Consider the following 72,089-nt stretch of genomic DNA (forward strand, 5'->3'; position numbering starts at 1 on the left):
CCCGTTTAATGCCATCCCCGACCTCTGCATTACTGTTTGGAGGTCTATATACCACTCCCACTAACGTTTTCTGCCCCTTGGTATTTCTCAGTTCTACCCATACAGATTCCACATCATCAGAGCTAATATCCTTCCTTTCAATTGTGTTAATCCCCTCTTTAAGCAGCAATGCTACCCCACCTCCTTTTCCTTTCTGCCTATCTTTCCTGAATATTGAATACCCCGGGATATTGAGTTCCCAGCCTTGGCCACCCTGGAGCCATGTTTCCATAATCCCAATCATATCATATTCGTTTACCTCTATTTGCGCAGCTAATTCATCCACCTTATTACGAATGCTCCTTGCATTAAGACACAAAGCCTTCAGGCTTGTTTTTTTAACACTCTTAGATCTTTTAGAATTATTATTTACTGTGGCCATGTTTGATTTAAACCCTTGATTTCTCTGCCTGTCACTTTTGTTTTTCTCCTTCCTGTCTTTTGCTTTTATCCTTGTTTCCCTTTCCTCTGTTTCCCCGCTCAGGTTCCCAACCCCCTGCCATTTTAGTTTAAACCCTCCCCCAGAGCATTAGCAAACACTCCCCCTAGGACCTCGGTCCCAACCCTGCCCAGGTGCAAACCATCCGGTTTGAACTGGTCCCACCTCCCCCAGAACCGGTTCCAATGTCCCAGGAATTTGAATCCCTCCCCCTGGCACCATTCCTCTAGCCACGTATTCATCTGAAATATCCTTCTATTTCTACTCTGACTAGCACGTGGCACTGGTAGTAATCCTGAGTTTACTACCTTTGAGGTCCTGTTTTTTAATTTACCTCCTAACTCCCTATATTCAGCTTTTAGGACCTCATCCCGTTTTTTACCTATATCGTTGGTACCTATATGCACCACGACAACTGGCTGTTCACCCTCCCCCTCCAGAATGCCCTGCAGCCGCTCCGAGACATCCTTGACCCTTGCACCAGGAAGGCAACACACCATCCTGGAGTCTCGTTTGCAGCCGCAGAAACGCCTATCTATTCCCCTTACAATAGAATCCCCTATTACTATAGCTCGCCACCTCTTTTTCCTCCCGTCCTGTGCAGCAGAGCCACCCCTGGTGCCAGGAAGTTGGCTGCTGCTGCCTTCCCCTGGTAAGCCATCCCCCCCATCAGTATCCAAAGCGGTATATCTGTTTGAGAGGGGGATGGCCACAGAGGACCCCTGCACTACCTGCCTGTGCCTTGTACTCTGCCTGTTGGTCACCCGTTCCCTTTCTGCCGGTGCCACCTTTATCTGCGGCGTGACCAACTGATTAAACGCGCTATTCACGACGTCCTCAGCATCGCGAATGGTCCAGTATGTATCCAATCGCTGCTCCAGCACCGCAATGCGGTCTGGCAGTAGCTGCAGCTGGACACACTTCCTGCACACGTAGTTGCCAGGGACGCAGGAAGTGTCCCTGAGTTCCCACATAATGACTACACTTCAAAGGTACTTCATTGGCTGTAAAGCGCTTTGGGATGTCGTGGAAGGCGCTATAGAAATGCAAGTCTTTCTCTATATCGATATTTACATTTTTGCCAACCTAGTCCAGTAGATAACATCAGTTATTTTTGAATAGTTCTGCTCCAAACAGATAGAGATCACTGGCCGACTGCAGATCCCAACAGGCTAAGAGTTCTAAACAATATTACAAGGAGGTTTCCAACAAATACCACGGGAAGCTGTTTGCAAAAGTAAAGTGCATGAGATTAAAGGGACAGTGGCAGTGTGGATACAACATTGACGAAGGGACAGAAAACAGAGAGTAGGAATAAACGGGTCATTTTGGGATTGGGAGGCTGTAACTAGTGGAGTACCGCAAGGATCAGTGCTTGGGCCTCAGCTATTCACAATCTACATCAATGATTTGGATGAGGGGACTGAATGTAATATATCCAAGTTTGCTGAAGATACAAAGCTGGGTGGGAATGTAAGTTGTGAGGAGGATGCAAAGAGGCTTCAAAGGGATATAGACAGGCTAAGTGAGTGGGCAAGAACATGGCAAATGGAATATAATGTGGAGAAATGTGAAGTTATCCACTTTGGTCAGAAAAATAGCAAAATAGAAAAGCAGATTGTTTTTTAAATGGTGAGAGATTGGGAAATGTTGGTGTTCAGAGGGACCTCGGTGCCCTTATACACGAATCACTGAAAATTAACATGCAGGTACAGCAAGCAATTAAGAAAGCAATTGGTATGTTGGCCTTTATTGCAAGAGGATTTGAGTATAAGAGTAAAGATGTCTTACTGCAATTATATAGGGCCCTGGTGAGACCACACCTGGAGTATTGTGTACAGTTTTGGTCTCCTTACCTAAGGAAGGATATACTTGCCATAGAGGGAGTGCAACGAAGGTTCACCAGACACATTTCTGGGATGGGGGGATTATCCTCTGAGGAGAGATTGAGGAGACTAGGCCTATATTCTCCGGAGTTTAAAAGAATGAGAGGTGATCTCATTCTTACAGGTCTTAACAGAGTAGATGCAGGGAGGATGTTTCCTCTGTCTGGGGAGTCTAGAACCAGGGGTCACAATCTCAGGAAAAGGGGGTCGGTCATTTAGGACTGAGATGAGGAGAAATGTCTTCACTCAGAGGGTGGTGAATCTTTGGAATTCTCTACCCCAGAGGGCTGTGGAGGCTCAGTCGTTGAGTATATTCAAGACAGAGATCGATAGATTTTTGGATATTAAGGGAATCAAGGGATATGGGGATAGTGCAGGAAAGTGGAGTTGAGGTAGAAGATCAGCCATGAACTTATTGAATGGCGGAGCAGGCTCGAGGGGCCGAATGGCCGACTCCTGCTCCTATTCCTTATGTTATGTAAGTCGGCGGGATGACGGTGGGTTCCTGACACGCTGTCAATTTCAGCGCTTTTAACCGCCGACCCACTCCCAAACCTGCCGCTCTGCAATGTGAAAATTCCGGCCTATATGTCCGGTTTGGCAGTTGACATTTTGCCTCATACCAGCCAGAATGACTAAATTGGGGATAATATTGGTGCCTTTTAGGGCCCACAAGTAAGCATTACCCTCCAGACAGAAGCTTTACGGGTGGTTGTAAATTTTGGCCGCAAAAGAATGATGTAATGGAATGCTTAATTCATTAAGTAAAGAATAAAGCAGATAACTTAGGACTTGCTAAATTAATTGTAAACAATATAATGAGGGATCAGAATTAAACTTCTTCACCCTCAAAGAGGGGAACTGTAAGATACCCTATTCTTGTATACATATATACAATAGGATTAGGCTTTGGTTTAATCTCACAATATTCAGGTTTTTGCTTTCTTTACACTTATAAATAGCTTGTAGACTTGTACTGTAGCTAGAAATAATAAAATGGTTAATTTGCTCATTCCCAGAATTCTTCAGGGTATGGATGACATTTAGCAAGAAAAAGCTTTGTCAGCGAGGAGAGGTCTTTTGTTAGTAAGGATGGTGAATAAGGGGTCAATGGTCTTCCAGATAAGAGGGTAGCCTATATCAAACAAACAAGACAATGGTCAACAGATCATTCAAGAAACTGCAAAACAACTTTTAGGGGTTGGCTGTGCATGACTAGAGCCCTATAAGGATCTTAAGCTTTCCTTTAAAATTTGTAGAGAGAGACAAGAACAAAAGAATCGATGAAGGATATGTCTTTTTCCAGAGCGAAAGCGGGTAATATCATTTATTTGTCTGTATGACTATTGCTTAAGACATTGAGTGTGGCAAGACTCGGTCAAACTCAATAAAGATTATTTGCAACCAAAAATTGGTGTCAAGTCTAAGAACCTTTACAACAGTTAAGAGGAGATTTAATAGAGGTGTTGAAGATCATGAACGGTTTTAATAGAGTAAATAAGGAGAAACTGTATCCAGTGGAAGAAGGGTCAGTAACCAGAGGACTCAGATTTAAGGCCAAAGAACCAGAGGCGACAGGAGGAAACATTTTTTTACGCAGCGAGTTGTTGTGATCAGGAATGCACTGCCTGAAAGGGCGGTGGAAGCAGATTGTATAATAACTTTCAAAAGAGAATTGGGTAAATACACGAAGGGAAGCAATTTACAGGGCTATGGAGAAAGTGCAGGGGAGAGAGTCTAATGGGATAGTTCTACCAAACAGCCGGCACAGACCTCCTGTACTGGCATGATGGACCGAATGGCCTCCTTCTGTGCTGTATCATTCTATGAAGTGTTATCTATGAAACACAGATCGGAACTTACCAATATGTTTAAATGTGTTATGATGCTAAATTCTGGGCAATGATATACAAAGATAGTGAGAGAGTGGCCTGGCCATAAGCAATACATTTAGAATATTACACAATCCTCCACAAGCTGCTTCGCCCCCACCACCTGACTCCTCATCAACTACATCAAAAGTGAAGCATTTGGGTTTTATACATTTTATTTTAATCAAAAAATAAATTGTAGGAAAATAATTGACATTTGGGCTTATCCCATTTTCAATGGGCCAACCGATCACTTCTCCAAAAAGCTACCTCAACTAAAGAAAGACGTGCATTTCTATAGCACCTTTCACAACCTCAGGATATCCCAAAGCACTTTACAGCCAATGAAGTACTTTTGAAGTGTAGTCACTGTAGTAATGTAGGAAGCTTTTCACACAGCAAGCTCCCACAAACAGCAATTAAATAAATGATTAGTTAATCTGTTTTAGGTATTGGCCAGGCCACCAGGAAAACTCCCCTGCTCTTCTTTGAAATAGTGAAATGGGATCTTTTACGTCCACCCGAGAGGGTAGACGGGGCCTCAGTTTAACATCTTATCTGAAAGACGGCACCTCTGACAGTGCAGCATTCCCGCAGTACTGCACTGGGAATGTCGGCCTACATTATGTGCTCTATTCTCTGGAATGGAACTTGCATGGAATATACAACACAGAAATAGGCCGTTCAGTTCAACTCACCTGTGCTGGAGCTTATACTCTACACGACTTGAACCCACAAACCTGAATCCAAAAGAAAGAGAGAGACAGAAACAGAGATAATGTAGGTGTGGGAGAGAGAGAGAGTTAGACACAGAGGGCTGGATTTGACAAATCTCAGGCGACGTCGGTGGCGGGTCTCGGCCCCGCTGCTTTATCCATCCCGGCCTCTGAAAGTACTTTCTGATGATTGGGCTTGTTAAGCCCACCCAGCACGTTTCCCGGCCAATTAGAGGAAGCGGGTCTGGTGATGTCATTTGATGACGCGTCATCAGCCGGTTTCCTTAAAGGGACCATGGCCAACTTTAATTTGACATTTGTGCTGTCAGTGTTCTACAGCATTGAGGTGCTGCAAACAGAGGTGCAAGGCTGTACCCAGGTTCTCCCATGACTCCCTCTATATGCTTATGGAGGGAGTCTCAGCATGCAGGGAGGTTCTCTACCCTTCCCATGGGCGGAAGAGAGCTCCCCAGGAGATCAACGCAGCCCGGTTGCACATTGCACAGGAGGGTACAAGCAGGGATGCGATCAGGAGGACCTGGGTACAGTGCTGCAAATGTTTCAATAATCTCAGTAGGTCACGAAACATTAATACAAAGTCACACTCAACCTCATCCTGCTGTGCCACTCATCACATCCCCATCACTCTGCCTTCCCTACCCTACTCCTGCACATCCTTACTCACACCAACTTACATTGCACCTCCACCCATCCCTCTCTATCTACATTATCATAACCCCATCTCACTAGCCACCCCTCACACTCACCCTCATCCTAGTCCAATCATACCAACTAACAACACACAAGGGTAGGCACTTGGGTGTTTTATCCAATGTTCATGTAAAGTTTCTGTTAATGTGGTGTCAAGCATTGAAACCTTTATTTTCAGCACTTTGCATTCTTGGACAGATTTGTGTCCACCTTTGGAAGCGGCTTAGTGAGTTGCGGTGAATGGTGAGACATAACAGTACCCCCTGCAATGGTGATGAGTGTGAAAGGAATGGCTTGGGCAAAGTAGGGATGCTTTATGGTGATGGTGTGGGGTGGTGTTGACCTGGCGCATCATGTGGCAGCCAGGGTGTACAGCGTCAAGTGAAGTAAATCTGGCCATGGTGAGGCCATCCCTGGCCTCCCGGGCAGCATTGTGGTCGAGTGCTGATGCCCTTTGTCCTGAGCAGCATCAGTTGATTGCAGAGAAGGTTGGTGATGTTGTTGGTGCTGCTGGTGTGCCTGGTGCAGCTGGTGTGCCTGGTGCAGCTGGTGTGCCTGGTGATGCTGGTGTGCCTGGTGATGCTGGTGTTCGGGCTGATCGTGGTGGGATTCTGAGGACCAAGTGAGAGTAAAAAGGGCACCCATGAATAGATGTCGAGAAACTCCAGGATGATTTGGACATGTTGGGTGATTGGGCAGAAACATGGCAGATGCAATATAATGTGGCTAAAGGGATCAAGGGATATGGAGAGAAGGCAGGGACAGGGTACTGAATTTGGATGATCAGGCATGATCTCATTGAATGGCGGAGCAGGCTCAAGGGGCCGAATGGCCTACTCCTGCTCCTATCTTCTATGTTTCTGTTTCTATGAAATATAGCTGCCAATTTGCACACAGCAAGATCCCACAAACAACAAAATCGACATCCGACATGTGGCCGGTAAGGACAACATCGTCGCCGATTGCCTATCCCACGCCGCCGTCCAGGTCGTCCAATTGGGCATTGACTACGCACAGATGGCGGTTGACCAAGCGGACGACCCAGAGACCCAGGGTTTTCGTTCGGTTCCAAACAGCCTCCAGCCGAGGGATGTGCCTTTCCATTCCGCAGGTACCACTCTGCTCTGCGACGTTTCGCTGAGTGCACCCCGTCCGATCGTCCCGTCTAAATGGCGTCGTACGATTTTCGATGCCTTACACGGCCTATCGCACCCTGGGGTGTGGGCATCGCAAAAACTGCTGGTCTCCAAATTCGCATGGAGGGGAATACGCAAGGACGTCAGGGACTGGGCGAACACTTGTGTTGTTTGCCAATGGTCCAAGGTGCAGCGCCATGTCAGAGCCCCGCTCGCCACCTTCGAGGTCCCGGAACGGCGATTTGATCATATTCACATCGACTTAGTGGGACCACTCCCACCTTCCCGGGGCTTTATGTACCTTTTGACGATGGTGGATCGCACCACGAGGTGGCCGGAGGCAGTTCCCCTGACGTCCACCACATCTGCGGACGTTGCTCGAGCTTTCGTTTCGTCCTGGGTAGCCCGTTTTGGTGTCCCTGCGGACATTTCGTCGGATCGGGGGCCGCAATTTTTGTCCGAACTGTGGAACGAGGTGATTTCCATGTTGAGCGTTAAACTCCACCGCACTACGGCCTATCACCCACAGGCGAACGGCTTGTGCGAGCGGTTCCACCGCTCCTTGAAGGCGTCGCTCAGGGCCAGCCTGCTGGATGCATCCTGGGTCGACAAACTACCGTGGGTGATGTTAGGACTCCGCACGGCACCGAAAGAAGATCTCCAGTCGTCGGCGGCGGAGTTGGTTTACGGGCAACCGCTTTGAGTCCCAGGTGAATTCCTGCCGTTACCTACGCGACCATGGTCCGCGGCCACACAAAAAGAGACCCTACGGGATGTGGCCCGCTGTTTCCGCCCAGTTCCGACCTCACGGCACGGTTTGCTTTCGTCCAACGTCCCGGGGGAGTTGTCGAAAGCCAAGTTCGTGTTTGTGCGCCAGGACGGCCATCGTACCCCGCTCGCACCGCCGTATGCCGGACCCTTCAAGGTTTTGCAGGCAGGGGACAAGAGTTTCGTGATTGACGTCGGGAGCAAACCGGATCACATCTCTGTCGATCGCCTCAAGCCTGCGCACCTGGACCTCGAATGACCGATCGAGCTGGCGCAGCCTCCACGCCGCGGCCGGCCGCCGGCCGCTACCACACCTGACACCGCCGTACCGCCTACCAGCTCGCCGCCTGCTCAGCGTTTTCCCCTCCGGGAATTTCGGAGTCGGTCCAACAGACTTGTCCAACCTCCTCAGCGATTGACTCTTTTCGTTAAAGACAATTCTGGGGGGGCGTATGTGGCAAAACCACTAAGTGACTTACATAATTGTCTGTAACCAAGGTTATTACCTCTAGCATTAATTGTCTGTAACCAATGTTATTACCTTTCAAGTTGGCTCTGGTTAAACAGAGCTAGATCGACAACATCGCGATCTGACGCGATGATGTCATCACGTGGGTCACGTGACGTCCCCTTCGGCGGGAAACGTGATGATGTCATGACATCAGAGGTAGAGGGCGGGACCAGCCAGTCCTCGTGTGGATTGAAAGAGAAAAGACCTGTTTTGAGCTTCTCCTGTAGTTTCTTGTTTTGTAAAGTTCTTAGACAATAAATTCAGTTTGTTAACTTCCAGTAAGTTATAGATTCTTTGTTAGGAGTGCAGAGACTCCTACAATGGGATCTTTTACATCCACCTGAGGGGGCAGACGGGGCCTCGGTTTAAGGTCTTGCCCAAAAGATGGCACCTCGGACACTGCAGCACTCACTCAGCTCTGCACTGGAGTGTCAGCCTAGATTTCTGTGCTCAGGTTTCTGGAATGGGACTTGAACCCACAACCTTCTGACTTAGAGACGAGAGTGCTACCAACAAAGCCACAGCTGACACTTATATTGAAACCAGATATAATAGTGAGCTGTGATAAATCTGTTCTCAGGCAGCTAGATACCAACACAGAGTCCTCTGCCCAGCTGATCAGTGATCTGAGCACAGGTGGTCAAGTATAAGCCGACAGAAGCTCCTGGTTCCAGAGCGATCAAACCAGCTGCATCTCCCACATCGGACAGAGCCTTCGTTCCACTGACATCACATCACCGTGGGGAGTTATCCTGCAAACTATTTTTATGGGTTGAACTCATTATGCATTTCTCTCACACACACTTTTTCCATCCCTCTCAAACTCTGTTTCTATCTTGTTCTCTAACACACTCGTTATCTGGCTCTCACACACATGCCCTCTGTACCGCGCAGCTTTTCTGTTTATCACATCTCTGTGTCCCCCACATGTACAACATCTCTGTTTCTGTCTCTCCTTCCATTTCTCTTTCTCCTACGCACATTCTCTCTGTGTTTAACTCTCTCCCACACCTACATTATCTCTGTTTCTGCCTCTTTATTTTGGATTCAAGTTTGTGGTTTCAAGTCATGTGGAATATAAGCAGTTGAACTGAATGGCCTGTTTCTGTGCTGTATAGTCTATGCAAGTTCCATTCCAGAGAATAGAGCACATAATGTAGGCCGACACTCCCAGTGCAGTACTGAGGGAGTGCTGCACTGTCAGAGGTGATGTCTTTCGGATGAGATGTTAAACTAAGGCCCCGTCTACCCTCTCGGGTGGATGTAAAAGATCCCATTGCACTATTTCGAAGAAGAGCAGGGGAGTTTTCCTGGTGTCTTGGCCAATACCTAAAACAGATTAACTAATCATTTATTTAATTGCTGTTTGTGGGAGCTTGCTGTGTAAAAAATTTCTGCCGCATTTCCTACATTACAACAGTGACTACACTTCAAAAGTATTTCATTGGCTGTAAAGCACTTTGGGATATCCTGAGGTTGTGAAAGGCGCTTTATAAATGCAAGTCTCTCTTTAGTTGAGGTAACTTTCTGGCGAAGTGATCGGTTGGCCCATTGAAAATGGGATAAGCCCAAATGTCAATTATTTTCCTACAATTTATTTTTTGATTAAAATAAAATGTATAAAACCCAAATGCTTCACTTTTGATGTAGTTGATGAGGAGTCAGGTGGTGGGGGCGAAGCAGCTTGTGGAGGATTGTGTAATATTCTAAATGTATTGCTTATGGCCAGGCCACTCTCTCACTATCTTTGTATATCATTGCCCAGAATTTAGCATCATAACACATTTAAACATATTGGTAAGTTCCGATCTGTGTTTCACAGATAACACTTCATAGAATGATACAGCACAGAAGGAGGCCATTTGGCCCATCATGCCAGTACAGAAGGTCTGTGCCGGCTGTTTGGTAGAACTATCCCATTAGACCCTCTCCCCTGCACTTTCTCCATAGCCCTGTAAATTGCTTCCCTTCGTGTATTTATCCAATTCTCTTTTGAAAGTTATTATACAATCTGCTTCCACTGCCCTTTCAGGCAGTGCATTCCTGATCACAACAACTCGCTGCGTAAAAAAATGTTTCCTCCTGTCGCCTCTGGTTCTTTGGCCTTAAATCTGAGTCCTCTGGTTACTGACCCTTCTTCCACTGGATACAGTTTCTCCTTATTTACTCTATTAAAACCGTTCATGATCTTCAACACCTCTACTAAATCTCCTCTTAACCGTTGTAAAGGTTCTTAGACTTGACACCAATTTTTGGTTGCAAATAATCTTTATTGAGTTTGACCGAGTCTTGCCACACTCAATGTCTTAAGCAATAGTCATACAGACAAATAAATGATATTACCCGCTTTCGCTCTGGATAAAGACATATCCTTCATCGATTCTTTTGTTCTTGTCTCTCTCTACAAATTTTAAAGGAAAGCTTAAGATCCTTATAGGGCTCTAGTCATGCACAGCCAACCCCTAAAAGGAGTTGTTTTGCAGTTTCTTGAATGATCTGTTGATCATTGTCTTGTTTGTTTGATATAGGCTACCCTCTTATCTGGAAGACCATTGACCCCTTATTCACCATCCTTACTAACAAAAGACCTCTCCTCGCTGACAAAGCTTTTTCTTGCTAAATGTCATCCATACCCTGAAGAATTCTGGGAATGAGCAAATTAACCATTTTATTATTTCTAGCTACAGTACAAGTCTACAAGCTATTTATAAGTGTAAAGAAAGCAAAAACCTGAATATTGTGAGATTAAACCAAAGCCTAATCCTATTGTATATATGTATACAAGAATAGGGTATCTTACAGTTCCCCTCTTTGAGGGTGAAGAAGTTTAATTCTGATCCCTCATTATATTGTTTACAATTAATTTAGCAAGTCCTAAGTGATCTGCTTTATTCTTTACTTTCTGAATTAAGCATTCCATTACATCATTCTTTTGCGGCCAAAATTTACAACCACCCGTAAAGCTTCTGTCTGGAGGGTAATGCTTACTTGTGGGCCCTAAAAGGCACCAATATTATCCCCAATTTATTCATTCTGGCTGGTATGAGGCAAAATGTTAACTGCCAAACCGGACATATAGGCCGGAATTTTCAAATTGCAGAGCGGCAGGTTTGGGAGTGGGTCGGCGGTTAAAAGCGCTGAAATTGACAGCGTGTCAGGAACCCACCGTCATCCCGCCGACTTACATAATAACATAAGGAATAGGAGCAGGAGTCGGCCATTCGGCCCCTCGAGCCTGCTCCGCCATTCAATAAGTTCATGGCTGATCTTCTACCTCAACTCCACTTTCCTGCACTATCCCCATATCCCTTGATTCCCTTAATATCCAAAAATCTATCGATCTCTGTCTTGAATATACTCAATGACTGAGCCTCCACAGCCCTCGGGGGTAGAGAATTCCAAAGATTCACCACCCTCTGTGTGAAGACATTTCTCCTCATCTCAGTCCTAAATGGCCAACCCCTTATTCTGAGACTGTGACCCCTGGTTCTAGACTCCCCAGCCAGGGGAAACATCCTCCCTGCATCTACCCTGTCAAGCCCTGTAAGAGTTTTGTATGCTTCAATGAGATCCCCTCTCCTTCTTTTAAACTCCAGAGAATATAGGTCTAGTCTCCTCAATCTCTCCCCATAGGACAATCCCCCCATCCCAGGAATCAGTCTGGTGAACCTTCGTTGCACTCCCTCTATGGCAAGTATATCCTTCCTTAGGTAAGGAGATCGAAACTGTGCACAATGCTCCAGGTGTGGTCTTTTGCGGCATCGAATCCAGGAGCGGCTGACAAGACCCCTGCTGCTGACCTCCTGAGCGATGTCCAGCCATGCCCTCTTGGTCTCAGTGGATGGTCTCTAGCGCCTGTTACCAGGGAACAGGAATTCCCTGCATGCTCGCTCTCCCTGGAGCAGGACTTCCAGGGAGGAGTCGGAGAATCTGGGCGCTGCCTTCTGCCATTGGGACTCCATGCTTCCCTCAAGCCTCATATCGAAAATCTTCAACGCCTCACCAACCACACCTCTCCCAAAGACCTGTTCCAACAACCTACAAGTGTGATGTGTGGAAGGCCCCCTTAAATATCTGAGCTCAAGGCGAGTCATCGATGACGTCATCAGACCCGCTCCATTTAATTGGCCACAGAACCCGCAGGCCGAACTCAATTGATCTAATTCAGTTAAAGACAAAGTAGACAGCACGCTGCCGAGAGGTCGTGAGGCCGACCCGCTACGTGGCCCACCCCCCCGCATCCAACTCGCCTCCCAGGTAAAAATTCCGGCCATATTGTCACCTTGTAGGTAGCGTTTTTTATTTGTTGTAACGCAACACCTTCCTCTCTCGAATAAACAATGTCCTTTTCAAATTCAGTAATACAATTAGGGATTCTTCATCCAGGGTGAACCCATAAGCTAACAATAGACTCTGCAGCACATCATAGCCGCAAAGGCAGGCACCACTTTTCCTGGAACTGTGCATGAAATGTCTGGTGCAATCCCAAACCCTTCTTTTCCATCACTCTTATATTCAGATAATTCACAAATTCCTTGTGTATTTCATCCTCCAACGAACGTATTGATTCCACTTTAACTAATTCCATCAGTTTATCATGTGCTGGTATTTCCATTATCACAGGAATCAGTCGCAAAATAATGACACTTTGCTTGCAAAGCCTCCTGGCATAATACACCAATCCAAATCCCTCGACAACCTAAGTGTTTCAGAGACTCCTTCTTATGCTTCTTCTTCCCAGCAAAGTCTATGGGGTCCAGTTAACCCAATCATTGACTTACACCTGAAAACCCCTGTCCAATTACAGGGATGCCCCGTACCTAATGATCTCGCCTGCCCCTGTCAGGACCTCAACTCATGACACCCTGACATCATCTGTTTTTGACCATCAAGACTCATATGGCAACACAAACGGAACATGTCTCCATAGGTAGAGATATGGGCTGGATTTTCATTGAGGCGACGGGTAGGAGGCGGGACTATAACTTTCAGGGTTGTAGTCCCGCCTCCATCGAGTTCTAGCCAACCCACGCGATTTTGACTTGCGGGCTTAGCAGGCCAATTAAGGGCCACCCGGCAACAGGTGATGTCACAGATTGATATTTCATCTGTCAAGACCTTTTGACAGATGAAATATCAGTATTTCACAGCTGTTTGAAGCTGTTAAACACTGACTATCTGTACACCAGGTTAATTCCTTCCTCTCAGGATGATTTAGAGATCTCCCCAGAACAGAAAGCTGAGTGCTGCAACTTTTGACAGCTCGCGGCCATTCTGCTTTCTGTGCCGGTGAGATGAGGGACTCCCGAGACCTGAAGGAAGGAAGGCTGTAAAGGTAAGTAAAGGTTAGTAGAACTTCTTTAAACACTTTTCACAGACCAAACACACTTACCTCTGCACTCGTGCACCCATCACTCACCTGAACACCGGACATCTCAACCCCTCCAAGCCCTTCATCCCGATGGCCCGCCTCGATAACTTGGCATGGTTTGGAGCCGTCGGGAATCTCACATTTCACCAATGAAAACAGGGATTAGGCTAAAAACTGCCTGTTAACTAACAGGCAGTTAATTGGCACTAATCCCCTTCCCGCCTCGGGGAGGCGGGTCCCAGTGCGGGTCAGGTACCCGCCTCCTTTGAAACTGGCGTGTTGGGGGCGGGATGGGTTCGTGCCCCCCGATTTCGGGATTTTAACCCCCCACACGCCTCCAATCCCGCCTCCACGGCCCAATGAAAATCCTGCCCCTGGTGTCCTTGCTGTTTGCCGATATTTTTAACTACCTGCATATATCATAACATTCCACACAGTGGCAGCCACATATGACCTGGCTAGTCCTGTTCCCACAGACAAGCTGCCTGCTTTTATTAATAAATTTGCTGAGAAGCACTTTTAAAATCTTAATCAAGGGAAGCCCAATGCCTGCATTTAAAATCTAAACAGGTCTACCCAGAGCATATTACAACAGGGTTTACAAGTAGATTATGAGTGCAGCAATAACATAATGAAATCTTTAAACTACAATTAATAATACAATCAATTCATTTAGTTCTGGTTAGTTAGTAGGAAGACTCAGAAATGAAGATTTCCCCCATTCTTACAGTCCATGTGGTGAAGGTGCTCCCACAGTGCTGTTAGGTAGGGAGTTCCAGGACTTTGACACAGCGACAATGAAGGATCGGCGATATATTTCCAAGTCAGGATGGTTTGTGACTTGGAGGAGAACTTGGAGGTGATGGTGTTCCCATGCACCTGCTGCCCTTCTCCTTTAAGGTGGTAGAGGTCGCAGGTTTGGGAGGTGCTGCCGAAGAAGCCTTGGCAAGTGGCTGCAGTTGGAGGGAGTGAATGTTTAGGTGGTGGAAGGGGTGCCAATCAAATGGGCAGAAAGGCTTTGGGAAGTCAGGAGGTGAGACACTCGCCACAGAATACCCAGCATCTGACCTGCTCTTGTAGCCACAGAATTTATGTGGTTGGTCCAGTTAAGTTTCTGATCAATGGTGACCCCCCAGGCTGTTGAGGGTGGGGGATTCGGCAATGGTAATGCCATTGAATGTCAAGGGGCGGTGGTTAGACTCTCTTTTTGGAGATAGTCATTGTCTGGCATTTGTTTGGCGTGAATGTTACTTACCACTTATCAGCCCAAGGCTGAATGTCGTCCAGGACTTGCTGCATTATCTGGGGAGTTGCAAATGGAACTGAACACTGTGCAATCGTCAGCGAACATCCCCATTTCTGACCCTATGATGGAGGGAAGGTCATTGAGAAGCAGCTGCAGATGGTTAGGCCTAGGACACTGCCCTGAGGAACTCCTGCAGTGATGTCCTGGGGCTGAGATGATTGTCCTCCAACAACCACAACCATCTTCCTTTGTGCTAGGTATGACTCCAGCCACTGGAGAGTTTTCCCCCTGATTCCCATTGACTTAAATTTTACCAGGGCTCCTTGATGCCACAATCGGTCAAATGCTGACTTGATGTCAAGGGCAGTCGCTCTCATCTCACTTCTGAAATTCAGCTCTTTTGTTCATGTTTGGACCAAGGCTGTAATGAGGTCTGGAGCCTAGTGGTCCTGGTGGAACATAGAAGCATGGAAGATAGGAGCAGGGATAGGCCATTCGGCCCCTTGAGCCTGTTCCGCCATTTAATGAGATCATGGCTGATCATCCAAATTCAGTACCCTGTCCCTGCTTTCTCCCCATATCCCTTGATCCCTTTAGCCTTAAGAAATATATCTAACTCCTTCTTGAATATATTGGCCCAGTAATTCCTGTCACAACGCGTGAGTACGGACAGGGTACTCACGCGTGTGCCAGGAGGAATTGCCGGTTTTCAGCATGCACAGCGCATGCGCTGAAAACCGGCATTTCCTGTCCTCTGACCCAAGGGGTTAAGAGGCTGAACGCATGCGCGGTATTGGGCAGCGCGTGCGACTTGGATTTCCTGTATTTTTACAGATTTGCGCATGTGTAAAGGGCTCCGGTTTTTACGCATTGAAAAACCACACGTAAGTACTTAGTTTTACAGGTAAGTGGTCTTTTAGTACAATTTAGAATTTTTTTTTCCACAGGTTTATTATTTTTAAAGAATCTACAGTAAGGTAAGTTTAGTTTTAGACCCTATTTTTAAAAAATTTATTTTTTTCAAAAATTTGATTAATTGTTTAAAATAGTTTTTTAAAGTTATTCATAGTTAATTTAATTATTGGGATGCTTTTTAAAATTTTATTTAAAGTTTAAGTAGTGTTTTGGGGTGCCGTACTTTTCATGAGTTTGACAGTCTTTACTACCAAACTTATGAATGAAGTTTCCCCTCCCCTGATTGGCTGAACAGTGCTCACCTGATCCCAGCCGGCACATCGCACTAACTACGCCGCTGGGTCAGGTTAGCACAGCGCGCCGAGATCAGAACCGGGCCACTTACAGGAAATCCACTGCGGGCCAGGTTTCAGATGTCGGCGCGCCGGGTAAGTCCACATCGGGGGCATGCACGCGCGGCAAGCCCCCGACAGGAATTACTGGGCCATTTAATGAATTGGCCTCAACTGCCTTCTGTGATAGAGAATTCCTCCTCATCTCAGTCCTAAATGGCTTATCCCTTATCCTTAGACTGTGACCCCTGGTTCTGGACTCCCCCGTCATCGGGAACATCCTTCCTGCATCTAGTCTGTCTAGTCCTGTTAGAATTTTATAAGTTTCAATGAGATCCCCTCTCATTCTTCTAAACTCTAGCGAATATAAGCCTAATCGACCCAATCTCTCTTCATACGTCATGCCTGCCATCCCAGGTATCAGCCTGGTGAATCTTCGCTGCACTCCCTCCATGGCAAGAACATCCTTCCTCAGGTAAGGCGAACAAAACTGCACACAATACTCAAGGTGTGGTCTCACCAAGGCCCTGTACAAATGCAGCAAGACATCCTTGCTCCTGTACTCGAATCCTCTCGCTATGAAGGCCAACATATCATTTGCCTTCTTAACCGCCTGCTGCACCTGCATACTTTCCTTCAGCGACTGGTGCACAAGGGCACCCAGATCTCGTTGCACTTCCCCTTTTCCCAATCTATTGCCGTTCAGATAATAATCTGTCTTCCTGTTTTTGCCACCGAAGTGGATAACCTCGCATTTATCCACATTATACTGCATCTGCCATGCATCTGCCCAATCACCCAACCTGTCCAAATCATACTGGAGTTTCTCTGCATCCTCCTCACAGCACACACGCTCACCCAGCTTTGTGTCGTCTCCAAACTTGGAGATATTACATCTAGTTCCCTCATCTAGATCATTAATATATATTGTGAATAGCTGGGGTCCTAGCACCGATCCCTGCGGTACCCCACTAGTCACTGCCTGCCACTCGGAAAAAGACCCGTTTATTCCAACTCTTTGCTTCCTGTCTGCCAAACAGTTCTCTATCCAAGTCAGTACCTTACCCCCAATCCATTGTGCTTTAACTTTGCACGCCAATCTCTTATGTGGAACCTTATCGAAAGCCTTCTGAAAGTCCAAATACACCACATCCACTGGTTCTCCCTTATCTATTCTACCAGTTACATCCTCAAAAAATTCCAGTAGATTAGTCAAGCATGATTTACCTTTTGTAAATCCATGTTGACTTTGTCCGATCCTGTCACTGTTTTCCAAGTGCTCTGCTATTACATCTTTTATAATGGGCTCTAGCATTTTCCCCACTACCGATGTCAGGCTTACTGGTCTATAATTCCCTGTTTTCTCTCTACCACCTTTTTTAAATAGTGGGGTTACATTAGCTACCCTCCAATCCATGGGAACTGTTCCAGAGTCTATAGAATTTTGGAAGATGACCAGCAATGCAGCTATTATTTCTAGTGCCACTTCCTTAAGTACCCTAGGATGTAGATTATCAGGCAATGGCGATTTATCGGCCTTCAATCCCGTCAATTTCCCTAATACTGATTTAATTCAATTCCTCCCTCTCATTAGACCCTATGTTCCCCGACATCTCTGGAAGGTTATTTGTGTCCTCCTTTGTGAAGACAGAACCAAAGTATGTATTTAACTGGTCAGCCATTTCTTTGTTCCCCATTATAAATTCCCCTGATTCTGACTGCAAGGGACCTACGCTTGACTTCACCAATCTTTTTCTCTTCACATATCTATAGAAGCTTTTACAGTCAGTTTTTATGTTCCCTGAAAGCTTACTCTCATATTTTATTTTCCCCCTCTTAATTAATCCCGTTGTCCTCCTTTGCTGAATCCTAAACTGCTCCCAATCCTCAGGTTTGCTGCTTTTTCTGGCCAATTTATATGTCCTCTCCTTGGATCTTATGCTATCCTAATTTCCCTTGTTAGCCACGGTTGAGTCACCTTTTTTGTTTTATTTTTATGCCAAACAGGGATGAACAAATTCTTTAGTTCATCCATGTGATCTTTAAATGTTTGCCATTGCCTATCCACCGTCAACCTTTTAAGTAACGTTCCCCAATCCATCCTAGCCAACTCGCGCCTCACGCCATCGTAATTTCCTTTATTTAAATTCAGGACCCTAGTCTCTGAGTCAACTACTTCACTCTCCATCTTAATGAAGAATTCTATCATATTATGATCGCTCTTCCTCGGACAACAACATTGCTAATTAATCCTTTCTCATTACATAATACCCAGTCTAAGATGGCCTGATCTCTAGTTGGTTCCTCGACATATTGGTCCAGGAAACCACCCCGTATACACTCCAGGAATTCCTCCTCCACAGTATTGTTACTAATTTGGTTAGCCCAATCTATATGTAGATTAAAGTCACCCATGATAACTGCTGTGCCCTTATTGCACGCATCTCTAATTTCCCATTTAATGCCATCCCCAACCTCAGCATTACTGTTTGGGGGTCTGTATACAATTCCCACTAACGTTTTCTGTCCCTTGGTATTTCTCAGCTCTACCCATACAGATTCCACATCATCAGAGCTAATATCCTTCCTTATTATTGTGTTAATCCCCTCTTTAACCCACAATGCTACCCCACACCCTTTTCCTTTTTGCCTGTCCTTCCTGAATATTGAATACCCCTAGGTGTTGAATTCCCAGCCTTGGTCACCCTGGGGCCATGTCTCCGTAATTCCAATTACATCATATCCGTTTACATCTATTTGCGCAGCTAATTCATCCACCTTATTATGAATGCTCCTCACATTAAGACACAAAGCCTTCAGTCTTGTTTTTTTAACACTCTTAGTCCTTTTAGAATTATTATTTACTGTAGCCCTGTTTGATTTACACCCTTGATTTCTCTGCCTTCTACTTTTGCTTTTCTCCTTCCTGTCTTTTGTTTCTATCCTTGCTTCCCTTTCCTCTGTCTCCCTGCACAGGTTCCCAACCCCCTGCCATATTAGTTTAAACCCTCCCCAACAGCACTAGCAAACACTCCCCCTAGGACATTGGTCCCAGTCCTGCCCAGGTGCAAACCGTCCAGTTTGTACTGGTCCAACCTCCCCCAGAACCGGTTCCAATGACCCAGGAATCAGAATTCCTCCCCCTTGCACCATTCCTCTAGCCACGTATTAATCTGAAATATCCTTCTATTTCTACTCTGACTAGCACGTGGCACTGGTAGCAATCCTGAGATTACTTCCTTTGAGGTCCTATTTTTTAATTTACCTCCTAACTCCCTATATTCAGCTTTTAGGACCTCATCCCATTTTTTACCTATATTGTTGGTACCTATATGCACCACGACAACTGGTTGTTCAACCACCCCCTCCAGAATGCCCTGCAGCCACCCCGAGACATCCTTGACCCTTCCACCAGGGAGGCAACATACCATCCTGGAGTCTCGTTTGCGGCCACAGAAACGCCTTTCTATTCCCCTTACAATAGAATCCCCTATCACTATAGCTCTCCTGCTCTTTTTCCTCCCGTCCTGTGCAGCAGAACCACCCATGGTGCCAGGAAGTTGGCTGCTGCTGCCTTCCCCTGATAAGCCATCTCTCCCAACAATATCCAAAGCAGTATATCTGTTTGAGAGGGGGACCCCTGCACTACCTGCCTGCACCTACTACTCTGCCTGGCAGTCACCCATTCCCTTCCTGCCTGTGTAGCCTTTACCCAAATTGAGCATCGGTGAGCAGGTTATTGGTGAATAAGTGCCGCTGAATAGCACTGCCGATGACACATTCATCACTTTGCTGATGATTGAGAGTAGAGTGATGGGATGGTAATTGACCGGATTGGATTTGTCCTGCTTTTTGTGGACAGGTCATACCTGGGCAATTTTCCACATTGTCGGGTAGATGCCAGTGTTGTAGCTGTACTGGAACAGCTTGGCTAGAGGCGTGGCTAGTTTTGGAGCACAAGTCTTCAGCACGACAGCTGGGATGTTGTTGGGGCCCATAGCCTTTGCTGTATCCAATGCGCTCAGCCGTTTCTTGATAACATGTGGAGTGAATCGAATTGGCTGAAGACTGGCTTCTGTGATGTTGGAGACCTTAGGAGGAGGCCGAGTTGGATCATCCACTCGGCACTTACAGGTTGCGAACTTTTCAGCCTTGGCTTTTGCACTCATGTGTGCTCTGTCATCATTGAGGATGGGGATGTTCATGGAGCTTCCTCCTCCGGTTTAATTGTCCATCACCGTGACACACCATAGATGGATAACGAGATAAGGGTAAAATTGAAGTTAAAGAAAAAGGCATACACTAAGTACATAGACAATAAAGGAGAGGATGACAAAAGGGAATACGAAGAGGTTAGGAAAAAAAGTCAAAAAACAATTAGGAAAGCAAAAAGGAACGACAAAATTAAATTATCAAGGAATATAAAAATAAATAGTATAGTATTCTACAGGCACATAAGAAACCAAAGAAAAATGAGGATAGGGACAGGGCCACTAAAGGATGCACAAGACAAACTCACAGGTAATGACAGCAAAATGACAGAAATTACTTTGCCTCAGTATTTACCAGGGAAGCTGACAGGGTGGGCATGACATTAGAAGAGATCAAAACAGATATAGAGACATTTAAGATAGAAAGGGGAAGATAATTGATAAACTAATCAAACTTAGAGAGGATAAAACCCCTGGTCCAGATGAATTGCATCCTCAGATATTAAAAGAAGTTAGGGAAGAGATAGCAAAGGCACTATTACATATATATCACAGTTCATTAGAAAAGGGAATAGTGCTAGAGGATTAACAGACAGCTAATGTTGTTCCTATTTTTACAAAGGGAGATAGAAAATGTCTAGGGAACTGTAGTCCACTTAGGTTAACGTCGGTGGTAGGAAAGATAGTGGAATCTTTACTCAAAGATGTAACAGAAAAACATCTAGAAAGCGAAAATATAATAAAGAGTAGTCAGCACAGATTTCAAAAGGGAAGGCCATGCTTGATCAACCTTATTGAATTCTTTGAAGATATAACAGAAAGAGTAGACAGGGTAATGTAGTAGATGTAATATATTTAAATTTTCTAAAAGGGTCTTCGATAAGGTACCGCATAGTAGACTCCTGGCTAATGTCAGAACATGTGGAGTCAGGAGACAAGTAGCAGAATGGATAGCAAGCTGGCTACAAAACACAAAACAGAGTAGGGGTTAAAGGTAGTTATTTGGATTGGGAAATGGTAAGAAGCAGTATTCCACAAGGATCAGTGCTGGGACAAGTTGTTCACCATTCACATTAATGATTTGAACTTGGGAATTGGAAGTACAATTTCAAAATTTGCGGATGACACCAAATTGTGAAGTGTAGCTAATACAGAGGAAGAATGCGACAAAATACAGGAAGACATTAATAAGCTTGCAGAATGGGCATGTAATTAGCAATGAATTAATAGATAAGTGTGGGGTGGTGCATTTTGGTTGGAAGAATAAGGAAGCCACATACTGCTTGAATAATAAGAGTCTGAATGGGGTAGAGGTGTACAGGGATCTGAGGGTACAGATACACAAATCACTAAAAGTAGCGACACACATTAATAAGGCCATTAAAAAAAGTAAACCAAGCACTAGGGTTTATTTCTAGAGGGATAGAACTGAAAAGCAGAGACGTGATGTTAAACTTGTATCGAACCTTGGTTAGACCACACTTGGAGTACTGTGCACAGTTCTGGCCGCCATATTATAAAAAAGATATAAAGGCACTGGAGAGGGTGCAAAGAAGGATGATACCAGAACTGAGAGGATATACTTATCAGGAAATGTTGAACAAGCTGGGGCTCTTTGTTTTAGAAAAGAGAAAGCTGAGGGTAACCTAATAGCGGTCTTTAAGATAATAAAAGGGTTTGATAGGGTAGACGTAGAGAAAATATTTCCACTTGTGGGGGAGTCCAAAACTAGGGGACATAAATATAAGATAGTCACTAATAAATCCAATAGGGAATTCAGGAGAAACTTCTTGACACAAAGAGTGGTGAGAATGTGGAACTTGCTGCCATTTTTTCCTCCAGGGTGCTGCCAGTTACCAGCAGCGCAAAGGGAGGGAAGAAAATAGCGGCGGCCGCCATGGGACCCGCCACCAGCTGGCGAAAGAACGGTGGCCGTGATTTTTTCGCCATTTCATGGCGCTACAAAATGCCGCTGAGGAGACGAATTTCTAGCCCTCTGTCTCTCCCGCTCCCTCTCTCACATATACTCGGTCTCTCTCTCTCCCACACACACACACACTTTCTCTCTCTCACACAGAAAGGTAAATTTTGAGGGACTCCCCTCATTGGATGGGACTGCTGGTAACAGTTAGGTCACTTAACACTGAAGACTGATCTGCAACTCGCCGTCTCATCCACTGTTGGATATCTACTGTAAGTACATAATTTACTATCTTAACAACATCCTGCACTTACCCTGTGAGACACCACTTCTGATGTGGCTGCACACCAACACAGAGTCCTCTGCCTAGCACAGTGTGTCTATTGGCTTCAGGCTGAGTGCAAGCGGCCAAATATAAGCACATCAGTAGAAGCTCTTGACTGTCAGCCTACCAAGAATCATGTCCCTGACCGTCTCAAAGACCTGACTCATGTCTTCACCTCTGATCACTGGGGAAACACTGGCTGAGAGTAGTCTGATATGAGCCTCCTTGTTGCCAGTTAGTCTTTACATAGAATTACACAGCTTTTACAGCACCGAAACAGGCCATTCGGCCCAACTGGTCTATGCTGGTGTTTGTGCTCCACACGAGCTTTCTCCCACCCTTCTTCATCCATCCCTATCAACACATCGTTCTATTATTTCACCCTCATGTACTTAGCCAGCTTCCCCTTGTATACATCTATGCTATTCCCCTCAACTATTCCTTGTGGTAGTGAGTTCCACATTCTCACCACTCTCTGTCAAGAGAAAAGAAGTTTCTCCTGAATTCCTTATTGGATTTATTAGTGACTATCTTATATTTATGGGCCCTAGTTTTGGTCTCCCCCACAAGTGGAAACATCTTCTCCACGTCTACCCTATCGAACCCTTTGATAATCTTAAAGATCTCTATCAGGTCACCTCCTAGTCTCTCTTTTCTAGAGAAAAGAGCCCCAGCCTGTCAGTCTTTCCTGATAGCTCTACCCTCTCGGTTCAGGTATCATCCTTGTAAATCTTTTTTGAACTTTCTCCAGTGCTTGTCTATCCTTTTTGTAATATGGAGACCAGAACTGTGCACAGTACTCTAAGCGTGGTCTAACCAAGGTTCTACATAAGTTTGCTTTTACCTCTGCTTTTGAATTCTATTTCTCTAGAAATGAACCCCAGTGCTTGATTTGCACTTTTTATAACCTGCATTGCTACTTTTAAATCTTCCCTTTTTTCCCATCAGGTGCCCCATAGATCATAATGCCGGGTGTGGTGAGCGCTGATCTGTTTGAACGGGTCTTTCCCATGTTACCGTTGCTTTCAATGTTTCAGACACAGAAGCGTGTTCAAAGCAACAGCTACTTGGAGAGGCTGAGTCAAAACATATTGATAATTACCATGGTGCTTGTGATGTTCCTCTTCGCCAATGATGTTTTTGACGGTAAGAATTAAATTTTGTTTTGAAATCTATCATTCTCCATCATCGTTTACCATTCTCTTTTTTCCCTTTCTCCCCCCACCGCACATGACTTGTGCTGAGGTGCAATGTTATCATTGAGGCTTTTCCCCAACAGTCACTCCTATTCATGCCTAGATGGCATAGGAACTGAGGACTATAGGAGCAGGAGGAGGCCATTCAGCCCTTTGAGCCTGCTCCACCATTCAATTAGATCATGGCTGATCTGTACCTCAACTCTATTTATCTGTCTTAGCTCCATATCCCGGCACTAAAGTTGTTGTGCGTGCAGAAATTGTTTTTGGAAGTGGCTTTGGTGAGGTGGCCTGAGTGGGAGCGGTGTGAGTTGCTGCATCTGAAGGTGATGCCATACTGATGGTGGGAAGGGAGAAGGTGTAGACAGGACTGTTCAGGTAGTGGCCAGATGTGATAATCAAGAGAAGATTGACTTACATATCTTCTAGTTTGCAACAGGCTTCATCCACATCCTCTTCAGGTTGCTGTTCCTCCTCTAGTTATTCCTCCTGCTGCTCTTGGCTGCTTTCCTTCCTTGGGGCCCCCTATTTATTTCCAGTTGCATTTTACGTTGTGTGCTATGACAATGCCACAGAAGTTGTCTCAAAAAAGGACATCAACATTTGTGTTGAAAGTATGAAGCCGTCTAGCGAAGTTCAAGCTCCTGAGGTCAGAACCTGATGTGATTTTTAAAATCTTCCTCTTCACTCCTCTTACTTTTATCTTACATTTTCTGTTTCAACGTCCAATCCAATGTGTCCACATCTTTGCCATTGGCGGCTGTGCCTTCAGCTGCCTGGGCTCTAAGCTCTGGAATTCCCTCCCTAAACTTCACCGCCTCTCCACCTCTCTCTCCTCCTTAAAACCTACCTCCTTGACCAAGCTCCTGGTCACCTGTCCTAATATCTCTTTATGTGGCTCGGTGTCAAATTTTGTCTGATAACTCTCCTGTGAAGTGCCTTGGGATGTTTTACTATGTTGAAGGCGCTATATGAATACAAATTCTTGTTGGTGATGTTTGTTCTGCTCTTTGTAGTTCCCTGGATCACCTGACTCCAATCTTCTGTGGTTGAAGACATGCCCCCTCATTTCATGAAGTCCATTGCTCTCCTGACCTTCAGAAATCTCTGGAATTTTTCAGTTTGTGATTCAACTTGGTGATTTCAATGTTCACCATTCACAATGGCTCCGCTTCATCTTTTCTATTGATCAGCTCATTAATAACGGCCATGAATATCTTATTAATCAGCTCACCATAACCCTGAACATCTTGGTAATTCACAAAACCTCCCAGACCATTGGGTTCATCAGACCATGTTCATCATTTTGGTGCAGTAAGTAAAGCAACTGGGATGGTCTTTCAGAATTCTTTCCTGCTTTTTTCTGGTCCAACTGATGCTTTTCCTCTTCTGAACCTTCTATCTATGCCAGTGAAGCAACTGTTGTTGTTCTAGTTTTGTGGAAGTTTTCATACCCGACCCTTCCACCAGATCTAGCATTACATCTTGGTGGAGGCATGCTAGCTGTTCTCCTCTATCTTATAAAAGATTCACCCGAGAACATCTGGAGTATTGACCTGTCTGAACTCTCCTGACCCAAATATATCTCTGATTGTATCCTCTGTAAATCCACAGTTGAAACTGCTAAACACAACACTATTGGAAAGAAGTTCAACTGCTGTCTACTTGCTCCTCCCACAGCTCCTCCTCATGGTCCCTCGCCAGCTGTGTTAATTACCTTTGATAAATCCCCTTTTCCACCCTCTATCCCCTGAATGGTCCAATTGGCCTTTTTTCACTCACTTTCCTTCTCCAGCTCTGATCTTGATGATCTTGGCAAAGAATCTCATGGACCATCATGACTGGCATCAAGTTGTGTCTCTACAGATTTATCTCCTCTACTTTCTGGACTCTAATAATACATTTGGCCCTGAAGATACCCGTCCTCTAATATTCTCAAGATTTGTGCCTCATCACTTTAATCTCTCAGTTAACTTTCTTTCTTTCTTGGAAAATTGCTCATGTTCATTCTAAGAAACCATAAGAAAGATAAAGGGAAAAATTCGGTTGATTAGAGTCATAGTCATAGAGTCATAGGCCTAGAAATTGGGTATAGCCGCATTTGGGGCGCTAGTCCTGGCGTTGCGCAAAGTTCAGCGCCAGGCGCACTTCTGCGCCACCTTGCGCGATATTGGGTCATTGCGCCCCTAAGGAGATCACTGCGCTAAATCAGGCGTTGCACGGCAGACTTAGGGCGCTAACATGCCGGCGCAACCGAATATCGGCCTGTCCGGGCGCAGCGCAGGCTCAATCAATCAACGAGGATCACGAGACAGTCAGGAGCCGGCCAGCTCTTAAAGGGGTGGATCCAGAAGGCCCAGCAGCCACAATCTGAGATCTGAAGAACTGAATTTTGGGCGCTGTGTCTTTTCTGCCGCAAACAACTTTGTCAGGATGGAAAGGGCAAGGCAACAAGCTGAGCGCTTCACCAATGGATGCTTTGGTGGGCGCCGTGGACCGTCAGCGAGCGGTCCTCTACGCGGACAATGGAAGGAGGCCTAAGCTGCAGGATTATCGCAGAGCATGGAGGGCCATCACTCAGAGGGTGAACTCCAGCAGCCTGGTGATCAGGACGCCTTTGCAATGTCGGAAAAAATTCAACGACCTCACTCGGGTCGTCAGGGTGAGTGATGTTTTTACTGTCCTCCTCATGCCATCATCTGCAGCTGACTTTATGGCCAATGGGTGCGCCATGCCCCATTGGCCATCTGTCAGCACGCTCCCATGGCCCTTTCTGGGAACACACTTGCACATGCAGCTGATGCCATGATGTCAGGGCTATTCCACCAAGGGGGGCATGGCATGACAGTTGAGGCCATGATGTCAGGGCTATTCCACCAAGGGGGGCATGGCATGACAGTTGAGGCCATGATGTCAGGGCTATTCCACCAAGGGGGGCATGGCATGACAGTTGAGGCCATGATGTCAGGGCTATTCCACCAAGGGGGGCATGGCATGACAGTTGAGGCCATGATGTCAGGGCTATTCCACCAAAGGGGGCATGGCATGACAGTTGAGGCCAGCATGTCTCATCCTTTCCTGTCCTTTCTCCTGCAGTCCAAGCTGGCAAGCAACCGCCACCAACAGATTCAGACTGGTGGAGGACCTCCACACGTGCAGAACCTGACGGACCTGGAGGAGCGCGTGCACCGGATTGTTGGCGGCCGCCTGACTGGCCCTGTCACTACTGCAGCAGTCGACCCCATTGTGCATGGCGAAGATAAGGTTATGTCGTTCTGGATCTGTGTCCTTCCACTTGTGACCCCCCAGCAGCATGCTTTTCACAGTGGACCCATGTCATCGCTGTGATAAAAATGATAACTTCCGGGAAGTTATGTCATCACTTCCTGTGAACTATGAACTATGAACTATGAACTGTGTACATACCTCACTTCCTGTCATATGTCACTTCCTGTTGGACTGGTATAAATACTGGTCTGTTCAGTATTGTAAGAGGCTTCTACCAGAGGCATGGTAAAGACCTCTCTTGTGTATATAGTGTGTTTATAAGTTACTTAAAGCTTACTTTAAAGTTACTTGATGGTAAGTCTCCTTTTTCTTACATCAATCGCTTTGGACCAATCCTGCATCCCTTGCTGCCAACCTCTCCTCTAGCTGAAGCCACTCTTCCACCTCCCTGCTTTCAGATGCTGCATCACCAGATCGAGAGGCGGGGCCTGAAGCTGCCAGTCCCACTGACTCTGAAGGCGACCAGCTGGAGGAAGCTGGACTGTGCGTGCCAGCCTCAGGGGAGGCACGCCAGCTGCAGAGTCGGGATAGCTCTGGCGTGGAGGGGAGCGGGGGGGGGTTGCATCTGAGGAGGAGCCAACTCCAGGAACCAGCGGGCTGCACCAACGCAGGGGGGGAAGGGAAGCTCGGGGGCCGTCTCCGCGGAGGCCGAGTCAGGCCATCATGACTGCTGCTCAGAGCGCTGAGGAGATTCGGGCCCTAAGTCAAATGAGCGCCCAGGCTCAGCTCAGGCACAATGAGCTGATCGCTGCAGTGGCAAGGCTGCCTGAAGCCATTGACACACTGGCAGGGAGTCTCCAGGACTTCGGTGCAGCACAGGAGAGGAGTGCGCAGGCCTTCTCCGAAGCACAGGAAAGGAGAGCGTAGGCCTTCTCCAATGCACAGGAAAGGAGAGCGCGGGCCTTCTCCGATGCTCAGGAAAGGAGAGCGCTGGCCTTCACTGAAGCACTGGAAAGGACTGTCCAGGGCTTCACCGAGGCCGTTGGAAGGACTTTCCAGGGCTTCATTGAAGCACTGGCACCTACCACGCAGTCACTCGCTGGCCTCATGGAGGCGCAGATTGAGGCCACGCGAGCACTGACTGCTGCCGCCGTTGAAGGATCAGGCAGGATTACCCGGGGACCTTCCAGCAGCACAGCAGGGCATCAATCTGTGGGCCAGCCGATTGGGGCGCATGCTGCGCTGCTGCCCCGTCAGAGTGCCAGTGTGTCGCACGCCCACGGAGCAGGTGTCCGCTCTGAGGATATCAGCATTCCTGATGCCACCACTGGCACGTCTGCACTGCAGCTGCCACCACCTGCAGGACAGACTGCTCCCGCCCATGAGCAGTTGAAGCAGTCAGCCCCCGGGCCCTCCAAGCCCAGAGGTCGTCCAGCCCGTTCCTCAGGGGCTTCAGCGCTTTCGGACACTCAGCAGGCCTCCCCCAGCCTTGATGCAGCCACGGGGGTTCCATTACGGAGGAGCCGCAGGGAGGGAAGGGGGCGTGCTAGAAACAGAAGTCGAAGCCCCTCAAGGGGTCCAAAGTAGAGGGAGCCGCGGAGACTGCGAGGCTCAGAATTTCAAGGCCCTCTGCAGCTCTTGTTAATGAAGGGGATGTTTTGTTTACTGTCGCGGGTTCTGCAGACAGAGAATTGTTTTCTGCATGCTGATGTGTTCAATCGATAGTTATGTTTTTCCCCTTTACTGAACTGTTATTCTGTTAGTTATGCTTTGTTCAGCCATTGCTTTGTGTGGATGGAAGGCTCCAGTTTTTGAAAAATAAAGAAAACTTTTCATTTTCAGTGGACATCTAAACTCTTTGCACTTAATCTGCCCCTCAGAGGCTTTGGGTGAACCGCTTGGCCCTCTCCCAAACACACCAAGCAATCCGTCAGTGGGGCCTGGAAATGATTTGTCATGAAATTGTGGCGCGCGGACCCTCCAGTTTCAGAAACCCTCCCGTTCTCCTCCTCCTCCTCCTCCTCCTCCTCCTCTGCCTCCTCCTCCTCCTCCTCTGCCTCCTCCTCCTCCGCCTCCTCCTCTGCTGGTCCTTGAAGCTCGGCTGGCATTGGCTGGGTGCGTTGGATGGCGTGGTTGTGGAGCATGCAGCAGACAACTGCGTTGTGGGCGACTCGCACCGGTGAGTACTGCAGGTTGCCGCACGAATGGTTGAAACATCGGCACCGCTGCCTCAGCAGCCCGATTGTGTGCTCCACAGTATTCAGCATCGCCCGATGGCTGCATTTGTAGTTCTCCTCTGCCTGTGTGCTGGGCGGATGTCGCGGGGTCCAAAGCCATGGGCACAGAGGATAGCCCTGGTCTCCGAGAAGCCAGCCTCGTGGCTGATGCCAGGGAATTGTGCGCTGCCCACAAAGATCAGCAGACGGTGGTCACACAGCAGCTGCTCATTAAGGGAGTGGAGCCCCTTGCAGTTGCGGAAATCCTCGGGAATGCTTAGAGGTGGCGCCTGAAATGACCCGTCTGGGAGGAAATGGAGGGCTGCAATAGCCTTTACAGGGACCGCTACAGCTGTCGAGCACCGTATGCGCGGCAGAGGAACATCCTGATGCAGCTGGCACAGATCAGACCCCACCTCCTTGTGCGGAGAAACTGCTCCTCCGAGATGTTGTGGCAGGTGTACTGGTGTGTGAAAGGCCTCGCTGCGTAAGGTCTGCTGTGGCGACGTCTGCTGGCCCTCCTCCTCCTGGCCACTCCTGCCCCTCTGTCCCTCCGTCTCTGCGCCCTCTCAAGATGCTCTTGCAGCAGGATGTTCCCTCACAGCGCAGCCCCCATAATAAGAGTGTTCAAGGTCCAGCTTGTCAGCGCTTACCAGCAGCTAGGTAATGTTCACAGGGCTAAAGGTCCTCTGGCACCGCTGCTGGAATGGCAAGAAGGCTCTAGCACTGCAGCTGCCCCACTGTTTCAAACCAGCCAGCAAGTTGCTCACACAAAAGGGCTGACGTTTTCGGAACAGTGCTGTTCCCTTTAAGTAGCGCCCCCCTACTCCGAGAGTGCCTGGGGAACGCTCCATTGAACTGTCACTATTAGCGCCAGGCGCAACAGAGTGTAAGATTTGAAATTTTCATTAATAACCACGCAGTAAATTAGGGTTAATAAGACAGTTTTATTGACCAAAAGATGCTTGTACAGAGAAACCTTTGATAAAAGGGCACACAAAATGGCCGCCAGACCTCGTGACCAGTTTCTGGGACCATTTGAATTTCTGTTACTGCAAGTCAGACAGGCTTGTGGATTGAGGACATTAAGCCCGCGAAAACCAGTTTCGGGAAACCGAAACTCAGGGAACTGAGCATACATAGTAATTAGATTATAAGTACAGGACAGTTTTGGGTAGCAGGATGAGGCCCATCAAGAAATGGGCGGACAATTGAACGAACACTTAAACCCATTTACTGTACAAAGAAAAAGCCGTTTAACAGCCATCAAGGGCAATCTCCAGACCGATCAATATACAAACCGAGTTACGGTGACAAAGCAAAGACATTATCGGTCCAGGAAGGCCAGTTCAGCCATCACCGACTCCCGTTATGAAGACAAAACACCCCTGCAGAGAATTCTGCCCGCCAAAAATATTACAAAGACAGGACTATGATCTGGCGGGAGATAAGAATGTTCCAAAAGGGTATAACTGTGGATTGAAAAGGTCCATCAGTACGCTTCGTAGCTTGGCTTCACTTCACGCTTCGGAACTGCTACAGTAGCTTCACTTCGGTTTTCATTTCTTCAACGCTTCGGGACAGACTCTTCGGTTGAGGCAGCACTTCGGTTTCGGAGCGTGGTCGGTGTTCGGCCAGGCAAGGCTCGGCCACGACGGGAAGACGACGAGGGTGGCCCGGGTACTTTTGTCGGGAGATCATCGACGACCCAGGCCGAAGAAGAAGACACCCTCAGAAGGACAATCATTATGACTGTATAAGAGGACACTCCGGGCCCAGCACTCCAGTGCCTCAACAGCCCTTCGGTAACGGTAACACAGGTGCATTCAGTGCTTCAACACCACGCTGGTAACGGATCCATCCGTGGCGAGCGCTCACCAAGGCTGCATCGGCAGCCTCATCGCGGGAGAACCAAGAGGAAAACAAGCTGCGCCAGAAGTTTCCAAATCCACGTGACGACGGAAAGCTGTGCCAAAAAGGCTGCGAACCCCTTTTCGCAATTCTGAAAGTGGTGAGCATGATCCCGAGTTCCTCAAGTCGAAACTTAGTTAGGTCTAGGGGAGGGGGTTAAGGGTAGTTGTAATGTGTTACCCCTTTTACGATGTGCCGTGTGTTCCCCATTTCCATAGAGTTAAGTTTATAGATGTGTGCATGCTTGTAGTAGCTTTAATCTGTGCTTATGACATGTATTTTATAATGCTGCAAACTGTTTAATAAAAGCATCCATTTCGTGCTATTCAACCTGGTCTATTGAGTTTTCTCTGCACTACAGTTCCCTGCGCCTAAGTCCAAGGTCTAGAACCGTAGGGAAGAGTGGGTCGAACCACTCAAGGGTAATTATTGCAAGAAGCCTGGCAGGAGACCAGAGCAAGCAAGAGAAACCCCCTACAGAGGCGGGCGCCACCCAATTTCCGGTCCCGGCACAAAAAAGGCGTTACACCATGAAATGACGTCATGATCAGCCTGCGCCCGCGAGCGCACGCTAAGACTTTGCGCCGGCGCAAAATGCATGGTCAATATGGGGCGAGGCGGTAGTCTCCCTGCGACCGCTCAGAAATTGGGTAACGCCCCAATTCTCGGCCTCTTTAGGCGATAATCGCTGGTGCAACCAACCGAATTTCTCCCCCATAGAGTTATACAGCACAGAAAGAGGCCCTTCGGCCCATCGCGTCCGCGCCGGCCATCAAGCCCTATCTAATCTAATCCCATTTTCCAGCATTTGGTCCGTAGCCTTGTATGCTATGGCATTTCAAGTGCTCATCCAAATGCTTCTTGAATGTTGTGAGGGTTCCTGCCTCTACCACCCTTTCAGGCAGTGAGTTCCAGATTCCAACCACCCTCTGGGTGAAAAAGTTTCTCCTCAAATCCCCTCTAAACCTCCTGCCCCTTACCTTGAATCTATGCCCCCTTGTTATTGACCCCTCTACTAAGGGGAAAAGTTCCTTTCTATCCACCCTATCTATGCCCCTCATAATTTTGTATACCTCAATCAGGCCCCCCCTCAGCCTTCTCTGCTCCAAGGAAAACAACCCCAGCCTGTCCAGTCTTTCTTCATAGCTGAAGCGCTCCAGCCCAGGTAACATCCTGGTAAATCTCCTCTGCAGCCTCTCCAAAGCAATCACATCCTTCCTATAGTGTGGCGACCAGAACTGCACACAGTACTCCAGCTGTGGCCTTACCAGCGTTTTGTACAGCTCCATCATAACCGCCCTGCTCTTATATTCTATGCCTCGGCTAATGAAGGCAAGTATCCCATATGCCTTTTTAATCACCTTATCCACCTGTTCTGCTGCCTTCAGGGATCTATGTACATGCACACCAAGGTCCCTCTGATCCTCTGTCTTTCCTAGGGTCTTACCATTCATTGTGTATTCCCTTGCCTTGTTAGCCCCTCCAAAATGCATCACCTCACACTTTTCAGGGTTAAATTCCATTTGCCACTGTTCCGCCCACCTGACCAACCCATCTATATCGTCCTGTAGCCTGAGGCTTCCCACCTCGCTATTTACCACCCCACCAATTTTCGTGTCATCTGCGAACTTACTGATCATACCTTTTACATTCACATCCAAATCATTAATGTAGACCACAAACAGCAAGGGACCCAGCACCGATCCCTGCGGTACCCCACTGGACACAGGCTTCCAGTCACAAAAACAACCTTCCACCATCACCCTCTGCCTTCTGCCACTAAGCCAGTTTTGGATCCAATGTGCCAAGGCACCCTGGATCCCATGGGCTCTTACCTTCCTGACCAGTCTCCTATTCGGGACTTTATCAAAAGCCTTACTGAAATCCATGTAAACCACATCCACTGCACTACCCTTATCCACACACCTAGTCACCCCCTCGAAAAATTCAATCAAATTGGTCAGACATGATCTTCCCTTGGCAAAGCCATGCTGGCTATCCCTAATTAATCCCTGCCTCTCCAAGTGGAGACCAATTCTGTCCCTCAGAATTTTTTCCAATAATTTCCCTACCACTGATTTTAGGCTCACTGGCCTGTAATTCCTGGTTTATCCCTACTACCCTTCTTGAATAATGGTACTATGTTAGCTGTTCTCCAGTCCTCTGGCACATCCCCTGTGGCCAGAGAGGTTCTGAAAATTTGTGTCAGAGCCCCTGCAATCTCCTCCTTTGCCTCACATAGTAGCCTGGGATACATCTCATCCGGGCCTGGGGATTTATCCACTTTTAAGCCTGCTAAAACCGCTAGTACCTCCTCCCTCTCGATGCTAATATGTTCAAGTATATCACAGTCCCCCTGCCCGATTTCTATGTCCACATCGTCCTTCTCCATAGTGAACACAGATGCAAAATATTCATTTAAAACCCCACCTACATCCTCTGGCTCTACACACAGTTTGCCACTTTGGTCCCTAATGGGCCCTACTCTTTCCCTAGTTATCCTCTTGCCCTTAATATACTTATAAAACACCTTAGGATTTTCCTTTATTTTGCTCGCCAGTGTTATTTCATGGCCCCTCCTCGCTCTCCTAATTTCTTTTTTAAGTATCCCCCTGCTCTTTTTATACTCCTCTAGGGCTTCCTCTGTCTTTAGTCCTTTGTATCTGCCAAAAGCCCCCCTTTTTTTCCTAATCCATTCTCGTATATCCCTTGACATCCAAGGTTCCCTGGGCTTGTTGGTCCCATCCTTGACCTTTGCGGGAACATGTTGCCATTGTACTCTCTCAATTTCCTTTCTGAAAGACTCCCATTGCTCCGATGTGGATTTTCCTTCAAGTAGCTGATCCCAGTCCACATTGGCCAGATCCTGCCTTATCATATTAAAATCGGCCTTCCCCCAATTTAGAACCTTTATTTCTGGTCCATCCTTGTCCTTTTCCATGACTACCTTAAATCTTACCGAATTATGGTCACTGTCACCAAAGTGCTCACCTATTAACACTTCTACCACTTGCCCGGCCACATTCCCTAGAATTAGGTCCAGTACCGCCCCCTCTCTTGTAGGACTTTCTACATGCTGGCTGAAAAAGCTCTCCTGGATGCACTTTAAGAATTCTGCGCCCTCTAAGCCTTTCACACTCTGACTATCCCAGTTAATATTGGGGAAGTTGAAATCCCCCACTATAATTACCCTAAGAGGGTGCTAACGGGGAGCAAAGCAACTAGCGCCCGAGCGCGGCGATGTTTGCACCACTCGCCAAATTGACCAGACATTTTGTGGCGGCGCTAAACAGTACCACCACGATCTCCTGCGCCCGCAGATCGTGACATCAATCGAGCGTGCAACGCCCTGGTAGCGCCCCGGACCGGACATTGAGTGGCGCCCCCTGCCTTTCCGCCTGTTGCTAGCAATTACAGATAGAGGGGAACATTTTGCAGTTGGGAAGGGGCTGGGGGAGCGCTATTTAAAGGCGGCCGCTTCCTGCCTTTTTTCTCGCCGACATTTTTGCCCCACGTATTCTGAAAGAGAAAGAGACTTCTGGAGAGATTCAACGCTGTGTGAAGGAGTTTTGGATACTGAGCAGCACTTTGCAGGTTCATTTTGATTTGACCTAACTTGCATCGATTTAGAAGAAATTATGGGGGCTGCATTGATTCGGGGCGTCGTCCTGCACCTATAGAATCGGAGGCATCAGAGACGCAGAGAGAGAGTGGCAAACATGTCGAGAGGGAGGAGGGCCAACAGGCCTCTGCACAGGAGACCTTACCCTCCCAGGGTATTCCGGGAGCAATTCTCCTACATTCATTTGTCTGAGGAGCAGTGTTTGCGCAGGCTGCGCTTCAGCAAGGAGGTGGTCACTGAGCTCTGCCACCTGCTGCAACCAGAGCTGCAGCCTCAACTGAGGACCAGGACGTTTCTGTCAGTGGCAGTGAAGGTGACAGTGGCTCTGAATTTTTATGCCAGCGGCTCCTTTCATGCTTCTACTGGGGACATCACCAATATCTCCCAGTTCGCTGTCCATTGCTGTATCCGGGAGGTGACAAATGCCCTGTATAAAAGGAGACGCCAGTACATCTCTTTCCCCATGACCCAGGCCAAACAGCATGAACGCGCATGTGGCTTTGCTAGGATAGCGGGCTTCCCCATGGTGCAGGGCGCCATTGACTGCACGCATATGGCATTGCGGGCATTGCATGAAAATGCAGAGGTATTCTGAAACTGCAAGGGCTACCACTCCTTAAATGTACAGTTGGTCTGTGACCACCGTCAATGCCCGCTATCCTGGCAGCAGCCACGATGCTTTCATCCTGCGCCAGACTGGTATGCCAGACCTTTTCCAGGCACCGCATCAGCCAAGTGGTTGGCTCCTTGGGGACAAGGATTATCCACTCTGCACCTGGCTGATGACACCGCTCCGTAACCCCAGCACTCCTGCCGAGCTGCAGTATAATGAGAGCCATATCACCACCAGGAACATGATTGAGCAGATGATCGGCGTGCTCAAGGAACGGTTCTGCTGTCTGGACCACTCAGGAAGAGCCCTGCAGTACTCAACTGAGCGAGTCTCCCTCTTCATAGTTGTGTGCTGCATGCTTCACAACCTGGCAATCCTGAGGACCCAGCCAATGCCACCAGGGATTGGTGCACCACCTGAGGAGGAGGAGGATGAGGAGGATGATCAGCAGCAGCACCAAGGTGGGAGGGAGGCGCACAATGTTGCCACTGCAAGGGCCGTCCATCAACGGCTGATAACACGCCGCTTCTAGGCCCCTACTCAGAAGATGGCTTTTGGCATGGAGAACAACATCATGGAAAGCAATCCACACTCGCTATTGCCGGCCAAAGCTGGAATGATTCCAAAGGCAAAAATGTAAATTTTGAATAAAGCAACTTTTTTCTTTAACAAACTCTGTGTGTGTCATTTATTCAGGACAAACAATTCGAAACAAACACAACAAATCATGAATTAACAGAACTGGTTCTCACAAGATGGAGATAAACGGCAAAACAGTAAACAAATGTAATCACACGAACCTCGACCTTTACTACAAACATTCCCACCCTTTATTTAGACCTCCTACTGTTTGCCCTTCAAGGGTGATCTCCATCCCCTGCGCACTTCCCCCCTTCCCACCCTACTGCTCCTCCGTAATGGGGCCCCAGTGGCTGCAGCAAGGCTGGTGGAAGGCTGCTGAATGTCAGATGCTGAGACTACAGATGCACTTGAAGTACGCCCTCGACCAGCTCTGGGCCTGGAGGCCCCGGCTGCAGACTGCACCAACTCTGCATGGGCGGCAGCAGTCTGGGCTGGCTGTGTTGCAGGCGGTGGCAAGTGCAATGGGGAAATGCCAGTGGTGGGAGCAAGAATGCTGTCATCCTAAGAGAGGACAGCACCTTCCTGCTCGACCGGCGCACTGGCACTCCCACGGGGCAGTATCTTAGCATCCGGAGCAATCTGCTGGAGCACAGATTGCTGGCCTGCTGCAGCACCGTGAGAGCCCTGGGGCAATGCGGCCGAACCAGCGAGGATGGCAGCAGTCAGTGCTTGCATGACATCAATCTGAGACTGCATGAGAGCAGTCTGAGATTGGATGGCAGCAGCAAGTGACTGAATTGCCACACTAAGCCATTGCGTTGCTTCGGCCTGTGCTGCAGCGGAGTGCTCCACGCTCCTAGCCAGTCCATCAATGCTTTCGGGCACCCTTGCTGTGGTGTATGTAACCTGTTCCACCTTAAGAGAACTTAAGCCTGTTCCACCTTAAGAGATGTACTACTTTCTCTGGCTGCTGTATACGTAACACCGGTGGTGACCACCGGTATATAAGCACTGTGTAGTAATATTGTATTTAGTATAGTCCTGACCTCCAACCAGTAAAGACCTGTTGAACTTTAATCTTGTAGTCTGTGTTAGTAATTACAACTGGAACACACAGACTTAACAGTGGCGACGAGTCCGATTCTTACCCTGCGGCAGTTTATATCCACGGCGGCTTCGTCCACAGAACGGACGTCGAAGAGAGGCTTCCACCCTCATCACCCTGCTGGAAGACACGTTGCGCGGCAGACATCGAGAAACCAGAGTGCAGAAGACATCCTGAACTCGAAGCCTCCATCAGCGGCTGTCAGCTATCTTCTTTCTACCTCGGTGGTGGGTAAGCCGGGCAGCGACGCGACCAGAAAGTCGGCCGCGTTGGCTGTACAGACGGGGAGGGAAGACGGAGGAATAAGGGCGGTGAGATCGATCGCGACCGGAGATAAGGGCCGGGCCGCATTCGGGCCGAAAGGCGCAGCGCGGGGACATCGATCGCGGCTGGTGATAAGGGCCGGGCCGCATTCGGGCTAAAAAGGCGCAGCGTCTGGGGCAACTGAAGGCGCGAGAGCCGCGGTGAAGCGGAGACAGCGTCGGGGGACGGGTGAAGACCGCCAAGCGTGGGAAAACCGCCATTTTGTAGGCGGAGGACGAAGACAAGAGCGGGAAGCCGCCATCTTGGATAAAAATAAAAATAAATTAAATTGCAACGATGCCTAAACATGGGAACATTAATACCTTTGATAGCGACATCGAAGATTGGGCCATGTATGTAGAACGCATACAAAATTATTGTAAAGCAAATAAAATCCCAGATGAAGAGAAAGCACTAACATTATTAAACTTAATGGGTGCGAAGACATACGGGCAATTGAAACACCTTTTATCACCAGATGAACCGGCGGATAAGACGTTCGAGGAGATTGTTACTGTCCTGAAAAATCATCTAAACCCCACGCCGCTGATGCTAGCGGAACGATTTAAATTTTACAGCAGAAGGCAGCTGAAGGATGAAAGCAATGCTGAATATTTAATGGAATTGCGTAAGCTAGCAAAGTACTGTCAGTTTGGAACGAGACTGACAGAGGCGCTACGAGATAAATTTGTGTGTGGTTTATTAAAAGAAGATACACAAAAGCGACTGCTCGAGGAGAATGAGCTGACGCTTGAGAAAGCAATCACTGTGGCAGCAGCACACGAAGCCGCAGCGAGAGGCACGGCAGTAATGCAGCTACGGTCACCGGAACTCAGTACAAATAAATTGGGTTTGAGTACTGTAAAATGTTATCGTTGTGGAAAGACAACGCACGATCAGAACCAGTGTTGGTTTAAAAACCAAGAATGCAGAACGTGTGGCAGGCTTGGCCACATAGCTAAAGTATGCCGGTCAGGAAAGAAGACCAGCAACAAAAAGACACCGCAAGGAAAATACATAAAGGTACACAAGGTGACAAAGAACAGTTCGACCGAACAGAAGTCAGATTCAGACGCTAGCAGTAATAAACTGGGTAGCTTAAGAGTACACAACGTTGGTAAGGATGCAGATCTCCAGACAATTTGGGTCACCCTTCAGATAGCAGGAGTCCAAGTAAAGATGGAATTGGACACTGGATCGGCATTGACGGTCATGAATAAGAAAGATTACAAAAGGTTATTCCAACATATTCCCCTACGGGATACGGAGATTATATTGAAAACATACACGGGGCAAAGAGTGTACCCCATCGGAAAGATAGAGGTAAAAGTGGTCCACAAGGGCGAAGAAAGCCAAGTAATGGACTTATATGTGCTACCTGAAGGAGGTCCACCACTACTGGGACGGGAGTGGATTAGGAAAATGAATATGGACTGGCACTCCTTGAAGGCACTAACGGTAGATTCCGGGGAAACAGATGTCAAACCTAAACGATTGTCCAAAATATTGGATGATGCTAAAGAGGTGTTCTAGCAGGGACTGGGAACACTGAGAGGAATTACGGCAAACATCAAGATTGATGAACATGCACACCCAAAATTTTTTAAAGCCAGACCGGTACCCTATGCAATACGACCTACTGTAGAAGCGGAACTGGAAGCGCTAGAACGTTCAGGTGTCCTGTCTAAGGTAGATTGGAGTGAGTGGGCTACGCCCATTGTTCCCATTATGAAACGTCCTTCGAGCAACAAGCCAGGAGAACCAGGGAGGTTCGCATCTGTGGAGATTTCAAAATCACCGTTAATCCGGTGCTTCACACGGTGCAGTATCCGCTTCCGCGGATTGAGGATATTTTTGCTTCGTTGTCTGGCGGGAAACACTTCACCAAGATAGACCTGGCGCAGGCGTACTTGCAGATGGAGGTTGAAGAAGAGTCACGCCAATACCTCACGATCAACGCGCATCGAGGTTTGTACCGGTACAGTAGGCTGGTTTTTGGAGTGGCATCGGCTCCAGCAATTTGGCAGAGGGCCATGGAGCAGGTATTACAGGGAATTCCAGGCACACAATGTTACCTGGACGATATTCTGATTACAGGTGATGGTGATGAAGAACACCTCGCAAACTTGGAACTGGTGCTCAACAGACTGAAAGAGTATGGACTTAGAGTTAATCGGCAGAAATGTGAGTTCTTCCAGAAGCGGATCTCGTACTGTGGTCATGTCATTGACCGGGAGGGGCTTCATAAGTCTCCTGACAAGATAGAGGCAGTTGTAAAGGCTCCCGCTCCGGATAATGTCTCTCAGTTGAGGTCGTTTCTAGGATTGATTAACTATTACCATAAATTTCTACCAAATCTATCCACGGTACTGCACCCGCTAAACGCTCTTTTACAGAAGGGGGTACCATGGGAATGGAGCGAAAACTGTAAGAAGGCATTTCGCAAAAGCAAAGAATTGATCACCTCAGAGGAAGTGTTGGCTCACTTCAACCCAACACTGCCTATTCGGTTGGCTTGTGATGCTTCTCCATATGGTATTGGGGCAGTACTCTCACACAAGTTGCCAAATGGCATGGAAAGGCCAGTCGCGTTTGCATCCAGATCATTGACCTCCGCTGAGCGCAACTATGCGCAGATCGATAGGGAGGCTCTCAGCCTTGTATGGGGAGTGAAGAAGTTTAATCATTACCTGCAGGGCCAAAAATTCACACTTCTGACAGACCATCAGCCGTTGGTATCCATTTTTAACCCTAAGAAGGGTGTTTCAGTGATGACAGCACAGCGTCTCCAGAGATGGTCCCTTTTCCTAGGGGCACATCAATATCAAATAGAATTCAAAGGTACGAAGCAGCATGGCAATGCTGATGGGCTGTCGCGCCTGCCACTACCTGAAGAAGAAGAAACGACGAAAGTTGACCCTGTTGAGTTATTTCATTCGACCATCATCGAGTGTTTACCAGTCACCAATGCAAGTATTGAAAGAGAAACCAGGAACGACCCGACACTGTCCAGAGTCTACGAGGTGACAGTGAAAGGATGGCCAACACGTGGTGATCCTCTGTTACCGGCATTCTCGGCAAGGCGAGACCAGCTGTCCGTCTGCCATGGTACTTTGATGTACGGGACAAGAGTGATTATTCCTCCCAAGTTAAGGGAAAGAGTTCTAAAAGAACTGCATGAAGGTCATCTGGGGGGAGTTAAGATGAAAAGTCTTGCTAGGGCTTATGTATGGTGGCTGGGTATTGACCAACAGATAGAGGAGTTGACGAAAAGCTGCGCTGGGTGCCAAAAAGTGCAAAATGCACCTCCGATCGCACCACTACACCCATGGGAATGGCCTTCAGCCCCATGGCAACGCGTACATATTGACTTTGCTGGTCCATTCATGGACTCCATGTTCCTAATTGCGGTGGACGCACATTCCAAATGGCCAGAAGTGATCAAGATGAATACCACTACTTCAGAAAAGACAATTGCGGTGTTAAGAACAATATTCGCAAGGAACGGATTGCCAGAACAGATCTGTTCGGACAATGGACCACAGTTCGTGTCGGAAGAATTCCAAAAATTCTTAAAGAAGAATGGGGTGAAACATTATACCTCTGCCCCATATCATCCGGCGACAAACGGGTTGGCCGAGAGATTTGTCCAAACATTCAAAAAGGCAATAAATGCCATGAACGATGATCAGATTCTGCTACAGCACAAGGTGGACAATTTCCTAATGGCATATCGAAACGCCGCTCATGCAGTGACTAACCAAAGTCCTGCCATGATGTTTTATAACAGGAGGTTGCAGTCCAGGTTGGACTTGTTAAAACCAAATGTGCGGAGGGAAGTGGAAAACAAACAGTTCCGGCATATTAATAACAAGACCACTCGAAGTTTCGACGTAGGACAACCAGTGTTGGCAAGGGGCTATGGAAACGAAAAATGGCAGTCCGGAACAATTCGGGCCAGACAAGGACCTCTGATGTACACAGTAGATATTGGTAACAATGTGATAAGGCGGCATGCGGATCAATTGGTAGAATCGAGAGCAAGGGTCGAACCCATGGTTGCGACAGAGACAACTGTGGAAGACGTTAATGAACCTGAAGCATCTATCTCGGCAGGGAATGTACCTGATGATGATAACACCCAATGCATGGGAGACCAACTAGAGGAGTCACCTCAGCAACAGGAATCAGAGACCACTGAAAGGCGTTATCCAAACTGAATCAGAAGGCCTCCTGAGAGACTGAACCTTTGAACTGTTTATACCTGAAGTTATATATGTTATTATGTTATGTTAAATGGGGATATGACTGTTAAGCTAAAAAGGGAGGATTGTGGTGTATGTAACCTGTTCCACCTTAAGAGAACTTAAGCCTGTTCCACCTTAAGAGATGTACTACTTTCTCTGGCTGCTGTATACGTAATACCGGTGGTGACCACCGGTATATAAGCACTGTGTAGTAATATTGTATTTAGTATAGTCCTGACCTCCAACCAGTAAAGACCTGTTGAACTTTAATCTTGTAGTCTGTGTTAGTAATTACAACTAGAACACACAGACTTAACACTTGCCATTGCACCCATGAGCTCAGTGTGCATGCTCAAGGCCTGGCTATTCATTTCCGCGATGACGCGCTCCTCCTCTGCGTCCAGTGTAGCAGGACTCGCTGGCCTACTTGCCCTCTGGGGAGATGGCAATGGGGCTTCCCTACCCCCATTGCATTGCTGCAGGCCGCTGGGTCCCGGAGCTTCATCCTCATCAGAACCTTCCCCCCTGCTCCCCTCCAGGGAAGGCATGGTCCCAGTGTGGGCATGGGCTCCCTCGGGAGACGCAGGCGGTGAGGTTCCGGCTTCCTTGTCTTCCTCGCCTGGGGTGTCACTGCCACTGGTTGGTTGAGGGACAGGCCGGTCAGCTGGTGGTTCACTATCTGAAAGCAGGGAGGTACAAGAGTGGTTTTAGCGTCAGGACAGGGGGGCAGTAAGGGAGCAAGGACTGGAGACATTTAGTAAGTTGGATTGAAAGTGTAAAAGGCTGGTGTTGTGAGGGGCAAGTGGAATGAGAGAGGAGAGAAAGCTGATGAACTTACTATTGCTGTCCCCAAGGGGGTCGACCTCTCCAGCGGTCACGGCACCCATCACCTGGCTGGTAACGATCCTGTGCACGCGCACCTCCAAATCACTGAGGGTCTGCAGCTCAGCCGGTCCTCCTCCTGTCCGTTGCTGCTGGCGCCTGTTGTGAGATAGCCTGGCCTGCAAGAAAAAGGACGGCGTCTGAGTGAATGTGCAGCCATATGCTTGCCTGGTGTGCCTCCCATAGTTGAATAGCCCTTAATGTATGCAAGGTGTGGAATGTGCATGTGTGTTTTATGAGATGGCCATAGGTCTTCGATGAGTGTTGGGCATTTGGGGTTTTTAAACCCTCTGGGCACAGAGTAAAGTTGAGATGGAGGGATGTAGAGGTATTGAAAAGCAGCCACTCACCCTGACCACCCGAGTGAGGTCGTTGAACTTCTTCCGACATTGGGTGTGGGTCCTGGGCACCAGGTTCCTGGAGGAGATGTGCTGAGCCACCTCCCTCCAGACTCTTCTGTATTTGCATGGCAATGGCCTCCTGCCACTCTGTGAGTAGAGCACTGCCCTTCGCCACTTCACAGCGCCAACCAGAGCCACCAAGGACCGGTCGCTGAAGCGCTGAGCTCTTTCCCTGGGCCTCTCCATTGTTGGTTCCAGCAGAATTGATGTACAGGTCTCTCCAGGCAGAGATTCAAGGCTGCAATGAGCAGGGTGTGGCTGGACAGCAAGATCGACCCTCCCCTTTAAGAACTGGCCGGCGCCAGTCTGTCTGTGTTCCATGGCTGACTGACATCACCTGAGCTTCACCAGCGCTCTGAAGTAGCGCCTCGCTCCTCGGCGTTAGCGCCTTAAGAGAGGTGTGTAGCACCTGATTTACCGCTCCAACCACAACCAGGGGTGATAGAGGCCAAGTTTGCAGTCGGAGGCGATAATTAGCACCAGGCGCTAAACATTGTGCCCGCCGATAATTACGCCACAAATGGGGCGATACCAAATTTCTCCCCCTATATAATTACTTTGCCCTTTCATGGCACATTATATTTATTAATGGTGTCTCTTTATTCTGATTCAGATTTATCGATGTTTACAACATGTCCGGTTAGCAATTTCAAAGTGTTTTTGGAGCCGATATGCCAGTCATTACAATAATTCAAACCATTCTTTCTACAGTTCCTGACGCTGATCATCGGAATATTGCTCGGGGCGATGTTCCTCATCAACAGGCTCTGGGAATTGTTCTTCCAACGTTGGATCCGCCAACATGTGGAGGAGGTGATCGATGAGTTAAACGACAGCTTATACCGGGCTATGATGGTGGCCATCAGTAAAAACAACCCCACTCGTCAGCGTACAGGCGGAAACAGGTAATTACTAATCATGGCTCTTAACAGCTTCTGGATTAGTCCTGTTGCTTATGCTGTGTATTTTGTTTGATTTCTCTCCTGAATGCACTTCCTTGTAGCTGGGTTTCAGTTCCACTGGTTCAGGCAGCCTCCAGGTTCCCTCTGAAGTCAACATTCTTCATGTGTGGGCCAAGGCACTGAGAATCAGCGGGTTACTTGATATTGGAGGACATCACAACCGAGCTTGATCAGTGCTTTGTTAAGGACCATTTTGCACCTGCACACTGCCTTTTTATTTTAATGCCTTAATCCTGCCCAGTTCTAAACGGGGCCAAAGTTTGGTAGTGCTTTCTTTAGTGCATCTCCTCTGGGCCAGTGAAACAGGACCATGACAGATGGCACAAACTGGAGAGATCAGTTGTGATGTGGTTACCGGAACGATTGCTGTCGCTAATCTTAATTTATTTCCTTCAACCTCAGGATTTACGAGAAACCCCTGACACTGCATATCGAAGACATCTCCCCCCTGAACTGCGAATGTTACTGCATTCCAATTGGGTTCATCGTAAAAAATGTGGCTTATGTTGGTGTGGCCGCGGGACTCATTACCAAGCTCTCATTGATGATCCACAGTAACATGGACAAACTTCAAACGTGCAAAATTGAGAACAGAAACCTTTCTTGCACCATTCCAGAATATCAGACTTTGAAATGGATTCAAGGAATAGGTTGTTTTTCAAGTGGCTTTAGTTGCTTAATAATTATTGTTCTTGTTTATTTCACTTTCTTGAATGTATATGACAAGTACAAATCATTCTTAGAAGTTTATAACCGCAATATTATACCTCATTACAATTATGAGTCATTGACACTTCACTCTCCAGGCAAAGCCCATGATTGTTGTTGTTTAATGCACTGGGGTGTAATCTTTCTCTATTTGAAAGAGAACAATTCCCTGTTAAGCCACTACCGGTATTTGAAAAGTATGTGCAGTGTGCCCGAGACTATTGATCCCAGTGAAACTAGTCCTCTACTCCCACAGCAAGAGGGCCTCGAGCTGCTGAAGAGCATGAAACAGCAAGTTCTAGTCGATATGTTCAACAAAAACTGGCCATAGTCTCAGGCTGAACCAGACGGTACACAACGTCGGCATAGTGTTTGACCCCGAACTGCGCTCCCGACCCCATATCAGCTCCATCACAAAGACCGTTCAGCACATCTCCGTAATATTGTCTGTCTCTGCCCCTGCCTTAGTCCAGCTGATGCTGAAACCCCCATCCATGCTTTTGTTCCCTACAGACTCAACTATTCCACCGCTCTCCTGGCCGGCTCACATCTTCCACGCTCCATAAACTTCAACTCATTCCAAAACTCTGCTGCCCCTGTCCTAACTCATGTCCCGTTCACCCCTCACCCCTGTGGCCGCTGATCTACATTGGCTCCCGGTCCTCCAACACCTCAATTTTAAAATTCAAATCCCTCCGTGGCCTCACCCCTCCCTATCTCTGTAACCCCCTCCATCGACAACCCTCCAAGATCTCTGCATTCCTCCAACTCTGGCCTCTTGCGCATCCCCCACTTCCTTCCCCCACCAGTGGCGGCCGTGCCTTCAGCTCTGGAATTACCTCCCTAAACCTGTCCGCCTCTCTTTCCTCCTTTAAGACGCTGTTTAAAACCGACCTCTTTGACCAAGTGTTTGGTCACCTGTCCCAACGTCACCTTCTTTGGCTCAGGGTCAATTTTTTCTCTGATAACGCTCCTGTGAAGCGCCGTGGCATGTTTTACTACTTTAAAGGTGCTATATAAATGCAAGTGGTTGTTGTTGCTTGAGACTTTGTTAACCATTGTTTGATCCCTGGTCTGTGCTGAGTCAGCTGGGATGGTGCAACAGTTACCCACTGCAGCCCAGGTTATACAGGGAGAAAATCCCACTCCTGATTGCTATCCAGTGACTCCTCCTGGGGCTGTCGGATGAGGATGGGATCATGTGATGCTCCTTGGAAGCAAAGTACTTTTGCAGGCTTCCATTTTAGAATAAAGCTTCCATTTTAGAATAAGGTTTTTTACATAAATATTGTATCATTAACAATGATCCATTGTGTTCAAATCCCTCCGTGGCCATGGAAGATGGTTGTGGTTGTTGGAGGCCAATCATCTCAGCCCCATGACATTACTGCAGGAGTGCCTCAGGGCAGTGTCCTAGGCCCAACCCTCTTCAGCTGCTTCATCAATGACCTTCCCTCCATTATAAGGTCAGAAGTGGGAATGTTGACTGATGATTGCATAGTATTCAGTTCCATTCACAATTCCTTAGATAATGAAGCAGTCCGTGCCCACACGCAGCAAGACGTGGACAACATCCGGGCTTGGGCTGGTAAGTGGAAAGTAACATTCATGCCACACAAGTGCCAGGCAATGACTATCTCCAACAAGAGAGGGTCTAACCACCTCCTGTTGACATTTAATGGCATTACCATCATCGAATCCCCCATGATTGACATCCTGGGGGGGTCACCATTGACCATAAACTTTAACTGGACCAGCCACATAAATACTGTGGTTACAAGAGCAGGTCAGACACTGGGTATTCTGCAGTGAGTGACTCACTTCCTGACTCCTCAAAGCCTTTCCACCACCTGCAAGACACAAGTCAGGAATGTGGTGGAATACTCTCCACTTGCCTGGATGAGTGCAGCTCCAACAGTCAAGAAGCTCAACCTCATCCAGCACAAAGCAGCATGCTTGATAGGCACCCATCCATCACCTTAAACATTCACCCCCTTCACCACCAGCATAACGTGGCTGCAGTGTGCATCATCTCCAAGATGCACTGAGGCAACTCGCCAATGCCTCTTCGACAGCACCTCCCAGATCCATGACCTCTACCACCTAGAAGGACAAGGGCAGCAGGCACATTGGAACACCACCAACTCCAAGTTCCCCTCTAAGTCACACACCATCCTGACTTGGAAATGTATCGCTGTTCCTTCAACGTCACTGGGTCAAAATCCTGGAACTCCCTCCCTAACAGCACTGTGGGAGTACCTACACCACATGGACTGCAGCGGTTCAAGAAGTCTCACCACCACCTTCTCAAGGGCTATTAGGGATGGCCATAAATGCCCACATACTGAGAATGAATAACAAAGAATTAGGCAGCTAAAAATTGAAACCTGATCTAGTGAACCCTGTCCTTGGAGCAATCCAAGTAAACGAGGCATCCATCCACTCTTGTTATCTTATGTTTTACAGGATGGTTTTAGGGAGGCTTGGCGGGTCAGAAATCAGGTAGTGTGTGTATTAATCTAGGATGAGGTAGTAGGACAGACGGCTGTTAGGCTAAAGGTAAAGGAAACGATTGATGGGAGGCCTCTCAGGGGAGGTTGGACAGTTCGGAATAAGGGTGTCTTTTTAATGTATTTAAGAAAGCCTAGGATTTTAGAAGGATCTCGGAGCAGGACTGGACACCCTCAAGTGAAGCCAAGACAATCCAAGTCTGATCACCTCAGAACCGTGTGATGTTAGTCAGGTTGTATATCAACGTTTTATTCGCTGTTTAACTATTAATAAGTATAACCATTGCATTTTAACTTCTTTGCTTCTTGTATTGTAGTTTCTTTTATAAGTATAATAAACACATATAGTTTGGAACAAGGCTCCCTCTAGTCTCTGAGTATTAAAGACCGAATCTAATATAAATCACTTACACTCCTTCATGATGGGATAACCTGCCGCCACTCACTGTCTAGATTCACACATGGAGAATAGCAACTTGGGTCAAGTACCAGAGAGCAGATGGTGGTTCTGGAACTGAACTCAAGCGAGAGAGAAAAGGCTTAGGCCCAGTCTTGACGATGTACCACTTGTTCAATGAGCATTTCGCCCATGCTGAGTGGGACTTAGCTGTCAGCATCCACCCTTCATCTGGTGGATTTCTCACTCAGCCAGAGGTTTGCTGGTTTTGTTCTTCCACCCCATTGAATGGAGACTAAAGTCCTGCGGGAGGTTGTGTGGCATTGAACAGTCCTCTGACTGAAATAACAACAGAAAATGCTGGAAAAACTCAGCAGGCCAGGCAACATCCGTGGAGAGAAATTAGAGTTAACATTTCGGGTCAAAACACTTTGTCAAGACTAAAGAGGCACAGGAAATGAAATAGATTAAGAGGCCAGGCTGGGAGAGAACAAAAGAGAAGAGACATTAAGAGGTATTCAAAACGAGACGAGATGGTGATAGGACTAGTGGAGACAAAAGACGGCTCTAGATTAGGTGTGAAATGCGCTGGCAGAATGGGAGACAGCTGCCATGTGGGAGAGAGAAAAAAAAAGGAAGGTGGGGGGGGGGGGGAAAGGCCAAAACAAAGGTGTGGATAAAAAATATAAGTAAAAATGTAATAGGGGCCGAGGTTATGATCTGAAATTGTTGAACTCAATATTGAGTCCGGAAGGCTGTAAAGTGCCTAATCGGAAGATGAGGTGCTGTTCCTCGAGTTTACGTTGAGCTTCCGTGGAACAATGCAAGAGGCCGAGGACGATGAGGTCCGAGTGGGAATGGGGCGGTGAATTAAAATGACAAGCGACCGGAAACTCGGGGTCACCCTTACAGACTGAACGGAGGTGTTCTGCAAAGCAGTCACCCAATCTGCGTTTGGTCTCCCCAATGTAGAGGAGACTGCATCGTGAGCAGCGAATACAGTATACTAGATTGCAAGAAGTACAAGTAAATCGCTGTTTCACCTGGAAGGGGTGTGTGGGGCCCTGGACAGTGGGAAGGGGGGAGGTATAAGGGCAGGTGTTACATCTCCTGCGCTTTCACGGGAAGGTGCCAGGCGAAGGTGAAGGGGTGCTGGGGGTGATAGAGGAGTGGACTAGGGTGTCTCGGAGGGAGCGGTCCCTACGGAATGCTGAAAGGGGAGGGGAGGGGAAGATGCGTTTGGTGGTGGGATCACTTTGGAGCTAGCGGAAATGGCGGAGGATGATCCGTTGAATGTGAAGGCTGGTGCGGTGAAAGGTTAGGACAAGGGGAACCATATCGTGGTTCCGGGAGGGAGGGGCAGGGGTGAGGGCAGAAGTGCGGGAGATAGAACGGACACAGTTGAGGGCCGTGTCAACCACGGTAGAGGGGAATCCTCAGTTGAGGAAAAAGGAAGACATGTCGGAAGCACTGGTGTGGAAGGTGGCATCGTCGGAGCAGATGCGGCGGAGATGGAGAAACTGGGAGAATGGAAGGCGAGGTGGGAGGAAGTGCAGTTCAGGTAGCTGTGGGAGTCAGTGGGCTTGTAGTGAATGTTGGTCAATAACCTCTGACTGAGCCTGGTTTGTCCACCCACTGCTGCAGGCTTCAGGTACTGACCGAATATAGGAAGTCCCTAGTGCAAAGAAAGGCTCATATTCTCCCTGAAAACTCAAAGCAGATAAACGCTACAGATATGGATGACTATGTACCAAGCTCACTGGGCCCAGAAGATCTCACACAAACAGCTCACTACAGCTGGTCATCACCACACTTCACCCTAATGGAGAGAAGCCAGCAAAAGCATCCCTGTAATTCCTGGCACGACAGTTAAACACCAACCTAACCAAGCCCACTGCCTTGCCCTGACTGACCAATGCACTTGCTCCTCAGGGAGGCTAGCGGGGACCTAGAAACAAAGAGCTACTCCCTCTGACACCCAGCAACTCTATTGTGTCCTGCCTTCTATATCAATGCATTGTTCCTCACTGAGGATCTTGTCTCTAATGACAGTATACTTTCTAGCTCCTTTCATCAACCCATTAGCGAAGAACGTTTCCTGATTGTCTGTATTGTGTGAAGATGCTCACAAGCTTCTTGTGGCTGTGTCGACTGAAGGAGTTAGGAAAACAGAGTTTTAATCCAGCTACTTTATACTCCATATAAAGTAGAGGATTGGTTTCATCTTATCCTAGACCTACAGGTATTGAACACCTTTACTCTGAATGAGAAATCCAAGATGATCACTCTGCCACAGATCATCCAGTGGGCTGTAGCTAACCTGACACGATTCCACACTGCAATGCAAGGATGCACCCTCAGTTTAACACTGGTGGAGTGATCCACCGTAACAGATAACTGCATTCAATTTGACATCAGGCCCAGGCCTTTTGACCCAGTGGCCATCAATGGTGGCAACCTCTCTGAGGCCGCAAGGACTCTGTGTGCAATTGGATGGATGGTTGGTCTAACAGTGAAGTTCTGAAGGAAAGAATTTCAGACCATGTTGTCTATGAGATTGATCAACTGGGAAAAACACAGAAAGATCCATTCTTCATAGGGGGCTGGTTCCAAAGGTGCGGTACCCCTGACTAATGTGATCCAGGCTTATTGCTCAGCACCAAACAGAAGCTCCCAGCTTTGACCACGTCAGTATCTGTATATGCTAAAAACTGGCATTGCTGCAGGTGCTCCAAGCTGGTGTGGAGGCGCAGATCCTCAGTCCCACCTCAAGTGTTTTGCGCTATTGTGGTATATTTCCTACTTTGGAACAAACGAGGAAGAAAGATAATTACCAGGGCTAGTCTTCCTCATTGAGAGAATGTGTGATTAATTCATTGACAACTGTATTACCTTTGCCAGTGCATGTAGTTAAATAAAGTGATCGTTAATGCAAGATTGAATCATATACTGTCCAGTCCTTGATGTCTGAGCTGAGCTAAGAGTTTTGATATTCCTTTCAGTGTTGCACTCTAATCATGCTGATTGATGTGTAATATTGTCTTTTAGTTGAATCAGTTTATGTAGGACATCTCCCAAAACTCAGACAGCAAATTACAATCCTAGATTTTTATTGAATTTGTCTTACAAATTGTGTCATTGTTAAAAATTATTTTTTATAAAGGCAGATTATTAGGATGATGTTACAGTGAAGGATTCTGCGTCAAGCTATCTCAGATCAGCTACAGCATCGATTCAATGCAGAGTAAAGCTCCACCTGGGTTAGCAGGTTGAGTCAGTCACCAGCACTTGAGGGCAATCTAGGCTCAGACTCCAGTGCAACATTGTCAGAGGTTCAGTCCTTCAGATGGGATAGAAAGAATTGCATTTATATAACGCCTTTCACAACTTTAGGATGTCCCAAAGCGCTTTACAGCCAATGAAGTACTTTTGAAGTGTAGTCATGGTTGTAATGTAAGTATATGTGGCAGCCAATTTGCGCTGAGCAAGCTCCTACAAACAGCAGTGTGATAAATACCAGATAATCTGTTTCAGTGATGTTGATTGAGGGGTAAATAATGTCCAGGGCACCTGGGATAACAACCTTGCTTTTCTTCAAAATAGTGCCATGGGATCCTTTACATTCAACTGTGAGGGGCCTCAGATTAACGTCTTATCTGAAAGATGGCACATCCAACAGTGAGGCACTCCCTCAGTACTGCACTAAGAGTGTCAGACTAGACTATTGTGTTTAAGTCTCTGGAGTGGGACTTAAGCCCACAACCTTTTGACTGAGAGGTGAGCGTGCTACCCACTGAGCCACGGCTACACTTGCCGAGTGATGTGAGGGAATTTGATCCCTGTGGTGATACAGCACAACCTGCAGTGCAATGTACAGCTCCCTCATTCCCTTCCTAAACCTCTCTACCTCCCTACCTCTCTCCATCCCTTCAAAAATCTCCTCATAATCTACCACTTTAACCGAACTTTCAGTCACCTCTCTGAACTCCCTCTCTCGACCTGCTCGGGACCCTTGAGCCCAGTGTAAAATTCTTTGGGTTGTTTCACTACATAAAAAATATAAGTTGTGTTAAAGAACGAAAAAACTTGCATTTATACAGTGCCACTGGAGGGTGCTGCTATCTTGCTGCATTAGGACTGATATCTCCTTTTGGTTTAAATAAAAACAGCTTCATTTGATGTGCGTCACTCAAATACACACTGCTCCATACATATACCGCGGTTCAAATATAAAGTGAAAGCGGGAAATGCACAGCAGGTCTGTCAGCGTGTGAAAGCGAGGAAAGATTCGTTAATGCCTGTAGTAGAGATATAGGAAGGAGCAGGAGGTTTTCAACAACCCACTCAAAAATAGTAAGAAAAAACTTTATTTATGTAGCACCTTTCACACCCTCAGGACATCCTGAACATTTCACAGACAATAAATTATTTTGAAGTGTAGTCACTCTTGGAATGTAGGCAAACACCACAGCCAATTTGTGCACAGCAAGATCCCACAAACTGCAATGACCATTAATCTCTTTTTGATGAAGTGGATTGATGGAGGAAAATTCCCCTGCTCGAATAGTGGCATGGGATCTTTCCCTACATTACAACAGCGACTACACTTCAAAAGTGCTTCATTGGCTGTAAAGCGCTTTGGGTCGTCCTGAGGTTGTGAAAGGCGCTATATAAATGCATATAAATTTCTTTCTAGATATTCTGATAAAGGTTCAGGAGCAGGAATCCTGGTTGATTTTTGTTTCTTTTCCCTACTCCATTGGTATTGAGATCAGATAAACCTGCATCCAGACTGAGGCCAGGTAGCTCAGTACAGGCCAAGGACTGAAGCTGGGGACTCCCTGCTCCTTGGTGCTCAGTCCTACATGACAGTGCATTGAGCCATTGGGTGAACTGTTAAATATCTAGCTATTACTGACTCTTGCTGTGATTATTTTCACCAATCATGGAGCAGTTTCTGAAATGGGGGCCAAATAAGCTGCACCTCTCAGTAACACTATATTCTTGTGAGATGACAGAGTGCATGGAGTGAAGCACAGCATAAATAGGTCAGTAGAGTGGGAAATAAAAGTGAGGGTGAAGCTAGTTAAGAACATAAGAAATAGGAGCAGGAGTTGGCCATACGGCCCCTTGAGCAAGCTGTGCCATTCAATAAGGTCATGGCTGATCTTCTACCTCAACTCCACATTCCCGCCCTATCTGCATATCCCTTGGTGTCCAGAAATCTATCGCTCTCTGTCTTGAATATACTCAATGACTGAGCATCCACAGCCCTCTGGGGTAGAGAATTCCAAAGATCCACAATCCTCTGAGTGAAGAAATGTCTCCTCATCTCCGTCTTAAATGGCCGACCCCTTATCCTGAGACTTTGCCCCCTAGTTCTAGACTCTCCAGCCAGGGGAAACAGCCTCTCACCATCTACCCTGTCAAGCCCTCTAAGAATTTTATACGTTTCAATGAGATCACCTCTCATTCTTCTAAACTCCAGCGAATATAGGCCCATTCTACTCAATCTCTCCTCATAGGACAACCCTCTCATCCCAGGAATCAATCTGATGAACCTTTGTTGCACCGCCTCTGAGGCAAGTATATTCTTCCTTAGGTAAGGCGACCAAAACTGTACACAGTAGTTAGAGCTAGTTAGAGTTACAAAGTTCAGCAGCACCATCCACAATGGGGAAGGGAGGAGAAATTATATATCTATCATATAATGTTTTGTAAGGACAGGAGTGTTTATACCTTGCATAATATTCTGCTGATAAAATGGAACTTTGTGCCTTTAAACAGCCTCAGGTCAATCAGAGTTTAATTGTTTGGAATTAGTCAGATTGGAAAATGCTTGTAATTTTCAGGCTGCAGGTCAGAAGGATCCAGCATTTCTTTAGTCTTTTGTTAAAGATTGTTTTGCATCTATAACAAACTTTAGTATCTGGATTGTAGCGGGTGTGTCATGCGTGCATGTGCTTAACCGATTTAAAACCAATTAAAAAAATCAATAACAATATTTGGAACCAAAATGATTGACATGCACGGGAGCTAATTAGGAAGAATCCAAGCATTTACAGAAGAGTCAGCAAAGCCCCACCCAATAATTCAAAGTTGTATCCCAGCGAGGTTTAAAATCATTTAGAAAAACAAACTGAAGTAGTGCGGGATCTTGCTGTGTACAGGTTGACTGCTATGTTTGTCTACATAACAATACTGACTGGACTTTCAAATAATTCATTGGATGTGAAGCACTTTAGAATGTCCTGCAATTAAGATGCGATATAAATCTACACTGTGATTATTTGTACGGTCTTCTGCGTCCTTCAGGATGGGGCCTAAACAACGTCCCGCCCCCACCAGAATGGCGCATGTGTGGCTCCTGGGCGCGGGCCGGATAGGCAGAGCGAGCAGGGCCCCGAGCCCCAACACCACCAACCCCTGGGGTTCACACCCGGCTCCTGGGTGCCTGCAGAGTGTGTGGGGATCTCGAGGTTTGGTGATGTTCGAGGTGGGGGCCCTGCTCGCTCTGCCACCTATGGTGCTCTCTGTCCCAGCGCGGGTTTCACGCGTGGCTCCTGGGTGCCACCATTACCAACCACGTGTTCACGAGCGCACCCACTCAGCGCTCTGGCTGTGCTGCACTCGACTCCCACACAAGGTTCCGGTCTGCAGTCCAATCTGCAACAATGCAGAGCTACAAACTCTGGGGAAACCATAGGAACAGCACACACGGACCCCAAACATGGTCCCTTCATTCAGAATTAGAGTATTTTTTTATCACTTCCTAAAGGAAAAAAACCATAAAACTCCAAAGAATTAACTAACACACTATTTAGAGTATAAAGGGGGAGAAATTCGGTATCGCCCCATTCGGGGCGCAATTATCAGCCAGGTGCAATGTTTAGCGCCTGCCGCTAATTATCGCCTCCGACTGCAAACTTGGCTTCTATCGCCCCTGGAGGTGATTGGAGTGCTAAATCAGGCGCTACACACCTCTCTTAAGGCGCTAACACCAAGGAGCGAGGCACTACCTCAGAGCACTGGTGAAGCTCATGTGATGTCAGTCAGCAATGGAACACAGACACACTGGCACCAGCCAGTTCTTAAAGGGGAGAGTCGATCTTGCTCTCCATCCACACCCTGCTCATTGCAGCCTTGAATCTCGGCCTGGAGAGACCTGTACATCAAATCTGCTGGAAAGAAGAATGGAGAGGCCCAGGGAAAGAGCTCAGAGTGTAGCCCCCATAGTCTCTTCTAAATCGATGCAACGAAGGTCAAATCAAAATGAACCTGCAAAGTGCTGCTCAGTACCCAAAACTCCTTCACACAGCGTTGAATCTCTCCAGAAGACTCTCTCTCTCTCTCAGAATGCGTGGTGCAAAAATGTCACCGACAAAAAAAGGCAGGAAGTGGTCGCCTTTAAATAGCACTCCCCCAGTCCCTTCCCGACTGCAAAATGCTCCCCACAACCTGTTATTGCTAGCGGCAGGCGGTAAGGCAGGGGGCGCCACTCAATATCTGGTCCGGGGCACTACCGGGGCATTACACTCTCGACTGACATCACGATTTGCAGGCGCAGGAGATCGTGGCGGTAGTGTTTAGCGCCGCCATAAAATGTCTGGTCAATTTCACGAGCGGTGCAAACTTCGCCGCGCCCGGGCGATAGTTGCTTTGCGCCCCATTAGCGCCATAACGGGAGGCGCAAAGCAACTGAATTTTTCTCCCAAAGTCTTTTATTTTACCAGCCAAGGACAACTATAATTATATTTGCTGAATATTATTAACAGAGGATCTTCACAAAGCTAACTAGACTTCCACATTCTGTAGTCTGTGCAACTGTAGATTGGATCAAATTACACATTCCAGACAAGCTGTAGGGTGCACCTTGTCCTCCAAGGGGACCAATCAGAAGTCTGGGCTTGTCCTCCAAGTAGACCAATCAGAAATCTGGTGTTGCAAATAAACACAGCCACAAATGTAAGTTATTTATTTATTTTGATGCAAGGTCATCGACACTTCAATGATTCTCACCCACCTCTGGGTGGGCAAGGACCACGAGGTGCAGGGAAACACTGTGATACTGACAAGCGGCAAAGACCGTATGATGCACAAGTCCTTTGCATCCCTCAAAGGTGCTGAATGCTCAGAGAAAGAAGCATCTGAGCAGCGAGGTGCATCCAGAAGGACTCTTCCTGCACCTGAACCACCCATTCTGTCGTGGCATCTTGTTAACGCAAGCAAAAGCTCAGATACACCCACTCAGAGAGGCAGTATTGCTGACACAGTGCAGATATTAATGGGTGGACCCCAGAGCAGCAGTGAGCAAGAGGATCTGGAGGGCAGTTTGAGGAGACACAATCAAGAGGCCTCAGCTGAGGATTCCAAGACCATGATCTGGGGGACACTAGGCTGTTAAAGATCAATGATTAAGGAGCATTGGTCTCACGGGCAGGCAGTGGAGACAGTCTCTTCTCTCATGGTGCTGATGACGAGACAATTGGAGGAGTCCAGAACACACATCTGCAATGCAATGAGGGAGGCAGGAGATGAAGTGAGGAAGACCTTGAAGACTGTGGCAGTCCAGGAGATCAATGCAGCCGCCAGTCAGACATCAGGGGGTGGGTATAAGAGCTGTTGTCACTACTGTACTGGCAACAGTTACTGCTTCCATAGGTGGAAGTCTTACAAAGCAGCCTTGTCTGCTCAGAAACTGCAGTTTCAACATAGCAGACGTGACTCCCGATCAAAACTGTGTTCCAGAATCGCACCCCAGTGTGCTTGCATTTCGACATTTCCGCCCCCCACCCTCCCCTGCACTACATTTCATTCCAGGGGGTGTACTTCCAGCAGAATGATCAGGGCCACAGAGGGGTCACGGGAAGGAAAGCATGGTAGAAATGGAGCTGGCCAGTTCTGGTGTGGAGTTTTGGCTGAGGGACACTGCCCCACTTCACTTGCCAGACCACCATCCAGAAATAGTGGTTTTCAGAAAGAAAGTCCAGGCCTTCATGTCAGAGGAAGTTGTGATGAGTCCCCTGCTCAGGTCACACCTTGACTCACTTGTGCAGTGCTGGTCACTGAGGCACCAGGGAGCTCCCAATGTGCTGGGGTCAGTGCAGGGAAAAGCCACAAGGAGGATCACTGGTGTAGGAGAAAACAACATTCAATTCAATTCAATTCAATTCAATTTTATTTGTCATATATGCAGCAGACGTGTGTACTGCACAATTAAATGTTGATTTTTATGAGTCCTCCCAACATTGGAATAAATATGGCATAACAATGATAAAAATACTAATAGAAATACTAATAGAAAGACAGTAATAATAATAAAACAACAGTAATAAATAATAATAAATTAATCGTTCATGAGTCTTATGGCCTGGGGGTAGAAGCTGTTTCGAAACCTGTTGGTACGAGACCGTATGCTTCGGTATCTCTTACCGGACGGGAGCAGGGCGAAGAGGTTGTGGCTGGGGTGACTCGCGTCTTTAATGATTCTCAGGGCCTTCCCCCGGCACCTCTCGGGGTAGATATCCTGCACAGCAGGTAGTTTAATTCCTATAGTGTGTTGTGCAGCTTTCACTACCATCTGTAGAGCCTTGCGGTCTGTGGCGGTGCAGTTGCCATACCAGGTAGTGATGCAGCCGGACAGGATACTCTTGATGGTGCACCGGTAAAAGTTGGTGAGAATCTGGGGGGCCATTCCAAAATTTAAATAAAAATCCATAGATTTAAATGTAGGAATGATGGCAAGAAATCATTCTTCACACAAAGAGGGAGCAACACTTGATTCAAGGCGAGTCAAATGGCCTTGGTCATCCAGCAATATAATAAGGATGAGGACCATTCATAGATACACATAACCCAACTGGTGGAGCAGTTGTAGGAGTGAAGAGGAGGCACTGTGCTGTTTGTGTTGCCTGTAATTCCCAACAGCTATCTCCTGGATTCTAAAAGACACGGTGCATTATCTGTAGCTGTGAAGTAGAAGGCAATGCTGCTGTCCATTGGCCCCATCGTACCTGTCTGCCATCCTTCCTTCAACTCCATGTTTGAACCTCTCTGATCAGGTTTCCGCCCCTGCCACAGCACTGAAACAGCTCTAATCAAAGCCACAAATGATATCCTCTGTGACTGTGACCGCGGTGCACTATCCCTCCTCACCCTTTTGGCTGTAGTTGCTAACAGGCTGACCACACCATTCTGCTCCAAAGCCTCTCCTCTGTTGTCCAGTTGAGTGGGACTGCCCTCGCCTGGTTCCACTATTGCCCCTTCAGTCATAGCCAGTGAATCTCCTGAAATGGTTTCTCATCCCGCTGCTGCACCAGTACCTCTGGAGAACCGCATGGATTTATCCTTGACTATATCCTATTTCTCATCTACATGCTGCCCCTTGGCGACATCATCCAAAAACGTTCCAAGGCGGTTCGCAGGAGCGATTATCAGACAAAAATTGACTCCGAGCCATATTAGGAGATATTAGGAGGGACAACCAAAAGTTTGATCAAAGAGGTAGGTTTTAAGGAGCGTCTTAAAGGGAGAGAGAGGTAGAGAAGCGGAGAGGTTTAGGGAGGGAATTCCAGAGCTTAGAGCCTTGGCAGTTGAAAGCACGTCTGCCAATGGTGACGAAATTAAAATCGGGGATGCAGAAGAGGCCAGAATTGGAGGAGCGCAGAGATCGCGAAGGCTCGTAGGGCTGGAGGAGTCTACAGAGATAGGGAGAGGCGAGACCATGGAGGGATTTGAAAACAAGGAATGTGTGTAATTATATGTGTAGGCCTATATTCAGAGCTTGTTTGATGCTATTGAGCAGCTTTTACTAGTGTTGGTGTGAATGACACTGGGGGTGTTTGGAGGGGAGGATGTCTGTGTTAATTAGGAGAAAGAGATGTCCTGAGGTCGTGAAAGGCGCTGTAGAAATGCAAGTCTTTCTTTCCTTAGTTGAAGTAGTTTTTTGGAGAAGTGATCGCTTGGTCCATTGAATGTGGGATAAGCCCAAATGTCAATTATTTTCCTACAATTTATTATTTGATTAAAATAAAGTGCAAAAAACCCAAATGCATCATCATCTATATATATAAAGCGGCTCTTCTGTCTGTCTGTCCCGATGTCTGTCCCGATGTCTGTCTGTCTGTCCGTGTTCTATACGTTTGAAAGTTACAGAGCGTACCGACGCGCGCGTCGCCTCAAAAGAAAGCTTGCGATTCCGGACCGGTCATAGGCATATTTACGTTTCAGCCGGACAAAAATCCCGCCCGCGGTATCCCAAAAACGTTCAGCGTTCCGCTCATTAGCATCTCATTAGCGACCGTGTGACGTCGAAGTCGACCAATCGGACGGCGGGTTCCTGGCGCGTGTCATCCTACAGTTGAGTGTCGAGTGACTCGACGATTGACCAATCCTACGCTTCGGTGACCTGGCCGGTCGACCAATCGGTGCGTGTGTGGGCGGGCCTTATTCTTCTGAACCGAGGTGAGTGGCCGCCATCTTGATTTTTCACGATTTTTTCCCCCCACATTTTCAGTGTGTTAGGGAAGGTAAATATTTTAATGATGTGTTAGGGAATTAAATAACAATTTATTTGTGTTTTAAATTGTGTTTAGCAAATGCGCACACGGTGGGCGGGGCAGTTGGCTCCTCGTTCGAGACCAGGCCTGCGTCCGACCCGAGGGGCCACTTAGTTAACCGGCAGCCGAGCCCTGCCTCCTATTCACATCTACCGTCCTTCTTGCATGGGCCTACCGAGCGACTCCTACTCCCTCCTCCTATTTTGCTGCTCTCTATTTGGCGAAAGATGAGTTTAAAAAAAAGAGGCCGCCAGTTGCACGGCCGCCTTGACTACGGCACGCATTCGCACGGCCCCCGTTACTCCGGCAACGGGGCACGCCGGCGGTCTTGAAACTACGCATGCGCACGGCCCGCCACCCCGTGACGCCAGCACGCATCAGTTTAAAAAAAATGAAGAGGCTGCCAGTTGCGCAGCCGCCTGGACGCCGGCACGCATGCGCACGGCCCCCGTGACGCCAGCACACAGCCTCGGGAGATCGCGGGGGGTGCGAGCCTCGGGAAATCGCGGGGGGGGGGGGGGGAGAGCCTCGGGAAATCAAAAGTCCCGATAATAGCAACTTCTATTGGTATAGCATCTCCATGTACAAGAACATCTCACGGCAATTAATGAGAAAGAAGGCTGTAAGCACCTAAAGCACAAACAAAACGATGAGGTATTTTTGAAGTGGCAGGGCAGAATGATTTGGATGAAGAGTTTCAGAGGGCATTGGCATTGTGATTGAAAGATGGATCACTGATGGCAGAGTAGGAGGAGTGAGGTACAAACAGCAAACCAGAGTCGGGGGGGGGGAGAGCCTCGGGAAATCGCGGGGAGAGCTTCTCTGTTCCCCCCCCCAGTCTCTCTCTGTTCCCCCCTCCCCCCAGTCTCTCTCTGTTCCCCCCCCAGTCTCTCTCTCTTCCCCCCCCAGTCTCTCTCTGTTCCCCCCCCCAGTCTCTCTCTGTTCCCCCCTCCCCCAGTCTCTCTCTGTTCCCCCCCCAGTCTCTCTCTGTTCCCCCCCCAGTCTCTCTCTGTTCCCCCCCCCAGTCTCTCTCTGTTCCCCCCCAGTCTCTCTCTGTTCCCCCCCCCAGTCTCTCTCTGTTCCCCCCCCCCCCAGTCTCTCTCTGCCGCCCCCCCCACCCCCCCAGTCGCTCTCTCTCTCTCTCTTCCAACAACAACATGCCCTCGAAAAAGCCTCGGCAATGCCGGGCTCACCCCAGCTAGTTTTTTATATAGCGGATGAGGAGGCAGGTGGTGGGGGCGAGGCAGCTTATGGAGGATTGTGTAATATTCTAAACGTTGTGGCAGAGCCATCAAGAGACATTGAATAAACTGTAATAATTCCTTTAGACACCCAGTGGTGCAGTTGTGAACTGCACCTTTAAGCTGTGTGCAGCTTCTTGTATTTTCACGTGATAACGTCATGACGCCGATCACGTGACCCCCAGTTGGCACGGAAAACGCGATGACGTCATGACGTCAGTTGGCAGTTGGAAATGGCAGTTGGAAATGGCAGTTGGAAAGGGTTTTCTGAAAAAGGCTGTGAGGAGACACAGACCTGCTGACCTCTGTTCCTGTAAGTTAAAAGTTAAAGTATTGAGTTCATTAAAGTTTGATTAATTCTTTTCACTGCGTTGGACTTCGTTTTTTGGACGTTCCTACATTGGTGACCCTGAGCTCGTTGGACAACTTTCTTCGAGATATTCATGATGAATACGAACACCATTGCCCTTAAATTGCCGCAGTTCTGGGAACAGCAACCAGAAGCATGGTTTTTCCAAGCAGAAGCCCAGTTTGGTATCCAGGACATTACAGCAGTTTCAACCCGTTATTATTACGTGGTTTCAGCTCTGGACAGCGCCACGGCTTCACGCGTCGTCAGCATCCTGGGGAATCCGCCGGCAGAGGGGAAGTACTCAGCTTTAAAAGAACGTTTACTACAAGTATACGGTCAGGTGCTTAGAGTACCAGGGGATTTCCTCCCTTCACATACAGAATCATGGTCACCTGCTCAGCAGCTTCTTCTGCATCAAGAGGCGGCAAAGAATTTTCTGCCTATTCCAACTTCACATCACGATCTACAGAGGCCTCTTGTTCTCGCAGAACTTATGAGTTCCGATTATGTTTTTATTCGGCGGGATGCTCATGGAGATACACTCAGACCACCTTATGATGGACCGTTTCGGGTTATTGCACCGGGGGAGAAATATTTTACGATCAAAATAGGAGAAAAATCGGATACCATCTCCATCGATCGACTTAAACCAGCCCATCTCGATCGGAGTGAACCGGTGGTTGTCGCTCAGCCGCCTCGCCGTGGACGACCGCCATTGGCTGCTTGACGAATCCTGAAGCGGCCTACTATTAAATTGCCTGCTTCGACGTCATCCTCATCTACACCTTCTGCTACGGTTTCCTCCACCCCAGATGTACCGCTTCAGACACAGCCAAATGTGGGCCCAGCTGATAACGATCCAGCGTCCGAAATTCGCAGTCGTTCGGGCAGAATAATTAAACCTCCTACACGTTTGATGCTGTCTGTTAAAGAGAATTCTGGGGGGGCGCCTGTGGCAGAGCCATCAAGAGACATTGAATAAACTGTAATAATTCCTTTAGACACCCAGTGGTGCAGTTGTGAACTGCACCTTTAAGCTGTGTGCAGCTTCTTGTATTTTCACGTGATGACGTCATGACGCCGATCACGTGACCCCCAGTTGGCACGGAAAACGTGATGACGTCATGACGTCAGTTGGCAGTTGGAAATGGCAGTTGGAAATGGCAGTTGGAAAGGGTTTTCTGAAAAAGGCTGTGAGGAGACATAGACCTGCTGACCTCTGTTCCTGTAAGTTAAAAGTTAAAGTATTGAGTTCATTAAAGTTTGATTAATTCTTTTCACTGCGTTGGACTTCGTTTTTTGGATAGGAACTCCCGTTCCTACAACGTGTTGTTTACAGCCAGACCACACTTTCACTCTCTCTCTCATTGCCCAGAATTAACCCAACTGTTAAGTACGAAACATATCACAGAATCACAGAATCACAGAAACCCCACAGTGCAGATAGAGGCCATTTCGGCCCATCGAGCCTGCACCGACACATATCCCACCCGATCTCCGTAACCCCTACACCAACACATATCCCACCCTATCCCTGTAACCCCACGCATTTAATCCCCCTAACACTAAGGGTCAATTTATCATAGCCAATCAACCTAACCCGCACATCTTTGGACTGTGGGAGGAAACCGGAGCACCCGGAGAAAACCCACGCAAACACGGGGAGAATGTGCAAACTCCACACAGACAGTCGCCCGAGACCGGATTCGAACCCGGGTCCCTGGTGCTGTGAGGCAACAGTGCTAACCACTATGCCACCATGCCATGTGAGAACTTAACACTTCCTGTGACATTCATTGGAAATCCCCTTGTAATATTTGCTCGAGCTCTTAGACTGTTGGTACCTGCAGTCAGACAGTGATCTCTATATCTGTTTGAAGCAGAACTTTTCAAAAATACTTGGTATTTACCTGCAAGACTAGGTTAGCAAAGATGTAAATCTAAATATTGAAACCAGATATAATAGTGAGCTGTGATAAATCTGTTCTCAGGCAGCTAGATACCAACACAGAGTCCTCTGCCCAGCTGATCAGTGATCTGAGCACAGGTGGTCAAGTATAAGCCGACGGAAGCTCCTGGTTCCAGAGCGATCAAACCAGCCGCATCTCCCACATCGGACAGAGCCTTCGTTCCACTAACATCACATCACCGTGGTAAGTGATCCTGCAAACTATTTTTATGGGTTGTATTCATTATGCGTTTCTCTCACACACCTTTTCCATCTCTCTCTCTCATTCTGTTTCTATCTTGTTCTCTCTTTCTCTCCCATACACATTCACTCTGTTTCTAATTCTCTCTCTGCCTTATCTCTGTTTCTGTCTCTCTCTTTCTATTGGGTTCAAAGTTGTGGGTTCAAGTTCCGTTCCAAAGACTTGAGCACATAATCTAGGCTGACACTCCCAATGTAGTACTGAGGGAGTGCTGCACTGTTGGAGGTGCCGTCTTTCTGACATTAAACATAGGTCTGCGTCTCAGGTGGACAAAAGAACCCATTGCACGATTTCAAAGACGAGCAGAGGTGTGCAAAAACAATAGGGCAGCAACAGTAGGGGATTTCAACTACCCTAATATTAACTGGGATAGAATCAGTGTAAAAAGGTATAGAGGATGCAGAATTCTTAAAATGCATTCAGGAGAACTTTTTTAGCCAGTACGTAGCATATCCAACAAGAGAGGGGGTGGTTCTGGACTTAGTTTTAGGGAATGAAGCTGGGTAGGTGGAAGAGGTATCAGTGGGGGAGCATTTTGGTGCTGGTGATCATAATTCAGTTAGATTTAGCGTAGTTATGGAAAAGGACAAAGGCAGACCAGGAGTAAAAGTTCTCAATTGGGGAAAGGCCAATTTTACTAAACTGAGATGTGATTTAGCAAAACTGGACTGGAAACAGCTACTTGAAGGTAAATCAGTGTCAGAACAGTGGGAGGCATTCAAGGAGGAGATAATGAGGGTTCAGAGCAAAAACGTTCCCACAAAGAAAAAGGGAGGGACTCCCAAATCTAGAGCCCCCTGGATGTCAAGGGGCATACAGCGTAGGATAAGGCAAAAAAGGAAGCGTATGTCAGATACCGAGAGCTAAATACTGCAGAAAGCCTAGAGGAATATAGAAAGTGCAGGGGTGAAACTAAAAAGGAAAGCAGGAAAGCAAAGAGAGGACATGAAAAAATATTGGCAAGTAAAATCGAGGAAAACACAAAGATGTTTTATAAATGCATAAAAAACAAGAGGATAACTAAAGAAAGAGTAGGGATTATAGAAGATGTGGGTATGATTCTTAATGAATACTTTGCGTCTGTCTTCACAAAAGAGAGCGACGATGCAGACATTGTAATTAAGGAGGAGGAGTGTGAAATATTAGATGAGATAAATATAGTGAGAGAGGAAATAGTAAAAGATTTAGCATCTTTAAAAGTAGATAAATCGCGAGTCCCGGATGAAATGTATCCCAGACTGTTAAGAGAAGCAAGGGACAAAATAGCGGAGGCTCTGACCATCATTTTCCAATTCTCTCTGGCTCTGGTGCCGGAAGACTGGAGGACTGCTAACATTGTACTGCTGTTTAAAAAGGGAGAAAGTGATAGATCGAGTAATTACAGGCCAGTCAGCCTAAACTTGGTGGTGGGAAAACTATTGGAAAAAATTCAGAGGGGCAGTATTCATCATCATTTAGATAGGCACGGATTACTCAAGAACAGTCAGGCTAACTTGATTGAATTTTTTGAGGAGGTAACAAGGAGGGTTGATGAGGGTAGTGCGTTTGAGGTAGTCTACATGGATTCTAGCAAGGCTTTTGACAAGGTCTCACGTAACAGAATAGTCAGAAAAGTAAAAGCCCAAGGGATCCAAGGGAATATGGCAAATTGGCTCCAAAATTGGCTCAATGGCAGAAAGCAAGTGGTTATGGTTGATGGGTGTTTTTGTGACTAGAGGGCTGTTTCCAGTGTGGTTCCGTAGGGCTCAGTAGTAGGTCGCTTGCTTTTTGTGGTATATATCAATGATTTAGACTTTGATGTAGGGAGCATGATTATGAAGTTTGCAAATGATACAAAAATGTGGTTGATAGTGAGGAAGAAAGCTGTACACTGCAGGAAGATATAAATGGACTGGTCAGGTGGGCAGAAAAGTGGGAAATGGAATTCAATCCAGAGAAGTGTGAGGTAATGTATTTGGGGAGGGCTAACAAGGCAAGGGAATACACAATAAATGGTAGGATACTGAGTAGTGTAGAGGTACAGAGGGACCTTGGAGGGCATGTCCACAGATCCCTGAAGGTAGCAGGACAGGTAGATCAGGTGGTTAAGAAGGCATACGGGATACTTTCCTTTATTAGCCGAGACATAGAATACAAGAGCAGGGAGTTTATGCTTGCACTGCGTACAGTTCTGGTCACCGCATTACAGGAAAGATGTGATTGCACTAGAAAGGGTACAGAGGGGATTGACGAGAATGTTGCCAGGACTGGAGATTTTTAGCTATGGGGAAAGATTGGATAGGCTGGGGTTGTTTTCTTTGGAACAGAGGAGGCTGAGGGGAGAGTTGATTTAGGTATATCAAATTATGAGGGGCCAGGATAGAGTGGATAGGAGGGACCTATTTCCCCTAGCAGAGAGGTCAATAACCAGGGGGCATAGATTTAAAGTAATTGGTGGAAGGATTAGGGGGGAGTTGAGGAGGAATTTTTTCACCCAGAGGGTGGTGGGGGTCTGGAACTCACTGCCTGAAAGGTTAGCAGAGGCAGAAACCCTCATCGCATTTAAAAAGTACTTGGATATGAACTTGAAGTGCCATAACCTACAAGGCTACGAACCAAGAGCTGGAAAGTGGGATTAGGCTGGATAGCTCTTTGTCGGCCAGCACAGACAGGATGGACCGAATGTCCTCCTTCTGTGCCCTATGTTTCTATAAATTCTTATGATTCTAAGTGGAGTTCTTGTATAACAACAGAATAATCCAGCAGGTCAGGCAGCATCTGTGGAGAGAGAAAAAGAGTTAACGTTTCAGGATGACCTTTTGTCAGACGAGTTCTGGTGTCCTGAACAATACCTAAAACAGATTATCTAGTCATTTATTTCACTGCTGTTTGTGGGAGCTTGCTGTGTGAAAATTGGCTGCCGCGTTTCCTACATTACAACAGTAGCTACACTTCAAAAGTACTTCATTGGCTGTAAAGCGATTTGGAACGTCTTGAGTTGGTGTAAGATGCTCCAGTCCCCATGGTTTATAGCGGAACATGCTTTACCCGCTACAAGTGGTGGCTGGTGTGTCGGGTTAGATCCATTTCAAGCAGAATTTTGACAATTAAAATTTAACGTGGCAATGCTTTAGATTTGGGGACTAGATCAAATGAAGCGGCTGCGACAGCAGGCCAATGCAACAATACACCCACCGCAGGATCTACTGACAGTTCATCGCACTTTAACCAGCTGGGACTGCCTGTCACAGGTCAGCGAACACTAAGGACTGATCTGCACCTCGCAATCCCATCCACCACAGGATATCTACTGTAATGACATAGTTTACTTCCTCACAACATCCTGCACGGACCCTAAACATAATAGTGAGCTGTGAGACACCACTTCTGATGTGGCTACACACCAACACAGCACAGTGTGTCTGCTGGCTTCAGACTGATCAGTGAGCTGAGGGTATGCAGCCAAATATAGGCCCACCAGTAGAAGCTCCTGACTGTCAGCCTACCAAGATTCATGTCTCAAAGACCTGACTCGTGTCTTCACCTCTGATCATTGGGGAAACACTGACTGGGAGTAGTCCGATATGAGCCTCCTTGTTGCCAGTTGGTCTTTACACAGAATTATACAGAATTTACAGTACAGAAACAGGCCATTCAGCCAATCGGCCTATGCCGGTGTTTATGCTCCACACGAGCCTCCTCCCACCTACTTCATCTCATCCTATCAGCCTATCCTTCTATTCCTTTCTCCCTCATATACTTATCCAGCTTCCCCTTAAATACATCTGTGCTATTCACCTCAACTACTCCATGTGGTAGCTGTTAAATCTCAAGAGTTTAATAACCTTGCTTGTATAACAATTAAAAGAGTACGCAGGAGACAGAGTTCATTTCACAGCCATCACTTTCCAGAATCTTCTCAACATCATGCACTCTATTTCCCATAGTGCATTGCACATCACAACTACGGTAAGCTATGTGGGACAATTCAAATACAACATTCAAAATACACAACAGTAGCGAGTTCCACTTTCTCACCACTCTCTGGGTAAAGAGTTTTCTCCTGAATTCCCTATTGGATTTATTAGCGACTATCGTATATTTATGGCCTCTAGTTCTGGATTCCCCCGCAAGTTGAAACATCTTCTATCAGGTCCCCTCTCAGTCTTCTCATTTCTAGAGAAAAGGGACCCAGCCTGTTCAGTCTTTCCTGATTGTTGTACCCTCTCAGTTCTGGTATCATTCTAGTAAATCATTTTTGAACTTTCTCTGGTGCTTGTCTATCTTTTTTATAATATGGAGACCAGAACTGTGCACAGTACTCTGTGTGGTCTAACCAATGTTCTATATAAGTTTAACATAACCTCTGCTTTTGTATTCTATCCCTCCAGAACTGAACCCCAGTGCTTAATTTGCACTTTTTATAACCTGCATCGCTCCTTTTAATGATTTGTATATCTGTACCCCTAGATCCCTCTGCACCTCCACCTCATATATTTTCCAAGGAGTAGGTGGCCTCATTTTTCTTCCAACCAAAATGCACCAGCTCACACAGTCTTCCTCAGTATTAACTTCACCCTCCAATTTGGTGTCATCCGCAAATTTTGATATTGTTCTTCCGATTCCCGAATGCAAATTATTTATGTAAATGGTGAACAACACTGGTCCCAGCACCGATCCTTGTGGAACTCCATTTCTCACCTTCCACTGCTCTGATTAACTACCTTTAACCCCTTCTCTCTGTTTTCTGTTTTGTAGCCAGCTTGTTATCCATTCTGCTACTTGTCCCCTGACTCCACATGCTCTAACCTTAGTCATGAGTCTACTATGTGGTACCTTCTCAAAGGCCTTTTGAAAGTCACATCCATCACATTACCCTTGTCTACTCTGTCTGTTACTTCTTCAAAGAATTCAGTAAGGTTAGTCAAGCATGACCTTCCCTTTTGAAAGAGTGCTGACTACTATTTATTATATTTTTGGTTTCTTGATATTTTTCTATTACATACTTGAGTAAAGATTTCAGGGGGAAAAATTCAGTTGGTTTGCGCTTCCCATTAGCGCCTTAAGAGGGCGCTAATGGGGTGCAAAGCAACTAACGCCCGGGCGTGGCGATGTCTGCACCGCTCGCAAAATTGCCCAAACATTTTGTGGCGGCGCTAAACAATACCGCCCCTGATCTCCTGCGCCCGCAGATCTTGACGTCAGTTAAGCATGCAACGCCCTTGTGGCGCCCTGGAATGCTGTCATCTTGAGAGAGGACAGCAACACCCTGCTCAACCGACACACTGGCACTCCCACGGGGCAGCACTTCAGCATCCGGAGCAATCTGCTGGAGCACAGATTGCTGGCCTGCTGCGGCGCGGTGAGAACCCCAGGGAAATGTGTCCGAACCAGCGACAATGGCAGCAGTCAGTGCTTGCGTGACCTCAATCTGAGTCTGCATGAGAGCAGTCTGAGATGGGATCGCAGCAGCCACTGACTGAATTGCAGCATTAAGCTTCAGCATGCCAGTGCTTCAATGCATTCGGGCACCCTTCCCACTGCACCCATGAGCTGAGTGTACATGTGCACCGCCTGGGTGTTCATTTCAGCGATGAGCCGCTACTCCTCTGTGTCCAGTGCAGTAGGACTCACTGGCCTACTCTCCCTCCAGGGAGAAGGCCCCCGAGCTTCCCTAGCCACATCGCATTGCTGCAGCCCGCTAGGTCCTGGAGCTTCACCCTCAGCAGACCCGTCCCCCCTGCTCCCCTCCAGGGAAGATGTGTTCCCAGTGTGGGCATGGGCTTCCTCGGGAGAGGGTTGTCTCTGATGCTCCGGCTTCATCTTCCTCCTCACCTGCAGCTTCACTCCCACTGGCAGCTTGAGGGCCCGTCTCCTCAGCTGGTGAATCACCATCTGAAAGCAGGGAGGTGCAAGAGTGGCTTTAGCGTGAGGACAGGGGGGCAGTAAGGGAGGAAGGAGTGGAGCGATTTAGTAAGTTGGATTGAAAGTGTCAAAGGTGGTGTTGTGAGGGACAAGTGGAATGAGAGAGGAGAAAAATGTGATGCCTTACCATTGCTGTCCAGAACGGGGTCAGCCTCCCCAGGGCCGACGGGACCGATCACCTGGCTTGCCACAATCCTGTGGACATGCGCCTCAAGATCGCTGAGGGGTTGCAGCTGAGGCCGCCCTCCACCCATCCGTTGCTGCTGTCTCCTATTATGAGATAGCTTGGCCTGCAAGAAAAAGGACGGCGTCTGAGTAGATATACAGCCATGGTCTTGCCTGATGTGCCTCCCATAATTGAATAGCCCTTAATGTAGCAGCCATGGTCTTGCCTGATGTGCCTCCCATAGTTGAATAGCCCTTAATGTAAGCAGCCATGGTCTTGCCTGATGTGCCTCCCATAGTTGAATAGCCCTTAATGTAAGCAGCCATGGTCTTGCCTGATGTGCCTCCCATAGTTGAATAGCCCTTAATGTAAGTAGCCATGGTCTTGCCTGATGTGCCTCCCATAGTTGACTAGCCCTTAATGTAAGCAGCCATGGTCTTGCCTGATGTGCCTCCCATAGTTGAATAGCCCTTACTATATGCAAAGTGTGGAATGTGCGTCTGTGTTTCATGAGAGGGCCACAGGTGTTGGATGAGTGTTGGGCATTGGGGTTTTAAGACCCTCTGGCCACAAAGTGAGGTTCAGATGGAGAGGTATTGAAAAAAAGCCACTCACCCTGATGACCCGAGTGAGGTCGTTGAACTTTTTGCAACATTGTATATGGGTCCTGGTCACCAGGCTCCTGGAGGAGACGTGCTGAGCCACCTCCCTCCACACTCTTCTGTACTCGCGCGGCAAAGGCCTCCTGCCACTCTCAGGGAAGAGTATAGGGGCTAGATTTTCAGTATAGACAGTTTTGGGGCGCTAAGCTTAGCGCCCGCCCGAAGTTATCGCCCGCCCCAAAGAAGCGCCCCGTTGCCGGAAATTCAGTGGCTTCGCCCTAAGAGGTTGGTGGAGCGCTAAAAGAGGCGTTCCACTAGTATCTTTAGGCGCTAAGCCGGCGGTGGAGAGCGCAACACCCGAGCTCGGGCGCAGCGCACGGCAGACACTCTGGTGCCAGTGAGCTCTTAAAGGGGAAGGGTGCATGTATTTTTTTCAAATGCAAAGTCTGGGGGGGGGAGGAGGAGGAGGAGGAGGAGGAGGAGGAGGGGGAGGGGGAGGGGGAGGAGGAGGAGGAGGAGGAGGAGGAGGAGGAGGAGGAGGAGGAGGAGGATGGTGGTGCCCGGAAACATACACACAGCTTTCTTCCACACAACACATGCAGAGTGCCTTTTGTACGAGTGCCCTTTAATTTGCGCTCCCCAGGGTGTGTTGCGTTCCATTTTACAAACGCTCTGGACGCCAGGCGCACAATGGGGCGGTCCGACTGAAGTTTGGATTCGGGACGGCCAAAGGGCGTTGCACGAGGATGTGACGTCATTTTCTGCGCGCGCATCCGGGCGGCCGCTAAACTTTGCGCCGGCGCTAACGGGCAACTTAATTTGGGGCGGGGCGCAAACTGCGCTGTGCCCAGGCGCTACACGCATAGCGCCCAAAAATCACTTCTCTTAAGGCGCTAACTGCTGGCGCAAGCAACTGAAAATCTAGCCCTAGATCTTCTGTGCTCCACCGCGCCAACAAGAGCCTCCAAGGCCCGCTCGCTGAAGCGCTAAACTCGTTCTCTCACCCTCTCCATAGTCCTTGGCTGGAAAATGTAGTCCCAGGTCTCTCCAGGCCGAGATTCAAGGCTCCAATGAGCAGGGTGTGGCTGGAGAGCAAGATCGACCCTCCCCTTAAGAACTGTCCGGCACCAGTGTGTCTGTGTTCCATCGCTAACTGACATCATATGACCTTCGCCAGCGCTCTGAGTTAGCGCCTCGCTCCTCGGCCTTTGCACCTTAAGACAGGTGTGCAGCAAAGTTGTTCCAATCACCTCCAGGGGCGATAAAAGCCAAGTTTGCAGTTGGAGGCGATAATTAGCACCAGGCGCTAAACTTTACGCCCGGCCGATAATCGTGCCCCAAACGGGGCAATACTGAATTTCTCCCCCTCAATGTCTTTCCTATTACCGCTATTAAGCTAACTGGTCTATAATTCCCTGGATTTGTTCTACAGGAAACTCTCGATTTACCGGCAAAATTCAGGAGTAGGTTCAGGTAAGTTTTACTTCATATTAGTGGCCGTTCCTGGATCTGTGGCTGTGTAATTGGGGTTCCTGCACTTGTTGCTAAGCAACAGGGACGCTTGGTCTGTGGCCCGGGTTCCTGCACCTGTTGCTAAGCAACAGGGAAGCCTGGATTTGTTGCCTTTTAACTATACCTCTCTGTAATCTGGACTTTTTGATAAACCGGCACCACGCCGGTCCCGTCGGTGCCGGATAAAGAAGAGTTTCCTGTATTTCCCTTTTTGAACGTAGGAATATATAGTCAATAATTAAATCTTTTCTTTTTTTCCATCAGGTGCCCTATAGATCATAATGCCGAGCGTGGTGAGCGCTCGTCTGTTTCAACGGGTCTTTCCCTTGTTACCAACGCTTTCAACGTTACAGATACAGAAGTGTGTTCAATACGACAGCTACCTGGAGAAGCTGAGTCAAAACCTATTGATAATTACCATGGTGTTTCTGATGTTCCTCTTCGCCAGTGATGTGGTTGACGGTAAGAATTAAATTTTGTTTTGAAATCTATCTTCCTCCATCTTCATTTATTATTCTTTTTCCCCATTTTCCCCCTCCCCCACAGGCCACCGCCGCGCTCCCCACCCCACCCCACCCCACCTTCCACACATGACTTGTTATCTTTGAGGCTTTTCCCCAACAGTCACTCCTATTCATACCTAGATGGCATTGGAACAGGGGAATATAGGAACAGGAGGAGGCCATTCAGCCCCTTCAGCCTGCTCCATCGTTCAATTTGATCATGGCTGATCTGTACCTCAACTCCATTTAATTGCCTTAGCTCTAGATCCCTGCGCTAAAGTTGTTGTGCGTGTAGTAATTGTTTTTGGAAGTGGTTTTGGTGAAGTTGCATGAGCTGTGTGAGTTGCTGCATCTGAAGGTGATGCCATACTGATGGTGGGAAGGGAGAAGGTGTAGACAGGACTGTTCAGGTAGTGGCCAGATGTGATAATCAAGAGAAGATTGACTTAAATATCTTCTAGTTTGCAACAGGCTTCATCCACATCCTCTTCAGGTTGCTGTTCTTCCTCTAGTTATTCTTCCTGCTGCTCTTGGCTGCTTTCCTCCTTTGGGGCCCCCATAATGTAAGACAATGTTGTGGAGCAGGAACTGCACCAGTATGAAAAAGAAAAGAAGTTGCATTTGTATAACTCCTTTCATGATCAAAGCACTTTCCAGCCAATGAATTACTTTTGAAGTGTAGTCAATGTTAGTACACTGTAGTCACAACATGTGATAATAACCAGTTAATCTGTTTTACTGATATTGGCTGAGCGGTAAA

The 72,089-nt window shown here is 47.6% G+C and overlaps 1 protein-coding gene across 1 annotated transcript; it reads left to right on the forward strand.

Moving 5' to 3' along the window:
* The first annotated feature begins 23,276 nt into the window (after nt 1-23,276).
* LOC147100708 (uncharacterized) lies at nt 23,277-47,233 on the forward strand. The gene is made up of 4 exons (XM_085967236.1): nt 23,277-23,544; nt 24,134-24,243; nt 43,416-43,609; nt 44,069-47,233. Exons 1-4 carry the CDS (start codon nt 23,364-23,366, stop codon nt 44,703-44,705), a joined length of 1,122 nt encoding a protein of 373 aa, XP_085823362.1. The 5' UTR covers nt 23,277-23,363; the 3' UTR covers nt 44,706-47,233.
* Nucleotides 47,234-72,089: the final 24,856 nt, after the last annotated feature.

The sequence above is a fragment of the Somniosus microcephalus genome, chromosome 25 (genome assembly GCF_052327205.1).
Source record: "Somniosus microcephalus isolate GS21.2 chromosome 25, FLI_Smic_1.0, whole genome shotgun sequence".
NCBI classification, from domain to species: Eukaryota; Metazoa; Chordata; class Chondrichthyes; order Squaliformes; family Somniosidae; genus Somniosus; species Somniosus microcephalus.

Excerpts from the sequence above, each read along its gene's own strand:
- LOC147100708 (XM_085967236.1), top strand. The coding sequence starts at position 23,364 with ATGCCGGGTGTGGTGAGCGCTGATCTGTTTGAACGGGTCTTTCCCATG. Across the intron at positions 24,244-43,415 it reads GCGAAGTTCAAGCTCCTGAG|TTCCTGACGCTGATCATCGG; the intron begins GTCAGAACCTGA and ends TTCTTTCTACAG. Across the intron at positions 43,610-44,068 it reads CAGCGTACAGGCGGAAACAG|GATTTACGAGAAACCCCTGA; the intron begins GTAATTACTAAT and ends CTTCAACCTCAG.